Raw genomic sequence first — 72089 nt, forward strand, 5'->3', positions numbered from 1 at the left:
AAATATTCAGATTATAGAAATAACACTGAGTTTTTACTCAGCGTACGATTTTGTTTTCCGTGCGCATGTTAGGTACTTAATTTTGATCGTCGATTCAGCATCCAACAATGGTCTCAAACTCAAATGTGGTGATGTTTATCCTTTTGTGTCGGCATGTACCTAGGGTGTCTGATTAATAGTTATTTTGTGGATTGGATGTAAATAAGGTTATAAGTTTAATATTGGTTTGGTATATATATATATATGTACATGTGTTTGTTTTTCAAGTTTTATTATGGCTTGTTAATTTGGTGTTTAAGTGTTCATAAGCTAAGTAAAATGGATTAAATTAGGCATGTTTATAATTTGGACTTGAATGATAATTTGATGATATAATTTTGGTACCAATGAGGGTACATTGGTTAGGCACCTAAGATGATTGTTTTGACATGTTTTGGATGTGTTTGATCGTGTTTTGAATTAGTTCAATGAATGATTTTTGAGTTGCTTATTGTCCAAGCTTGAAGGGAACGGTAAACTTGTTATTTAAGGTACATTTTGAGTCCACACGGCCAGACACAAGGGCATGTGAATAGGCCTGTGAGACATACGGCTATCACACGGGCGTGCGAGGCCATTTCGAAAAGGGCATTCTAGCACACGGATATGTGGCTTGGTCGTGTGACCCAAGTCAAAGAGTTGCATAGGTATAGAAATGGGCTGGGACATGGCTTGTGTCCCTATTTCAAATGCCCATATGGCCTGAGACACGGCGTGTCTCCTGACCGTGTGAGTCACACGGCCATGTGAACCTTTTATCTTTGAAAATTTTAATATTTTTTGAAAAAAAATTGAGTTTCTGAATTAGTCCCAATTTGTTTATAATGCGTATTTTAGGCCTCGATGGCTTGAATAAGGGACAATATGTATGAGTTTAATTGGTTTTTGACCTGAATATAATAGGATAAGAAATGTTAGTAATTTATGTCTGTTTGATCGATAAGTTTCGATAATGCTCCGAAACTCTATTCTGGCAATGGATGTGGGTTAGGGGTGTTGCAGGACTCGTAATGTTTTGTCATGTTTGTGTCTTTTGGTAACTTTAAGTATTGTGTAAATATGTGGCTTGAGACAAGTTTATATGTGGTAGAAATGGTTCAATGGTATGTGTGAATATAGAGATATTTGTTGAGGTTATTATGTATGTTTGAATGAATTGGATAGGTTGTGATTGAGGTGCCATAAGAATAACACCTTGGTTAGATATTGGATGAGCATGAAACTGATATATTTTTAAATGTTTGATGTATGTTTTAAACATGTGAAAGATGGTTGAATTAGTGTATTTTGGTGTGCAAGGTTTGTGTTTGAAATGGCTTGTTTTAAGGGCAACACATGCTGCACACGACCTAAGACACGAGCTGTCATACGGCTGTGTACCACACACGGTCACCTCATACGGCCGTGTGCCTTTTAAATTTAGGTGCATATTTCACTTGGTCATGTTGTAGGTCGTGTGACCATATTTCGAATACACACACGATCTAAAACTCGACTTACGGCACGACCGTGTGACATAAGTTAATGAGTTACACGGTTTAAGACATGGGCTGAGACAGGGCCATGTGTCCTTTAGTTCTAATGTCCATACAGTCTGGGTTAAGCCACACGGCCTAGACAAATAGCCGTGTGAGCCCTATTTTTGTAAATTTTCAATTCTGTCCTGAAATTTCTGTTTTGATTCGAATAAGTCCCTAATTGTTCCCAAACTATTTTTAGGGCCATTTAAGCTTATATAATATTTAAATTATGTTATCAATTATAAATATGTGAATTGCATGTTGGTCCGTGTTGCAATGTTTAAGGTTTTGTTTTGCATTGTAATGCTTCGTAACCCTAATCTAGCATCGGAGACGTGTTAGGGGTGTTACACAAGCTTTGGCATATTCTCGCATGCAGGGGAAAATGGATCAATTTGCATTATATTAGGCTTTCGAGCCCAACTCTCATGTATGTGAGTCTTTCCTTTCTACTAGTTCTTACTAGCCCAATAATCCATTATGGATTATTTAATTTGTTTTTTTTTCAATTTCACCTTTTTTTTTCTCTTCAATCGATTTCCTTTTCCATCGGAGGAGTAGGAGGTGATTCATTTTTTTTTTCAATTTTGCCTTTTTCTCAAGGCATGTATGGTCTTCTTTATTTCTGGATCATCCTTGAACAAAATTGAAACTTATAGGGGATCGATCCCAAAGATCAATCTAACTAATTTCGAGATATTTTACAACTAGAGTGTAAAACTACCCATAACTTTTGCAAACTTATAGAAAACAAAAAGGGGGTTTTAACATAATTGAATAATAAGAATTTAAATAAAGAAAACTAAAACATAAAAAGGAAGTTCAAAATAAACGTAGATTTAACCAATAAAACGAGAGCTTTAGTCTTTAACACAACTTTAGTTTCGGTTCAAATTTGATTACAAATTATAGATCCTACTCCATTTGATGAAAATTCGATTATTATAGTAGAGGAACAACCTCGCACCTCAAATTCTTCCATAGTATTTAATTAAAATAGCCTGACAATTGACTCTTGTCAAATGAGCAACCTCAAGATTAGCTCCTACTGTTTAACTCTCCAACAACTTTATAAATACAAAAAAAACCCGATTTAAGTCAATGAATTCAATTGTGTGATTCGTTTAAACTAGATTACTAATTCATTCTATGTCACCTAATTACATCCACAAGCCAATTTGTTCTTTAATAAAATAAAACAACAATTACGAGTTGAATTAAAGAAGAAGAAGAAGAAGAAGAAGGAGGAAAAAGAAAAAGAAAAAGAAAAAGAAGAAAAAGAAGGAGGAGGGGGAGGACGAAGAAAAAGAAGGAGGAGGGGGAGGACGAAGGAGAATGAGAAAGAGAAGAAAGAGGAGAATGAGAAGAATGAGGAGAAAGAAGAAGAAGAATGAGGAAAAAGAAGAAGAAGAAGAAGGAGGAGGAGGAAGAGGAAGAGGAGGAGGAGGAGAAGAAGGAGAAGGAGAAGGAGAAGAAGAAGAAGCAGCAGCTTTGGTAAAGAAAAAGAAAAGAAGAAAACTTTTATAGAATGTTGAAAAGAAAATAAACTATGGTGGAGAAGTCCACCAATGAAACGTAAGAAAAAGAATTCCCCCTAAATCAGAAGTCCCCCTGGGTCCATGCTTCTCAGCTATGAAGTTGAATCAAACCCCATTTCACTAACACTAGTTAATTCCTTTTAAATAAAATTAAGTAGTTATCTAATTAAAAAAAACTAACAATAATTAAACTCCTAATAAGATATATTCATAAATAATGTTTTAATATAAATAAAAATAAATAAAAAGTAAATTAATAATCGAAAGCAATTACAGAGGTCTGTTTTGAACAAAGGAAGATCTTGAAACTTCTATATTGAAACACACTAAACCCTATAATATAATAAACATTCTTGAATTGGACAGATCGTCCTCGATTGTTGAGCATTGTAATGTTCCTAATAAGCCCCAATTTTGTATCAATATATCCCAATTAAATTTATTGTATAAATTTTATAATAAGAATAATTTAATAATTTTTATTTATTATAAAATAAATAGACAAAGAGTAAAGAAAAAAATTAAAGAGAAAACATACTTTATTAATCAATCGAATATTTACAAAATTTTTCTAAAGTTTTTATTTATAGGTATAAGAAGTATAAATGAAATAAATATTTGCTTTTAATGACTATTAGAATTTAAAATACATTAAAACTAATCTTGATCTTAACAGACATCTACTTAATAAAATATTCATAATAATATTATATTAATTAAACAATAAAATTATAAATTTTAATTAAATAAATTATATAATTAAATAAGTAGAGATAATTTTATATTATTTGATTCAAACTCCCTTAGTCATGCCTACACTCTTTTTAGTTTTATTTTTTTATAAAAAGAATAATAGGAGGGTTTGTTTACAATTGTGAAATGTAAACCCACCTCTTTAAAGGACATTCATACACACTTCTTCCATTTTAGATAATAATATTAAAATGGTTTGTTTACAAGTTTTGTGAGGCATGCCGACTAAAGTTGTAACAGCCTAATTTTCAGTAGTATCGGGAATAGAGATTTGAGATCACTAAATCCGACAGGTGAGTTGAAAATTTAATAAATTAATACCTATGAGTCAAATGTGAATATAAAAGCATTTTTGAATTAGTGAATTTGGTGATTTAAAAGAATTAATTAGGTAAATTGGGTCGAGAATGAGGTATCGAGACCTCAACTTCATAAATCGAGCCATAAATATTTTTAGAAATATTTATGGAGTGTTGGTGAGGTAGTAATAAAATTTAGTCAGAAAATTTTGACGTTTGGGTGGTTAATTAAATAAAAAGGACTAAATTGAAAAGGGTTGCTAAAAGGATTAAATAGCTCAATTGTCAAATAAGGAAGGACCTAAAGTGAAAATAAGCCCAAAGGAGATATTTTGGGCGGCAATAGCTGAGAAAAATCAGGAAATGGGTGAAATAAGGGAAAAATTGGGAAATTGACAAAATTGGCTAAATAAAAATGGGACTAAATTGGAATATCTAGAATTCTCTTCATTTCTCTTCATATTCATCAGCTGAAAAACAGCCATGGAGGAGGGTTCTAGCTGGTTTTCATACTCTAGCTTCATGTAAGTTTAATTCTTGCTTTCTCATTGACATTTTTATGTTTTTGGACTTTTGCAATTGGGTCCAACTTACTATTTCATTAGTTTTTGATTCCATGTCTAATTTTTGAAGTTGTTATGGATGATTTCTGAAAGTATATGATTATTTGGCATGGAATTAGAGTTTTAAATTGTTTATATTCTGATTTTATTGAAAGAATTGACTAGGAAGTGAATGTTTGAGACCTAATTGTAAAAGAGTTTGAAGTTAGAGTTTTATGTGGAAATTCTGAATTTAAATAGTTATGAAATAACTTATGATGTCTATAAAAAATATTAATTGAGAAAATTATCTTAATTGAGGGGTTAATTGAGCAAGGACTGAATTGTATGAATTGTGAAATTTGGGGTAAAATAGAAATCAACATTTTACACTAAAACTGTTTTGGGCAGTAGTAGTAGTTTAACTTTGAAAAATCACCAAAAATTGTAGAAATCGAATTAGAGGATGAATAAAATATGAAATTAAATCTTATTGAGTCTAGTTTCTTATAAAAGAAATTATGTAAGCAATGGAATTGTAAATCATGAGATACAATAACTTTTGTGAGACAAGGTCAGAATGATTTCGGGTTCCCCTATTCTGAATTTGGAAAATCATAAAAAATTGGATAAAAATAATTATAGGCTTAAATTTATATGTTTAGAATCCTGAATGAGTCTATTTTTAATAGAAACAAATGAGGACATCATTTGAATCTTGTACAAGAAGATAATTAATTTTTAGTGAAGAAGGGTCGGAACTGTCAGACAGCAGAATAGGGGAGACTTCAATGAATAAACTGTATTAATTGGCCCAACCAAAAATTATGAAATTTTTATGGCAGGAATACATATGAGTATAGTTTCTGGGAAAATTTATGGATCTTAATTTTGAGTTCTGTAGCTCAAGATAAAAATAATTTAGTGACTATGGCACAGGTGGACAGCTTGAATATTCACATAAGTAGATAGTGAAAATTATGGATAATGTTACCTACAAGTGTGTTGTTTATACAAAGGATGTGGATGGAGAGGAGGAGGAGGAAAATATACAAAAATATATGAATGACTCGTGTATAAATTGATCACATGCCCGATTATAATCGATAAGTGTTGGATTAGAAATGATATAATGTTTTATTTGGTATATTTATTATGAAATTATGATTATCGTTATAATACATATGATTATCGTTATAATACAAAAATTGAACTTGTGAGTTTATATGGCTAAATTTTAGTGATTATTTGTTAATTTTATGAATTTCATGATGTGTTATTTCATATGTATTGATGATAAAATCGTGAATAATGTAAAAGCATGAAAATTGAATAAATGATCAAATTGAGCATTTCAGTTCAGTGACAAGATGAATTTAAGGAAAAGACCATGGTTGGACCATGGCAACAAGTGATAAGTGATAGCTTCAGCTACACTTATCTGATCAAGGAAAGTGAAAGTGATAAGTGATAGCTTCGGCTACACTTATCTGATCAATGACAAATGACAAGTGAAAAGTGGTAGCCACTACGATCGATAAAAGTGGTAGCTTCGCTGCTACGATCGATGAAAAGTGGTAGTTCCGCTACGATCGATGAAAGCGGTAGCTCCGGCTACCTGATCAGTGAAAAATGGTAGCTTCGGCTACAAGTGACAAGTGACAAGTGATTTCCGTATAAGACCATATCTGGGATATGACATCGGTGTGATATATGCTACTGTATAAGACCATATCTAGGATATGGCATCGGTGTGATATATGCTACTGTATAAGACCATATCTAGGATATGGCATCAGTGAGATATGGGATTCGTGTAAGACCATAGCTGGGCTATGGCATCGATATATGAATATGTGTAAGACCATAGCTGGGCTATGGCATCATTATGTGAAGATGTGTAAGACCATAGTTGAACTATGGCATCGAGAAAACGAAGTACTCAATTTCGTAAGACGTTCACTAATTTGACAAAGTTTGGTAAGTGTTACATGGAATTATGTGATACAAGGAAGTACGAGTTGATAAGATACGAGTATAGAACTTGGTTGATAAATGAATTCATTTGTGATTAAATAATTGTTCATCTTGAATGTACTGTCCATATGTATTGATAATTCAAATGTTTTAATGCATAAAATTCCGATATGGAATAAATTGAACACGAGACAAATAATTATGAAATTGAACTCGGAATTCATGAAAATGACGGTTATTGATATATGGAGACATGAGACATTGATATATGAATATGGAAAATGTTTGATAAATGTGTTTATTCATAATTATAGAATTATATACCTCATGTGTACTATTTACATAAAGATGATATTTCAAATACTTTGGTTATTTAAGCTTAAATATGAAATAGTCTGAAATCAAGATAAGTTGTTATGAAAATATATTTAGATTACAGAGATATGGCTGATATATGTTGTATGATTACATAACGTGAAATTGTGTATATATATGAGAAATTGAATGAGAATTAAGCCCATACACGTTTCTTGTTATTTATATGAAGTGTACGACTGACAAGGGTGATGAAGTTATAAACAGAGAGTTACACGGGTTGAAAACACGAGCATGTGACTCTCCAAAGTGTGAAAATTTTTTAAGTGTTGCAAAAGTTTCATATGTTTACGGTTTGGTCCCGAACTGCCCTGAATGTATGTTTTGGGCCCCGTAGGCTCATATAAGGGACGTTAAACATTTGTATGAAAGTTTTTAATTTAGAAAAAATTTTATGGCTGATTTTTTTACATGATTGATCATATTAAGTTTGGTAATGCCTCGTACCCTATTCTAGGCTCGGAATACGGGTAGGGGGTGTTACAAAAGTGGTCTTAAAATGTAAGCTCACCTTGTTATAGTATACTAGATTATGTGGTATTTATATATGTGATACTCATGTTGTAAATGAAAGGAAAAAAAATTATATAAAAGTCCACTTAATTATTCATTCATTTTAGAATTTTTTAAAAAAATATATAATTTGAAGCTATTTATTTTAATAAATTTATAAAATTATTAAAAAATATTGTTTTATCATCTCTAAATTTAGACACGTGTTAATATGATAAAAATATTGTTTTATCGTCTCTTAAGTTGATGGTACACCGTTAGACCCCCAGCACACTCCAAACTCACATAAAAAACATTGCGAAATATAAATTGGGGTGCCCTGTAATTTACCCTTGGTTTTTCAAGATTATCAACTCTTCAAGCCTAAAAAAGCACGTCTAACCCAATCTCTTCCAAGAGAGATATTAAAGATAAAACAATTATAAATAGATATTGAAGTATTAGATACTTGGTCAACAATTTCTTGACTCATAGCATGTATTGTGACATGAAAATTTAGGTTTAATTCTTAGCAATCCTATCTCTACACTCAATTATATATATATATATATATATATATATATATATATATAAGAATTGTATATGCTTTTGGATAAATTTAAACATAAAAATATTTTTAACATATTATATTAAAGGATTCAAATAGAATTTTTCCTTTCAAAATCGAAATTTTAGAGGACTTGAAAACAAAAGTGGTTTACTAATTTAAAATGTCTAATTAAATTAATATCATGAGTGAATTGAATAAATATAATGGAGGGTATTTTTTATATTTTTATATAAAATTTATAAATATATATTTTTGTTAGTTTTGATTTTGAAATGATTTGATAGATTTTCTTAATCAAATTTGTAAAAATTACTTTGATTAATTTTAAATATATTTTAAGTGATACAAACTCAAAATTGAAGTTTCTAAGAAGAAGAAGAAAAAGAAGAAGAAGAAGAAAAAAAAGGAAGAAAGAGAAGGAGAAGGAGGAGGAGGAGGAAGAGGAGGAGGAGGAGGAGGAGAAGGAGGAGAAGGAGAAGGAGAATGAGAAGGAGAAGAAGAAGAAGGAGGAGGAAGAAGAAGAAGGAGAAGGAGAAGGAGAAGAAGAAGAAGGAGAAGGAAGAAGAAGGAGAAGGAAGGAGAAGAAGGAGGAGGAAGAAAGAGAAGGAGAAGAAGAAGAAGCAGCAGCTTTGATAAAGAAAAAGAAAAGAAGAAAACTTTTATTGAATGTTGAAAAGAAAATAAACTATGGTGGAGAAGTCCACCAATGAAACGTAAGAAAAAGAATTCCCCCTAAATCAGAAGTCCCCCTGGGTCCTTGCTTCTCAGCTATGAAGCTGAATCAAACCCCATTTCACTAACACTAGTTAATTCCTTTTAAATAAAATTAAGTAGTTATCTAATTAAAAAAAACTAACAATAATTAAACTCCTAATAAGATATATTCATAAATAATGTTTTAATATAAATAAAAATAAATAAAAGTAAATTAATAATCGAAAGCAATTACAGAGGTCTGCTTTTGAACAAAGGAAGATCTTGAAACTTCTATATTGAAACACACTAAACCCTATAATATAATAAACATTCTTGAATTGGACAGATCGTCCTCGATTGTTGAGCATTGTAATGTTCCTAATAAGCCCCAATTTTGTATCAATATATCCCAATTAAATTTATTGTATAAATTTTATAATAAGAATAATTTAATAATTTTTATTTATTATAAAATAAATAGACAAAGAGTAAAGAAAAAATTAAAGAGAAAACATACTTTATTAATCAATCGAATATTTACAAAATTTTTCTAAAGTTTTTATTTATAGGTATAAGAAGTATAAATGAAATAAATATTTGCTTTTAATGACTATTAGAATTTAAAATACATTAAAACTAATCTTGATCTTAATGACATCTACTTAATAAAATATTCATAATAATATTATATTAATTAAACAATAAAATTATAAATTTTAATTAAATAAATTATATAATTAAATAAGTAGAGATAATTTTATATTATTTGATTCAAACTCCCTTAGTCATGCCTACACTCTTTTTAGTTTTATTTTTTTATAAAAAGAATAATAGGAGGGTTTGTTTACAATTGTGAAATGTAAACCCACCTCTTTAAAGGACATTCATACACACTTCTTCCATTTTAGATAATAATATTAAAATGGTTTGTTTACAAGTTTTGTGAGGCATGCCGACTAAAGTGGTCTTAAAATGTAAGCTCACCTTGTTATAGTATACTAGATTATGTGATATTTATATATGTGATACTCATGTTGTAAATGAAAGGAAAAAATTTATTTAAAAGTCCACTTAATTATTCATTCATTTTAGAATTTTTCTTAAAAAATATAATTTGAAGCTATTTAGTTTAATAAATTTATAAAGTTATCAAAAATATTGTTTTATCATCTCTAAATTTAGACACGTGTTAATATGATAAAAACATCTAAAAAGTTTAAAACTAATCCTTCAACTCCGCTTAGATGTTTTAGTGACTAGACCTTATTTTTAACAATTAACTAGGACCACTCACTTCCCTCTGAAAAACTTATGTCCTCGCTTTAAAGGATAATCCATCCATTTGGCAAATGTTCTTCATAGACATTCGCTTTTTATGTGTGAACACTCTTTAATCGTTAAATACATATGTAAAGACCATTAGATCTCACCTAAATATAATAATCTCGTATCATAGTGCATGTCTAACACGTTCTGTACGTGCTCTTTGATGACAACTCCTTTATAACGAATTGTCACGTCATACTAGCACGAAATCTCTTATAAATACACTCCCAAATAATAATAAAAAGGAGTTTTTTTTTTTTTCAATCTCTCCTTTACCGGTTCAATACTTATTCTTCTCATCCTCCTCCCCACTCTTGTCCCATTTTAAGTTTCATTTAAAAAATGATCTATTTTCCCAACTTAAATTTAATGAAGGTGATGTCATGTTATAGAAAAGCTAGCATAAAGTTGTCCCAAGTGAAAACGGAACTTGAATATGAAATTTCTGCCCTTTGCATTGTCCAGTTGTCTTCACTAACAACAACGTAGACCATTTTGCTTCCATTTTCTACTCAAACCATTCGCCACTGTTTGGTGTGTACATACCTTTATGCGTGGGATTGCTGCAATTATTATTAAAGGTTTTATAGCTTGAACGTCCACCCCACACAAAAACAAAAACAGAAAAATGTCAATAAGGGACTGTTGTCAATGTGAATGCAGAAAAATATAGATTGAGGATATCTCTGTTTGTTTATAATTTTACTAACGTCAAATGTTTTGTTTAGTCAAACTGGGTCTCGTTTCTCATCTCCCGTCCTTTTCATTGCCTTGATTTTCATCGTTTAATACACGCCCATTTTTCTACCCTTTTTCCAAGGGAGGTGTCTGGTCAGATGTCGTACAACAGTATTTTCCCATCTGTGTTCTTTTTTACCATTTCGTGTCTGGGTTTTGGCATTTTTCATTGATCTGTACCCCTGTTTTGGTTAAAATTTCAGTCTTTTTAGCTGGGTTCTGCTTTTGTTTCACTCCAGCTATTCAATTGTCTTCTTCGTTGCTTCATGACTTCTATATATTTACTTTTCCTTCGTCATTCTTCCGTTGCTTCCATTTTTTTCCCTTTCTCTTGTTGCTCGTAAGGGTCTTATTTTCCTTGTTCAAAGTTCATTTTTTTCAATCTGGAAAGACTGCAGTTTTATGCGACGATTTTGAGGAGAATTTTTCGTTTTGGGTTTTTTTTTTAAAAAAGATAGAAATGAAGTGTTTTTCAATATTCGGCAAAGACAAATCAAAGAGCAAGAAAAGAGAAACAAGATCTGCTCCTGAGTTGAGGAACCAAAGTGAATCATCGGATAACCCAGCACTGAGTCGAACAACGAAATCTTTGCCATCTCCAAGGAGTATACCGGAGTTGTATAAAGAGAAAGAGCATAATTTGAGAGTTTTCTCTTTAGACGAGTTGAGGGACGCAACTAACTGTTTCAACAGGAAGTCAAAGATCGGAGAGGGTGGTTTTGGGAGTGTTTATAAGGGAACAATTAAGCCTCCCAATGGTCGAGGTGATCCTATTGTTGTTGCTGTTAAGAAGCTCAACACCCATGGTTTACAGGTACTTACTCTACACCTATTTCTTCGTTTATACCCTATAAGTTGCCTTTTACAATATGACCTTTCTTTCCTGTATGTTTGAAGAATTGACCCCTGCTACAACATAGAAAGGGATTGTTTAAGGTAGCGATATATTGTGCACTGTTTAATATTGGCTGGTTATACTGAAATCTTTGGAATTTATTTGTAGAACTAGTTTATGAATCTTATGATATTGTCATGAACTTTTTAGGGTCACAAGGAATGGCTTGCGGAGATTCAATTTCTTGGTGTGGTTAGTCATCCGAACCTAGTAAAACTTATAGGGTATTGTTCGGTAGATGGCGAACGAGGGATACAGAGGATGTTGGTGTACGAATACATGCCTAATCGGAGTTTGGAAGATCATCTTTTTAATAGTACATCCACGTTGCCTTGGAAAATGAGATTAGAGATTATGCTTGGTGTAGCTGAAGGATTGGCTTATCTACATGAGGGATTGGAAGTCAAGGTACAATCTTCTTTTATTCAAATGATAAAAAAACATGGAAAATTATGACATTAAGACTTGTTTGGTAGGAGAGAGAAAAATGCAAGAATTTGAGCAGAGGTAGGTAGGAAAGGGAAGATTTGAAGAATTTGCTACAATATCTGTTACAACTAATGACTGGCATTGGTTATTTCTTTGTTTAAGGATCATACTCTTTATCTTTTTGTGTTATTTGAACAGGTGATATATCGAGATTTCAAATCTTCGAATGTGCTGTTGGATGAAAATTTTAGGCCAAAGCTCTCAGATTTTGGTCTTGCAAGGGAAGGGCCGACGGGCGACCGTACTCATGTATCAACAGGGGTAAGAACATATCAGAGTACAGTATTTCATGCACTGCAGCAATGTTGGTTGGCTTCACCCTCCACTATCTGCTGACCTTCAGCATCTTAAACTGTTGCACTATATCCACTTATATTCTAGCTGCATTTGTTTCCTCATTTAGTCGGAGTTGCATTTTCAATAGTTTTGATTTGAGAAGCATGTTGCATTTCATACATTTGTTGAATTAAGGTGTTTAAGTCTCGTTTGCTCTTTCATGAAAGGTGTATGGAACTTATGGCTATGCTGCCCCCGAGTACGTTGAAACCGGCCACCTCACAATCCAAAGCGATATATGGACATTCGGAGTGGTACTTTATGAGATCCTCACAGGGAGACGAACAGTGGAAAGAAACCGCCCAACATCGGAACAGAAGCTTCTAGACTGGGTGAAACAGTTCCCTCCTGACAGTAAACGATTCAGCATGATAATAGACCCTCGACTTAGAAACAATTATTCTCTCAATGCGGCTCAAAAAGTGGGGAAGTTAGCTAATAGCTGCCTAACCAAAAACGCAAAAGAAAGACCGGCGATGAGTCAAGTGGTAGAGAGCTTGAAGCAAGTGATACAAGAATTAGAAGAGGCAAGCTCCTTCTCGGTCAACAACTCTGCGGGTCCATCTTCATCTAGGAATGGCACAAGGCGAAGATCGAAATAAGGTTGGTATAGAACGTGTATTTGATTTGGTTGGACTGGTTTGAAATGGTGGATATACCCCATGTTTAGCATGAGATGTGCAGCTTAAAGGATTTTAATCCAGAGATGAGTTGAAGGATGAGGCTTCTTTGCATACATAATTTTTTACTGCTATTATATAATTTGTGGATACAACATGGAAGAGGCGGAGCCTAAAATGGCGAGATTTGTAGAATCTAGAATTATTGGTTTGTAAATTATAACAATAGCGATTGTTAAGTTGTTATGAATTGAATTGCTTCTACGATTTTTAGATACTAATAAAATAGTGCCATATCATTATCCTTTAAAGATATATAAATAATATTATATTCTTGTCCATATAAGCAGAGCGTTGCCAGCTCAAATTGGAAAGTTACAGTTTTAGTCCTTATAAATTAATATATGGGAAGATTAACTTTGGCCCTTAAAAATAAAAAGAAATTCTATTTAATTCCTTTAAAATGAAAAAATTATAAATTAATATATGATAAAATCAATATTTCACATTTTGGGCTAAACTTGGTGATAGTTTTATATTTGATTATTTTTATCCAAGTTAATCCTCGAACTTAAAAGTAATAGTTTTTATACTTGATTATTTTTATTCAAGTTAATCCTTAAACTTGAAAATTATTTTCACCTTGAGACTCGAACTTTTTGTATGTCTAAAAATTTTAAACCCCAATATGAAGACAATTACCAACTTTAAGGTTAATTTGGACAAAAGAAAAATTCAAAACCTAATGTAAAAACAATTGCCTGATTCAAAAATTAATTAGACAAAAACAAAAGTTCAAACCCCAACGTGTTGCTAAGTTCAACCCAAACTATGGATGGATAAGACTTCTAACTAATAGTGTTTTAGTAATTTCAAGAAGTTGACATCTCTATATGTAGGGTTTATTTGCGGAGTTCATGGATGGATAAGAAAAAAGCAATTCTAGTTTAGATGGTATATTGGCCGACAAAATGAGCTATTTTCCAAAATTTTAGATTCTAATGTTTTCAAAAACCTAAAAAGGTAAATGAATACTTTCACTCTATAATGATACAGAATCATAGCACATCAAACAAGTTTCTTCACATTCTGTTTTTGACCAATACCAAACTTCACTGAGATTCTGATGATCGTGGAGACTGGAAATCATCACGAACCCTTGAGGGTTTCCAGTTGGATTCTTCCTTAGTTTCTCTTAGAGCAACAAAATGAAGTGCGTCACTTTGAACTTGGTATACATGACAACCCCACGGATATGATTCTGGAGCACACCATACCTTCTGCTCCTCAAATGTTGTCTCCTCTGCAACTGTTTCTGCCACACAACGTACCAAATCAGCTTCTGGCTCTTCAAAACCCGCAACAGCTACACATCCCAGGGAGAAGAATCCATCAGGTGCTCGCGGATACCAAATAGAGACCGGTGTGGTGTAGTCATCTAGACAATTCCTCCATACCTGCAGAGACTCAATATTAACTCCATTTTCAAAATACTACACTGGCCTCCAGACAAAAAAAGATTAAGATATTTATCAACTCCAAGCTCTAAAACACAAAGCTAGTGTAAATATTAAATTTCGTAATGGCTTTGCTCTGTCTTACCAGGTCATAACCTACAGGAAGTGCAAATAGCTTGTCAATGTTTCGGTAAACAGCAGCAACATTAGGAGGATGAGTCCCTACACGAGCTATGTCACCAATGGACACATACCTGAAGGAAAGAAAAGCATGATCCCACTCCAAGATTTATGTAAAAAGAACTGTATTTGGCAATTTAAGGTGATGATTAGGATGAAAAGTTTGAGATCCAAGGTCGGTTCAGTAGTCCATATTTCTTAATATATATAAAAATAAATATATATTATTTTGTATGTTGTTATTGAGTGATCTTGTTACAACTAAGTTTCTGATAGCTGGATTTATAATTTCAATGACTAGTTTTTAGCTTTTAAGCTATCATATGTTCAAATCTAAGACAAGTCAGAAAAGAGCACAAAGAACTTTGTAATTACCCGTCCGGACAAATGGGCCTCCAAATGCTACATACTCCACCATCATCTGCTACCTAATAGACAAAATAAACTATCTAAGCTAAAATTGAGTAATGAAGTGATCTACAGTGAAACAAGAAATGCATGAAATAGAATAAAGCACCTGTTTTCTACATAATGTACATCGACCTTTCAATTCTCTCTCGCTGCTCCATATCTTCAAAAAGTTCATACTGTGTTTGATCATTTTTATTCCATCAGATCCAGAACTTGATGAAGAGAACTCTCCTGATTTAATGATGGATTTCTTCATGGCATGTGGTGCTTTCTTATCAGTCTCACTCCAAGAGAAATGTAGAAGCCTATGGCTTGAAGGAACCTGCACAATCAAAATCTTGTTTGTTTACATGACATCTTGAAAGTATAAAGATCTATACGAGGTACCAACCTTTGGCACAATGCTCTTCAGGTCAGATTGATGCATTCTCCACATCTTACGCACTACTGAACAGATCTGAACAGCTTGCGGTTCTGTTCCCTCAACTTCTTCAACATTACATTTTATGACTCGAACAAAAGCTTCTGATCTCCTAAAATTCTTAAGATGCAGGAGCAGGCAAGAAGGCAGATGACTGCCTGCTTTTGCCAACTCCAGTGCCATTAGCTCCTCCCATGGCACATCCCATATGATCTTGCAAGGTTTTTTATCCATCTTGTCGAAGGATGAACACTGCAAACAGCAAGAAACGATGGCATAAGAAAATCAGCTGAATTTTTTTATGCGGGTAGTGTCATAGCTCAAGCACCCTTCACTCACCTGCAATTGCGTAACTCGCTTATTGGTCACCAAAAGTATCTTTTGGTATGGTACAATAAAATGCTCTTCATAATAATCAGACCAAGCAAATTTAGAAGGCTCTTTAAAAATTTCAGTACAGCCAAAACGTCGACTTGCTTCTGCCAGATAAAGGACCATCTGCCCCCGAAAAAAAAAAAAGAAAAGGAAAATAGTCAATTCACAGATTTTCTATTGTTTCTTGTCCATGGACGAGACCTATCTGCTTTTGTTAGTAGTATTTGCCTGGCATGTGAGAGCAGTGGTGTTATCCCACATCCGTTAAATAACAGTTTATAGTGACTCAACTGGGTCTTTCCATATACTACCAATTTCTTTTAGGTTGAAAAATCATCAGTTTCAATGAATGTTGGATTGGAAGGTCAATGGTTACATATTTCATTCATAACTAAAAAGAGCAACAAAATGCAAAACGATAGTTTGCTCTAAGCAGAAACATCTGAGTAACAAAGATTTTTTTCTCAAAAAGGCTATAAGGTACCTGACCAGCAGCTTCTTTCTCAGAGTACTCTCTAAGAATACCATCAGAATGAATAGCTCGGGGGTTTCTAATTCTCTGGAAGGTGCTTCTGTTATTCAAAGCCTCCAAACACTTGGAACAACTAGCTTCAATTCCACCGACGGTCAATGAGAAGAAATCTAATGCTCCACTGACAGGTTGAACGATGAATCCTAGGCAAGCACGCCCAATTCCATGAGCAAGTCCCGTGAAACCATTCTGTCTGGTACTTTCCACTGGTTTCCTCACAATTCCAGACACCCCAAAAGCAACACCCTGTGCAAGAGCTTCTGTTCCTTGAATAATTCCATCACCTACTCCAGTGATTCTCCTTGATGTTACCTAAAATCGGGGGTTAGAGTTCGATTCTCAATTATTTTCAATGCCAATTATTTACAAAATGAAAAAGAATGACTTACCTGCTTTGAGCGCAATTGCAGAAACTGTCCATCAGTTGAAAGCTCTGCAAATCCTTTACTCAGAGAAGCCAAGGTTGAACTAGTCATACCAAGTACATCTACTGAAAATAACAAATGAAGAGGGTTATGAATCAAGTCTCTCCAAATACGGTTTTCAATTGCGGGAAGTATGGAACTTCTCCGCATGAATCTGTCTTTCCTCATCACCCTCCTCAGATGCACCTATAATAAAAGGCTCAATGGTCAGTAGCCTGATATTTACAATGTCTGTAGACTGCCTCCTACTCAGTGTACTACATGCTGTTTTAGCAGCCAGAAACATTGCAATATTAAGTAATGTAATGATCACTGACCTGAATTTTAAATGCATTTCCGATAGCAGAAAGTATAGGACTCCATACACCAAGAACTCCTTGAGGTCTCTGAGCTGGTGCTGTCTCCAAAGAAACTTTCAACCTTACTTCTGAGACATCTATGAGGCTGAAAAGATCAGAAGAGGGAAATATCATCATTACAGCTCAGCTTTCAAATCCCTAAATGATATTTTCTTCAACTAAGTTGAATATTTGATGATGAAGATGAATCCACCTCAACCCAAAAAAAGGAAAACAAAAAAAAAGAAAAGAAATCAGTGGCATCTGAACACTTCTCATTGAAGGAGAAAATCTAGTAATACTAGAACTAGCATTGGATAAAATATTTGTCCTTGTACAATATTTGTGCATGGAATTCAAGTGGATCAAGTTGAGCATAATGGCATTCTGAAACAAACTACTGCTGGGCTTGGATGTGTCATAGTCAATTTGAAAAAAGAAACTGAATTCCTTTTAAAGGTTAGCGCTGAGCACATTATCAATGTATCTCCAGCTATTTTGCTTATAAAGATTTCAGAGAATCTTATCAAAGTTCATTTAGTCAATAAAACGGAAAGAAGGAATGAAACAGCACTCACATATCATAATCAAAACCATATACTGCTGCACAATAGTTTCTTTGATGCAATTATATTTGCATGCTAAAGTTGAACAATACTTCATAGCTATTACACATGAGAATATAATCTACACTTCCAAAAACACGGATGAAGAAGAAAATAGACCCTAAAAGAATAACTTAAGTAGTTAACAAAGTCAACTTGGATATAGAAAACTAATTGTATGCATTAAAGCAGCAAGTAGCACTAGCAGATATACATGTCTAGTGTGCACATACACTTGCATGCATCATCCAGGAGAATATATAGCCACAGACAGAAAAAGGTGAACAATAGGAAAGGAGTTATAGAAACAGAGTCATGCATCAGAAAAACTGTCAATAACTTTATGCTATTTTCCTCTCCAGTGATAATGAACAAGGAATAGCCATATAGGTAAATTCTATTAAGCCATCAACCTAGCCAACATTGTTGCTTCCATACATAATCCTGAAACCCTCTTCCTGAATTTTTAACATTAGAAATTCCTAACTGTAAAGAGGTTGAATATTAGTCTTACTCAACACGTATCTCTGGGTCAACTTGAGTGACACTTGAACTTTGGGGGATGTGATCTAGCTGAAGATTGTTATAGAAATCAACTAGTGCCCAGATGATCGGCTCATGAACATTAAGCCTCCAAGACTTGTCAGTCACCTAAAATAAAATATGATCAATTACATTATCATCTAAAACAACATAGTGTACCAAAATGCTAAGCATCATACAAATGGAGCATTACCCGTATATAGACATATGGATACACTTGAACCCCATCAGAGTTCACATTTCGCATTGTGATAGTCATCTTAAATACAGGATGATGAATATCACTCATCTGCTCAGGTGCCAATAGCACTGGCATTAAAGTTAGAGGAAGCTGGTTGTCAATCTGCAAATAGCCCAATATGAGCTTGAACCTAGCAAAAAGGAACAGAATTTATTAGCTTATTCATCTGAAGCTCCAAGAAAGATAACCAATGGAAGATGGATGTGTAAGTCCAAGACCTAGCAGATATTTGCAAAATATTGTTTTCAAAGAAGGCTGAATGAAATAGCAAAGTCTGGGGAAGGGGTGTTAATTTAAGTCATATCATATGATACACCAAACTGTTCTTATTTATAAAACAAGAGTACAGCACACGAATATGCATTTGAAGTGAGAAAAACAAGAGATTCTAAAACTAATCCAGCTCAAATATCAGTGATAAAAAATGTAAAGCAGGACATAGTCTAAATTCTGTGCGTCCCCAGAAGTACTGTACAATAACCAAGAACAAAAACTTCCAAACAGTTGAAGACTACAACATCATGCCAAAAAATCTGCTAAATAGAAGCTCTTACCTGCTGGTTGTTCCACCATCATAGCCTGTAGAATATGAAATGAAGAGTCTGTCCAGGTATAAGTACAAGAGCTCTCTTGGCATGTGGTCCACAACAGAAACCCCAACAACTCCTAACTCAATGATGATTTCTATTGGTGTGACATCAATCTGTGGCTCTCCAGCAGCTGTCAGTGACCTTCTATCTTCATGTGAACTTAACTTCCACGTCCAATCATCTGTGAATCTAACAACTTTAATATTACTTATTTCAAAAACATGCAACTGCATTCCGAATTCTCCTTCACCTTCAGCAAATTGCCCAGCCCTTTCCAAATCGATTTTCCAGATTTGGTTATCGCAATCTCCATAGATTTTAGCATCAATGAACTTTTGTCCGTATGGATCTTCCCAGGAAAAATTTGTAGTTGAAAGAGCTCCTAAACTTATCCATGTGTTCTCACCAAATCCAGATTGGCGAATACATATAGTTTTTTCAGTGGTTCTGTTCTCAATCCTGTTTATTCATATGCTTTAAGAAGTCAATAGACACCAACATAAACATGCACCGCATCTCAAACTCTCACTATTTAATATCTAGGAAACAATGTATACTTGCCTGATAGGACCTTTGGCTGATCCAAGGCGGAATACAACTATAAAACGTGATCCTTCTTCATACCCACGTATTACTACATTCAAAAAAGTCCTTGTAGCATCACGCCGCCTCAAAACCAATGAGATAGTATCCTCTTTTACTATTTGAACAGGAAATGACCATTCTGTATCTTCTAGTCTTATCTAGAAATTTCAAATAAATCAACTCAATAAAAAAGATAAATTTGATGCATCATAAAGTGCAGACAAGAAGAAGCCAACAACCCCAAAACCATAACATAACAATAAATAGTTTCAAAAACCAAGTTGGCAAAATTATAGATCATTTTAGGAATCAGAAGGCAAAACAAAAGTGCAGTTTAAATCTAGAAAACCAGTGCAGGCAAGCATGAAGTGAGAAAGGCAGAAGTATTATCCCATAGTAACAAGGCAAACAAAGAAGAGAAGTAGATAGTTTACAAAATTGGATATAAGGTTTAAAGCACTCCACTCACCTGAAGTTTCTCCATTCCATCGTTCTTATAATGTACAAAGGAGACTCTTGAATCAGATGCGCATAGAACATTGGGCTCATCTTCATTGCTTAACTTAATGTATAAGTCCTGACCAATTCTATTTGTAAAGGTCATGTATGGTCGGACAGTGATCACCTACAAAGATTTAACTGAATGAAGCGCCTGCATTCCTGATAACATCTAATTTGTAGAGCACTGAGAAATATTCCTACCTTTGTAGGGACAGATTGATAGGGGCAGGGCTTTGCAGAAACAAAAAGGTGCATACATCTGCCATCAGCATTATAAGCATAGAGATCCAAAGAGCCATCCTGTTGATCAGGAAAAAGTAAGTGCTAAACAACAATATCCTTTTAATAAGATATGGCTTCAAGTTACTGTTAATGTTTGATCTACCATGTCACTAAGGGGAGAAAGATCTTTAACAGGTCCAAAGTGCTCATTGCTAGGCCCCGTAACTGCTACACAGAGGCCATACAAATCAAAGTTCAATGAAGAGGCAATTGTGTGACCATTGTACATTTCCTCATCAGTTATTTCCTCGATTCCTTCATTTTCCTTTTTGGCACGAAGTGGAAACCTAATCTTCCTTGTGCTTTTCTTCCCCCCGATATCAACAAGCCTGGATGTAAGTGGTGGACATCTGGAAACTGAAAACCAGTAAGGAGCATAGACTCTGATTGTTTTTGACAAAATTGTTTGTTCTTTGTCATAATTCTGTTCAATAACGAGTTGAACTATCCTGCATATTCCATAAATATAAAAGGTATTAGATCAGAGAAGACTTAGCTTTAACATATTCAAGAGACTCGAATTTTAAAAATCCAGCATATAATAAACCTTCCAGAAATAGAACTTTTTAAGCTTATTGTTTTGGATGGAATTTCGTGAGGATGAGATATCAGAACAGCTTCCTGTAAATCAGTAAAAAGTTAAGAGAGAAAAATAGACAATGAAATATGACAAAGAGCCAGATCTGAAGTGAACTTTCATAAGCATTATATATAAAAACTACTGGATTTTCCTAAAATCTCACGCGTAATGGTAGCCATCCTCTCTGTGGAAGTAGTGAGAAGAATAAAGGCCTGCATATATCAGCATTGTAAATATTTACAGTTCCTCCAGGGTGAAATATTCCTCTGGAGCAGGCAATGAAATGACCACTAGGTCGCATCTCAAGGATAGAATATTCAGCTGTAAGAGGAAGATAATTGGTGATAGATAATGGGGATTTGATCACAAGACTCCAGTCCAGGATAGGATCGGAACGGATGTCTTTTGAAATCTCTGTTGCTTGTATGCCCAAACAAAACCAGAGTTTAGGTGAAGAAGCATTAGAAGAGCTCTCGACTAGCTGGGTGCAGCATAGCAATTCCTCAGACTCAGTCAGAGCTGATACATATATCTCACAAGTGCCCTTTGGTTTTTCAGAAACCTCCGGCTGACCAGGCTTTCCAACTACTGAACTCCAAGAATACTTATTAGAACCGTCAACATTTGAAGGTCGCAACTGGAAAACAAATGATCTAGACTTGCTCAAGGCTGACAAGGGAAGAGGCACTGTATCACCAGGTTTCAATTCGGCCACAAATAATTCCTTTGCGTCAAGCGATATTTGTTTCCTATTCCTGATCCATCTCCTTTGCCTCGCAGAACTCAAGGATGCTATGGAGTCATCTGACTCGGGCCATTTTAGGCTTTCTACATCAGGAGCATGAACCCATCCACCAGCAGTACTAGTAGATGGTGTATCCAGATGCCAATCATCTAGCCAATCCCAACCAGAAGGTAATTCAACTCCAAATGCTGCCTACGTGATTGTAGAGGAATAAAAAACCAAATCAGACCTCATCTTAGAGTATTTTAAGTAGTTCCTAAAATTTCAAAATACATTTTCAAGGCCCTAGAGGAAGAATGGGCTTTAAACCATGTAATTATGAAAGAAGTGCAACAATATAAATACAAAGACACAAGTATCAAAAAGTTGAACGGAAAACATATTTACATAATGTCTGGCATGAAGTATACAAGCTTATCTATTGCAATTAGTAACAATATTATCCAGGATCAATGCACAATTTATATAAAGTGGAAGAGGTTCAGAAAGAAATGAATCTCATGTTTGTGGAATTAGAGATAAAAGCAAGACAAGTAAAATTAAATCAATAAAAATGAAGTGATCATTTTTTAAAAGATAGATTCCTGGTGTAATACAATGGACAATATGTTCTGTGTAGATAAGTTTTAGGAAAAGGATGGAGGAGGCATAATGCCCATAATACAAAATACTAGCATAAATAGATGTTTGTTTATGCAAAACCTTCACTTTAAAACAATGAGCACATTAACATGTGAATTTAGAGAAGGCAGCAAAGAAAATTAATTATGGTCCAAAATGAGTTACTGCCACTTACAGCTAAGAAATTACTTATATTTCTTACCTGCTGGGAGCCTCCACCATAGGGCTGATCTTGATTCAGTTGAACATTGCAGCCAATCCACCCAATATTTGGATCATACTTTTCAGTTTCAAAGAACTCATCTGTCTGAATTCTGCTACCATCAAATTGAATGCCTTCAGGCATTCTTACATCAGTCGGCTGCTCCGCCTCACTGGAAGCTTTTGATACAAGACATAAATCAAGTGTAAAATCTGTGTTATTATGCACAGATACCAGTGACCTAATATTTACATATCTGTTGCCATCTTTTACGCTAACTTCGCCAGCTACAATATCATTGCCTAAGTGCCAACCAGCAGTGGGTGCTGCATAGTTGAGTTGCACAGTAGTCCAAGGTCCCTCCATGCTAGGACTTATCTGAATGAATCCAGATTTTCTGCCACCGACAAAAGGTTCATTTGTCTCATCAACATTAAATTTTGGAGGCAAAATTACAGCACATCTTAATTTCCCACTTGACTTCTTGCTGCTCCTATCTGCTTGAGTAATATTCTGCAAGAAATAATCCATTCAGGAATCATAGCAGTTAAAATGCTAAAAATATTTCCACTTAAAAAATCAATTTAAAAATAAATAAATAAATAAAAGTTATCTCAACTAGCTCTAAAATAAGAGGATCACATTTACCATAGAAGGTGGCAAGAATAAATCCCTCCACATTAAGCTATTGGTGTAATCAAGGGAATCATCTGGGATGTACACAGCTATCTGGTCCAAAGGAGCTGAAAAAAATCCAATGGCGTCACCTGTAAAAGAAATTGTGGATTCAGTAATGAAGGTATGCAAATTAGGATGTTATCTGCTTCCTAGAGTTACACCCTTGTGAATTCATGTGGTAATAAAGTTATCAATACCATATGCAGAAACTTAATGGTACTGTTGAGGCTTTTCTGTTCCTATTTATTGTTTTAGAGTAGACTATTACAAGGAGCCATGACAAGAGTTGCTTAGGACTTACGTTTAAATTAATTAGATTTGTTTTCAAATTGAGTTGTGGCATTGATTCAAAATCACAATTACCTTCCTTGGGTTAAGAAAAACAGGTTATATTTAATCCAGAAGTATAATATCAACATTGTTGGAATACATCATTTTTTTTAATTGCAATACAATACTACTCAAAACAACAAATTCTTACAATCATATAACTCCAATTAAAAGCTTGAGATAGTAACCTAAAAGTGGCCTGATGCAGGTGTTAATACATATTAAATATACCACTATTCTGAAATCCTTGATCAGCCATACCACATTTCTGATAGTTTTCTCAACAATACAACAACATTAAAATTATTTAAGAGTTGAGTTCAACAGCTTAATGACTTGGAATGTTATATAAACATGCAGGAGGCAAATCATTGCTTGTGAAACGAATAGATTGGGATGAATATCTAGTACCTTTTCCCACGTCAGCAACAATTAGCTCCAATGAATAGGAGTCCTGTGCAAATTCAAAATCATAGTAATGGACTATGCAAAAAAAGGAAAAGCGGGCATAAAAATGCACAAGGTTCATTAAAGAAATATGAATATTTTTCTTACGTACAGGGGAGTCAACTATAAAGAAAAACATTTCACTCCAGTCAACTAAAACAGAATCAGAAGACATGATACTTGAGATACGTCCACATGTCCGTGCACTTTGTTGATGAAGCAGTGATTCACTTGGAAGGCTATGGCTTGGAGAAAGGCGAACAGCCACAGTATATTGATGAGAACTCAACCCTTCAACTCTGGGTAACTTCCATCAAAAGCATTCCAACAGACCATGAAAATGATCAAACTATTTGTCACATTAGAGTCAAACGGAGCATAAATAAGTGAACTTAAAATCATTTCACACGCAACTTCAATTTCCTTCCTACTTTTACTGAAGAGGGGGGAAAAAACAACCAAGAAGGTAATCAGTTTAGTAACTAATTTGGAAAATACTTTTACACAGACACACTGTGGTTTCCATCAATTTCTAAGTGAGACAAGGCCTTAAAAGGTCATAAAGGGTATTGGAACACAGATCAATGCAAAGATAATCGAATAACCAAAATAAGACTGGCTACCATAGCAACATGACAATTCTCTACAAATCCATAAATTGTCATGATAACCCAAAATGTAGAGCTTAACCAAAAAAAAAAAAAAAAAACAAGTTTTGTCCTTTATAGCTTTTAAAATCTGTTGGAATTCCTTAACTTAAGCAAATTTTCTACATTAGTGCTAGGAATTTCCTTGTACTATTAGCCATAATCAAATTACTAATTTTTAGGGATAGGCTAATTTCTAGAGATTATTTCCTTTTTTATTTTTCCTGCCATTCTTTAAAAGGCTGTATTCAGATTAGAAGTAATAAGAGAGAATCATTCTTCTTCCTAAAACTTGTTCATGGTATCGAGCATCGTGAATCCATTTGATCCTGCTCTTTCTTCTCTTCTCTTGTTCTGTTTTTCTCTGTTAGAAACCCTACTCCCATGGGTGACACGAAAATTTCTCCGAGACCGAGATCTCACAAATAACTCAAAATCACAGTCAAGGAATCCCACAAGGTGACCTTAACTCTTCTCTTATAATCACAAATCATCGATTAGATGGAAAAATTTCTGCAATGGTCACAATCTGTCCTTATGGTTCTTCGTGGCGAGGAAAAATTGGGTACATTAATGGACAAATTCCTCGACCAGCATCAACAGACTCGGTTATGCAACTTGGGAGCTTAACAACTCAATGGTTATGGCTTGGCTTATAAATTCGATGGAAGGTCATATAAGTTTAACGTATCTTTTTTTCAAAGCGCCAAAGAAATGTGGGATGCAATCAAGGAGAATTACTCGGATCTTGGAAATACTTCCCAAATATTCGAGATCAAATTAAAGTTGAAAGATATTCGACAAGGAACACTTGAAGTCACTCAATATTACAACAACCTAAAGATCTTATGGCGGGAGTTAGACATGTATTATGAAGTTGATTGGGCGAGGGCTTGGAACACACCAAGTTCATGGATCATCTTAACAAAGAACGTTTCTATGAGTTCCTAGCGGGACTAAATCGTGATCTTGATGAGGTCCGAGGACGAATACTAAGCGAACCACACCGCCAACCATAGGAGAAGCATTTTTGAAGTAAGGAGGGAAGAGAAACGGCGTCTTATCATGTTGGGAGACGCAAGAGAATTAAAACCATTGACCGTAGCTGGTCATTATCCTTCCGAGAACTCGCTCTTATTTCAAGAGACCTCAATCTCAAAGGTTCAAAGATGGAGTTGGTTACGGTTCAAAAGGCCATGGTGTAGCCATGTGAATCGGGTTGGGCATACAAAGGAGAAATGCTTCAAACTCCATGGCTATCCTGAAGAAAAAAAAAGAAAGAAAACAAGGCAGCAATGATATCTACTATCAAGAAGATGCTCGAATGTTAGGCTAACCAAAACTCAACTTGAGGCTCTTCATAAACTACTGGGACTCCTACACCAAGGGTCACTAGCTATTCAAGGTACCGCTTTAAATACTACAAACGAACCTATCACAACTTCCGGATACTAGACTCAGTGCATCCGACCACATGACAGTAATCTAAGTTTGTTTCACACCTATTTACCTTATCATGATCACTCTCGGATTCGCATAGCTGATGGATCTTACTCACCGGTGACTGGAATGGGGACAGTGAGACTTACTGAAAATTTTTTCCTTGATAAAGTTTTACATGTTCCAAATCTTTCCTGTAATTTACTCTCAATTAGCAAGCTTACCAAGGATGAAAAAGTACTTGCTGAATTTTCTGCTTTCGGTTGTGTGGTTCAGGAACAAGAATCAGGGAAGATGATTGGCACTGCTAAAGTTAATGATGGCTTATATTTTTGGGACAAAAACAGTTCACAAGAAGGGATGGCCTTATCTACATCAAAAGACGATTCTATCATGCTATGGCATCGTAGACTAGGACACCCGAATTTCATGTACTTGAAGAAACTGTTTCCTCTACTATTTCTAAATAAGAAAATTAGTTCATTGAACTGTGAAGTTTGCCAACTGTCTAAACACACTCGTGTTCCTTATCCTTTGAAACCTTATGTTCAATCTCAACCTTTCTCTTTAATCCACAATGATCTATGGGGAGCCAATCGAGTAAAAAACATCACGGGGCTAGGTGGTTCATAACTTTCATTGATGACCACACTAGAGTTTGTTGGGTCTATCTCCTTAAAGAAAAATCCAAGTCTCTAGAGTCTTCAAAATTTTCATTCAATGATTCAACTCAGTTCAATTCAAATATTCACACCCTTAGAACGATAATGGGAGAGAGTATTTTAATTCTATCCTAAGTCCTTATCTTTACGAGCAAGGAATCATACATCAAAGTTCTTGTCCTAACACCCCTCAACAAAATGGGGTTTCCGAGAGGAAAAACAGACACCTTGTAGCCGTGGCTCGTGCCCTTATGTTTACTATGGGTGTACCAAAGTATTTATGGGGAGAAGCTGTCCTCACTGCTTGTTATCTTATAAACCGACTCCCATCAAAGGTATTAAACTTTCAAACACCTTTACATACTTTTCAAAAAATTTTCCCTTGTTTCGTGTTCCTAATCTCCCAACCAAAACATTTGGTTGCAAAGCATTTGTCCACAACCATCAACCTAACCAATCTAAACTTGATCCTAGAGCTCACACTTGTGTCTTTATTGGTTACTCACCTGCACAAAAAGGGTACAAGTGCTACTCTCAACCTTACACGGATGTTTGTGTCCCTTGATGTTACTTTCTTGAAAACGAGCCATATTTTCAGCCTCTCATCTTCAGGGGAGATACTTAGTGAAGATGAGACCTTGAGCAATCTTCTCATTATACCTCAAGACTCTATCAGCCCTACCACCACTACAAAACCTGCTGAAAATCCTACAGCCACTGTTATTCCTGTTTTGGAACCTGTCAGCCCTACCACAACTACAAAACCTGCTGGAAATCCTACAGCCACTGTTATTCCTGTTTTGGAACCTGTTTTTCCTATCTCCACTGTTCAGCAACAAGAAACAAGGGTGATTAATCATACTAATGAAGAAAAACAGCCCACTCATTCTGAAAAACAACAAGGAAAAACTCAGGGACTTCGTGTATACTCTCGGAGACATCAGCTATGCGAATCCGAGAGTGATCATGACAAGGTAAATAGGTGTGAAACAAACTTAGATTTTGACTCTGTAATCTATGTCAAAAGAAGGTGGTGAAATAGCAAGAGAAGCCAATAACTTACTCAACAAAGTTAACCAAAATAATAGGAAAATGAAATTTCACTTAAAACACTGATCTATCTATCTCTAAACATTTTTCATCTTTACATTAATGCATAAATAAATCACAAAGCTTGTAATAAAGGACAAAGAAAGTGATATCCTCCATCAATATAGTTAAAGAGATTAAAAGACTATACCACTGCATCTGCTATAATGATTGTCACCATTGTTCTAATTTTCCTGCAGAGCTCTCCTTTCAAGTGAGAGTCCAACATGCTTTTTGATACAGGAACATTTATAGGCTTCATGTTGCCAGCTGGCATTTTAATAATATCTGAGAACCCTCTCCTCTCAGTGGCTCTAACATAAATGTCCTGTCCAAGTTTGTTTTGTGGGATGATATAATAACTTCTCTTTTGGTGGACATTAACAATTGATCTTGTTGCAGAGGTTGGAGAACATGCTTCCTGTTTAACATAGAGAAGAAACTTTTCAACACCAAAAATCAAGACAAAAAGGAAACTTTCAGAACTGAAAATGATAAAAGATAAGAAAAAGAGGATTCATATCAGCACCATATAGACACCAGACACTAACAAATAGCGTACTACCAGAACATATCAAGCAATTCCAAAAACTTACTGGTCTTTTATAATATTGATGAATAGCACTAAGATTATTCCAGCTTGCATAAGCTTGAATAATCATATTAGCATTAGACACAGAGATATTCAAGTTGAGATCTCTTGTGGAGGTGAAACGTAACTGAGTAGCTGCACCAGGGGAACTAGGATCATACTGATACCTGGAAATTATCATAAAATTTGGGCCAGGAAAGTCAATGCAAAGAAGACATCAATCACATACAAGGATGGCAAAAAGCAGTATAAGAGCAGATGAAATCTAAGATAAAGCTAAAAGAAGCTAAGGATAATTTATTTCATAAATAGCAGGGTAAAGGACTATACATCTTCTGTGAATAGGAAGAGGAAGAAAGTAAGAAAACTTACAAACCCATCCAACAAATGTGAACTTTCAGAATTTTGATTACCAAGAAAAAATTGTTAGAAAAATATAAGTGCTTAAATATCAAGCTTTCAGTCTTCAAACTTAACTCTTAAGACAAATATCAACTACCAAAACTACAACACCATTCTATATAGTTTACATACCACTGGGGTAATCAGTTTGATCAAAACCAGCATTCTAAACCTCGCTTATGCAACTACTAAACTTAATGAAGCAAAACAAACGAAATTTGAAAACTCAAATTAAAGGAAATTAATAAAGCATAAAATTTTCTTAAATCTAGAATGAACTATCAGTTGGTATCCTATTCATCACAAGAGAGCACAGTATCCAAAAACTACACTTATTATTATTATTTTTTTATCTTGGATAAATAAACTACACACGCCAAACAGCTGAGGGGTGCCAACTAAAGTATTACATTTAATTCGATGCATCATATGATGATTACCTTAAAAACCCATCCATTGGCTCAACAATCGGCTCCCATGATTCATATTTATCATTATATGACCTCGCAGCTAAAGAGAAGCTAACATTAGAATTTGAATAATCAGGTCTTCCCCGTAAACTGAATGCAATTCCACTCAATGATATATTAAACAATGGCACCATCTGCAAAAAGTCAAGCATAAAGCTGTTTGAATTAAACCAAAGTAAATTTACCCAGTATCATAAAGGTTCCTAGTTGTAAAAGATAAATCCAATTACAACTTGAGAGGCTTTTTTACTGAAAACTGAAAGTTTTAGACTAGAATATTTCAGAACTAAAGAGGAAGAGAAAAACCATAGACCACAGCAAACAATGATCTGCCCAAGAAACATAGAAGAAACTCAGATAAAATTACATACCAGGCCACCATAGTCATCAAAAAGGGCTGCAGAAAAGGTTGTTATTTCTGCATCAATGACAGTATCATCTGAACCACTGTGTAAATATGGATCAGCCAGCTTTAAAGCAAACCTCCTTGGGGGTTTTCTGGATCCACCACGGACAAAAAAAGTCCCCAACTCATTAGCAACAACCCAGATGCTAAATGGTACAGTGCCAAACTTGGCATCTGTTGTGTCCCAAACACTTTCTTCCAGAAACTGATCACCAGTTACCATATCACTCCGAATGCATCTTAATGTGCAAATATCTTGTTGCTTTGGTGGGCCCTTACATGCAATGCAACCTAAAGAAACATAACCTGGAGGAGCTTGAGGCAACCAAAAAGAAATATTCTCCATTCCTCTCTGCTTCTTAATCTGTCCAACTGGCTGAAAGCCTGAAGGTGCTTTGAAAAGCTCTTCATCTTCAGCATCATGCAAAACAATACATGTATTTGGAGGCTCATACCTGGCCCACGGAAAATTAAAGATCATCAATGTCTATGAATAAAACAAGATATGTCCAAAAAAATCCATTTATTAAATATCCCGTACCCTTGAACAGCAATATCACCAAAATACACCATTCCTAGGGGGATCTCTGGGCGCCATATGGATATTTGCTTCCTTGAGCTTGAACCTCTATTCCACCAAACCAACCTAAAACTAGCAACAGCTTCAAAACGCCGGCCAGAATTTGCAACTGTTGAACGATTTGACTGTTGATTGCTGACGCGACCAGATACGGAAGCTTGGATATCTGAACTTCTAGATGCTTTCGGATAAAATTCAGGAGACCTAAGAATTCCATAACGTAATTCATATGCTCTAGCTAGTAACCTCAAAGTAGTGGGTTCTGCTGGCAGGAAGGTACCAAGAGAATTGTCCACGCGCCAAAATGCCAGGCTGGATGGATATCCACAATTCACAAGTAGCATTTTGGAAGCAAATAATGTCATTAGAAACTTTGTTAACATAACAGTACTAGCAATCCATGAAGGATAAAAACATTTCCCCACAAGAATAAACGGACAACCAAAGTCATGATAGGATGGAGCTTTATGATTATACATACCGGTTGGTAGCACTGGTGGTGATGCAGTCCCTGAGGGAACAAGGGGAAACAAAAGAATCTAAGATGCAGAAAGTAGAAGATGATGATGGTCGCAACTTTCCAGGGGAAACCACACAACCTAATGCAACATAACCTTCAGGAGGTTCTGGGAGCCAAACAGAACAGCAGCTTTCCCCCTCACCAAGCACACCATTTGACGATGTCTTGGAATTAACTTCACATTCATCAGAGATACCTCCAGAATCTAAAGGTGGCCAAATTCGTTTAAAAGACAGCGGTCTCTTGACCGGCACGTAGTTGGTATTTACAGCAAGAACTCCTTTTGTAGGTGGTTTGTCCCTGTCAAGTGAAGACCATGAGCATCAAAGCACAGGAAGAAGCAGAATAACTTTCATACCAAGATATAGTAAAGAGTTCACTGACAATGGTGTCAAACAGTCACCAAGAACTGCAAAACCAACTGGTGCACAAGCTCTCCAAAAGGAATATATCTGGTCACTGTCGGGATCTGAAAAGCATGCTAGGGCTATAAGCCAACCATGTGAAACTTCAAACAAATTCATTTCCAACAATATTGGATTTAAAAAAGGAGAAAAAAAATCAGGCATACTTCTAATTGTTCCAACTCTGTCAAACTGAGAACAATTGACAGTCATTTCCCTTGATGTTCTCCTTAAAAAGGCCAAAATATCTTCTTCAACTGCTAAAAACAGTCTAAGGATGCTGAATGAGAAATTCATGAATATGTCTGAAACAGACAAATGTATATTTGTCTTTCCAGAAGCATTAGAATACTTAATGGTGGTGTCAAAAGGCTCCAAAATTCTGACTCCATTACTCTCCATTGTCAAGCCAAGGGCATTTGCAGTCATCTCAACATTATCACCTTTCAGAACAAGCCTGCAGTTACATGCCAGCATCGAATATCAACTGTCATATCGTCAAAAGTTCATTGCAAGTATAAGCCCCATTCCTAGGCCACATGTCTCTAGCTCTACAATTTGACATTGAAGGAAACGAAAAAAAAAGTTCTATTTTGACATCTGACCGCTTTAAGAAGTGCTTACAAGCATACAAGAATGATTTGATCATGAAATTATACTACTGCAAATTTCATAAACTGAAAGTTTTGAGAAATAAGGAATTTAACATAATTTACATGAAAAAGATGGTATAACAAAAAGGAAAATTGAATATGCACTATAGTTTAGAATATGAGCAAATCTATGAGTATCAAAAAGTAGTCGGCATTGAGAAACAAGTGACATGAGGTTTGTAATTGACGATGAAAATAGTAAAAAATAAATAAATAAATAAAAAAGAACCACCTTCCAAAAGCATCCAACTGAGCATGCAAAAGCTTGTTAGACAAGACTGAAGATTCTCCTACATCTTTTGATGCATTGTAAAAGGTCAGTTCTGGACCAATTGCCTGCAAAAGGACAAATTGTTCATGGAGATCTATTTAAGTGTAAATATGTCACTTTCAATCAACCATAGCAGATAGTAATTTTGTCACATTTACAATAAAACATGTTAAGCATACGTGAGCATGGGGCACAATAACATATTACAAAGATTCATACCCAATAACGTATCTAAATCAGTCAGCAAGAAATAAAAATGAAGAAAAGGCATTATCAAACAATAAATGTAATCAGGTATACTGGTTTTCTCCCCTTCCATTTTTTTCAATTTCAGAAACTCATATATACGAGTTAGTGAAGAAACTTTCATAAATATGAATAGAAATAGTGTGCCGGTAGATGTGTCAGAACTTAAATTTCTTAAAAGGAAAAAAGAACTGTTAAGTACTTTATATTAATTGTAATACAAAATCTATTGTAAGAATACAAATTGATTACCAATACTCCCAAAAGATTAAAAAAATAGAGCTCAAATTTATCATATTCGTTAATCTATACACAAAGACTAGGGGCTCCAACATTGTAACAATTTGATTTGGTAACTCTTGAAATCCTGAAATATGTCAAGAACAGTATCACAAATTATTTCTACCACGCCCTCTTTCAGGAAAAAGAGAGAGCATCATGCTTCAAACCTAGGATCTCTATCCAAATCCCACTTCATCCTTACCACTAAAGTGAAAACAATTGGCTTTTCTACCAACCAATTTTTTTATACAGAAACATGGGATTTGAATTGCTATCCTACTTGTTACAATTCTTGATGCAAATATCCTTTCAGTTTCCCAGCAAATCACTGACCAAAGCACACCTCAATAACTAGCTAACTTTATGAAAAATAATAATAAACTCAAAAGAAAGTCCGAAATAACAACAACGAAACAAACAACCAACCTGAAATTCAACTATAAACTCAGCAGATCTGTCAACAGCAGCATTTTGGGGTGCAAGCTGATTAGCAATTTCCCTTGCAGTATCCACTTGCGGATCTTCCTCTCCTCCCTCAAAGTAGACCAGATCATCCTTTGAAGCAGAGTAGCCACTGTTTGTTCCCAGGGAAATACACGAATCTAAATAATGCCCATTCTGCACCAAGATAACCGTAGCTATGAACTGGGCCCATTCTCGGAGAAGATGTTGGTTCATTAGGTCAACAAAATAAGATGTGATTAAAACTTATACCTTGATAAGAACATTCTTGAATTGCAACTTTTTCCCATTCCCCACATATATCATAGCCTCACTACTAGGTGCACAAAGATCAATTCCCTCCCTATCTTTTAAATGCAATATTCCACCATTACCATCATAAATAAAGTGATCAAACTTTTCATCATCAGCAATTAAGGGTTTCACAGGACAGAGAGAGAACTGAGACAATGGCTGTGTGTATGTTGATTTATCTAATATAATAGCATCTACCATATGCAAGGACTTCTTATCTTCTTCATCTGTCAGCATAGTGCCAACTGTTGGAACAAAAAACTCAACAAGTGCCAGCAGAAAATCTAGTGCTACAAGCAACTGAGGCTTCTGGACACAAATTGAGACAGATGTTGACGATTGACCAAATTTTGCATCAAGAAGTAGCATCGTAGGAAATGGTTTGATATTATTCCCTTTTGTAACATTTTCATTAGATATGAGCTGGCCATTGGTATTAGCAACAGAAACTACAGGGTTTTTCGGCATCGCTATTGCCAACTTGAACTCTTCCTTAGTTCCCACACGATTATCAATCACAGTGAAACCCTTAAGACTTGCAGACAGAAAACCTTCACCTAAAGTATTAGACATGTAGAGAAGCCAGGTGCCACTTGCCTGCATAACAAAGAGAAAAAGAAATAAGGACCTGGACATGCATGCGATTTACTATACCATGAACAATTAACTTAAAAGCCGGGCAGTCTCTATTCTTCTTGAAAGACATGATACCTCATAAAGATTCATCAAAAAGAACAAATGAGATGATAGAACTACAGAATCTGAAACAAATGTACAAAATGGAAATTTACCTGCACAGTGGCCAGAGGTGAACGCCATTCCTCCCCAACATATAAGCCCATTTCAACAAGATTGATGACAACTGAAACTTTCATGGCAGTCCAAGTTTCATCATTTGGAGTCCTAGGCTCAACATCTGCAGTAGTCTGAGGAATAACATCTTCTACAACATCCTCTGATGATGTTACAAAGTCGCTGCCTATTGGTGGTACAATATGTGGTGTCTCAGATATATTAGACAGTGCACACTCAGTAATAATCATATACTCCCTGTTTGACAACTCTGCTTTCAACTCCTCTATCTGAAAATCATGTCAAAGAAACATTTAACTCAACATTTCTCTTCATAAAAAAGGCAACAAGACCACAGAGGATTTTGCTTGATGTGCCAGTACATCAATTAACACATAGTCCATTACCTTGATGTCAGCTTCAATACTTGGTATTTGATGCATTAAGTCTCGAAGGGACCTCCGGATGACAATAGAAACACCTTTGACATCCTTAATAATACTTTCACTTAAGTCTGATTCAGTACCAACATTTAAATTGATGTCCTCAACCTGCATCCCATTAGAGAAAATGACTGAGGAAAATGCATGTGAAGATTAAGTTAGAAAAGTTCAGAGTTGAAATATATTATTCATCAGAACAAATTTGTCCCATCTGATGTGGTAATAATTACTTGGTCCAACTTGAAACATCTTATTTATGAAATTCATAGGCCAAACTTGAACTTATTCAATAATTTTTTTCCCTGGCTAGAAGGGTATGCTTGGAAAAAAGATGGTGGAATTTGTATTATTACTCAACGTTAACAACAGAGAATCAAATCTGATTGATTATTCCATTTTATACAATGATATGTACAAAAATACACTACTTCTGAAGAAAGTGTTGAACATTTATGGTATAAGAAAGTCGAATAAAGAACCAACAAAAGCCTCAAAGAAATGATAGCTTAAAGAAGGATTCACCATATTTAAGTTATAGAAGGGAGAAATCATAAACACATTCATGCCACTTTTACTTCAATTTCTTACATCTACTAAGCTGGCCTATCAATTGGCAATCTAGTCATGATCCTCACCATAATTGTCATTATTTCAAAATGGACAGCATTCAAGTCACTTTTACTGCCACAGAACCAATGGAAGGTATTCTGCACCGTAATATGAACAACATCAAGCTTCAAATAACTGTCACGGAAAATGAAAACAGTTAATATTAGCATGTCATGATCAATGAAAAATATAAAGATAGCTCACATGGGCAGAAAACCAACTAAAAATTAAAATTCAATAAAGCTATATTCCAGTATCAACATACTCGAAGCTGTCTGTCTTGCGAGGCATCAGAATTATAGGTTTCCTAAGTGAAAGATCCAACCTTAAGGCAGGTGACCCTTCAATTTCACTAGTCGTGAACCACTTCTCTGAGTTCGTACCTTGATCTTTCAATTTGACTACACTTTTTGAATCCTTGGGAACAAGACCCATAAAGTAACTGATAACCTACATTATCAAGTTTGAAATACAGGAGATAACTAAAATGGCACTAAGTAATTGCTAATAATTAAAAGTTATGTTACCTCCTGCACAAAGCGATTCAAGTAAACAATGCGTACTTCGGAAAGTTGGCCAAACAGGCTATATTCAAAACCTTCGTAATCTTCATCATCAATGCTGAATGAAGTGAAAACCAGCTTCACAACATCCAGAAAGAAAACAATGGTTAAAATTTACAAACATTATAAACTAAATTCAGACAAATATACCAATGAGTAAAATATGAAAAGTACACAGATCCACAAATTCAGACAAGTACACAGATTAGGGTTCTGTCGTTATGAAGAACTCCAAACAAAACCAGTTACACTCGAAAAGAAAGTGATCCTGAAATAACTTGTGCAACAAATCCACAAATCTAACAGATGAAATATTTTTTTCTTTGTACGGTTAGTAGAAGATGGCAAAATTAAATACCTCAACAAATGATGTGCCTCCAGGATCTCTCATATCACAGATCCAGAAATACATATGGTTGCTTGGGAGGCTGTCATCACTTATTCTCAAGTTTCCCAATGCTGCATTGATACTAAAAGAAGATGGGAACACCTTTAAACAAAAGAGAAGTTTTAATATTAAAACAATAAACATCAAATTCAAAAACAGGTAACTGAGTTTCAAATAGAAAAAAATGCAGTTGTTAAGATGAGAAAAGGGAAGGAATAAAATACTAAAAGTAAGGCAAGATTGAGTAAAACTGCGAAACAACTGAGGCAGACCTTTATATCAGTACGCAGATTTTCTTGCGACAAAGTAGCAAACTTGGTTTCATTTTCATTCATCAACAAAATCTGAGCATGAGCCATATTTAATGTTAAATTGAAAATAATTCTGGATTTCCCTTTTCCTAGCAGACCTTTGACCACAGGCTCCTCAATGCTAGTTGACTGTAAATTGTCAGTAGGATCTTCACTAGAAATATCACGTTTCACACCAACTGCAGAAGAACTATCACTAAAAGACTCACAGCTTTCTTCCTCAATGGTGATAGAACTAGCAAATTCCATAATAGCAAGGATTGTTGGTCTACGACAGAAAAAAGACAAAGTAGCCAGAGTCACAGTGACCTGAAAATAGCCTGTTATTACTTCAATGAAATATAAAAGAACAAGATAATAGATGAGAAGAAGATGACTGAACTCTATTTCCAACCCAGAGAAGAACCTACCTTCATGTCAATATTGTCATATAGGGGAGAGTTCTGGTCATAAATAACTATTTGTGCCTTTACAAAACTATTTAATGTATCACTTAGTTCAATATCCTCAGTTCTCGGAAGCAGTTTGCCATCAGGGAGTAAACCAGTAACACGACTAAAACTCTGAGTCGGTAACGAGGTTTTCCCTGATGAGAGAAATCCTTGCAAACTAACTAATTCAGATGCTTTACGAGGTGTGGGTGTTGTGCTCTCAACAGAATCAACCAAATTTTCAGGGGCTTCATAAAATTTTTCGTCTCCTTCACTTGGGGACAACATAATGGATGCATCCTCCAATACTGAATGTGCATCTGCACTTCGTATAAAAGATCTTGCCAAGTAGCAAGGCTTAGACACAGTACTGCAGCAAATCATATCTTCGATTTCCAGTGATTTCAGCATAGTGCCAATAAACATATCATTCCCTTTTATTGAAAGTTCAACCTGTGTTGACAAAGGTAAAAATTTATAAGATCAAAACAAATAGAAATATGAATTGACATAAACGTGATAATGTGAACCTTACCTGACCACCTATTGCTCGGAATTCAAATAGAGGATACTCTTCAGCAAGAAGCACCTTAATGAAACTCCACTCATGCTAGAAAAGATAGGCAAATAAATCAATTCCTAAGCAGTTCGACTTTAGTTGAATTTCATGGCAATATAGTCCAGGCTTACCTCATGGTTATAACTAAAGCTGATCTTCAACTCATCAAGAACTCCAGTTATAAAAACACTTTCTATCTTTGCTAAATCAACTGTATCATGCTTGTCATTAGGTTCTGTTTCCGAGTCTGATGAAGTTTCAGATAGACTAGTAATAGGCGCAGAAGCCTGCAGAGAGAATATTATTTAGAATTATTCCTTTCTTTGCATCAGAAATATTATGTGAACCATGAAAAATGATTCCTTCGTAACAAGTATAATATGCTCTTGCCCTTCTTGATGATGCCCCTTGATTTTATAGAGCATTATCCTCCAAGAATGTGATGCAAGTGTGCTAGAAGAAACTTTATCACTTCCAAATTTCTAATTTCCTTACTAGCATTTACGTCTTCATCATATAAGGTCCAGCTATTTTTATGTCCAAAGGGAGAATTACCATTTTCACAACTCAAGTGCCAGAGAACTATTTTGGTAGATTTATTTTGTAGGAATCGTGTTTCTCAAAATAGTAATGTTTTAGGATCCTACTCCAACTAACTAGTATGCCTGTTTATATCTCAATGTATTGTTAGACTTGTTGGAGTTAATATCTATTAAAGATTCAGGTTACTAAGAGAATTTGTAGCTAAGTTTCCTATCACTTCTTCTTCTACTACTATTCCCCTGCTCTCTTTTTGATAGATTAAACCAGGAAGACCTACTGAAGCATGATAAATAGCTCCTTGCAGGCGTCTTTGCCATGCTTTCCTTGAATCATCATCATCACACTGCAATATAAGTGCATTCACATCTTCCACCACCTAGTAAGAAAAATAACAAAAACAAAGCAATATTCAGGAGGGGGGTTCCACATTTGAACAAGAAAAGAATTTAAGTTACTATCTCACTACATTCCTTGGTTAATACTGTTTTAATAACTGAAATGCTCTTACAACCTTGCTATTTGACCATGCAGCATCACAAACAGCCAGCACAGATTCCATATCACCAGCCAACTCTGTTGGAACTAGATACACTTGTTTTCCTCTCAAACTACAAGGCAAGTAAACCAGGACATAAATTTAGAAACTGAAGTACAAGTGAGAAGATCACATAAATCAGGAAGGCTATATCATAAAGTAAACTAGCTGGTGTAACTAAACAAGCAAGAAGCTGTTGATGACTTTAGCCATCAAAAAATGCAACTTTTTTGGTGTATCCAGCCACATTTGAGTACATCCATCCTCATCAAATTCATATCTGCCCAAAAAGATTACAAGAGGTGGAGTTTCGTCCATGCTCCACAATTCTCATAGTAGGTTTCTAATATAATCTACTAAAAAGAGATTTTACCATGTAATAGTCATTAGTGAAGCAATCTCTTACCGTAGCTACAAGTTCCAAAAAAAATTTTTTTTGAAAATTAGATTAAAAAAGCAGGCTCAGCTTTAAGACTTCAAAAAGAGATCTAATTCTACTAAATTTTAAAGTAGTGGTGATGCATGTTAGATGTAATCTTGTTCATTCATATCTCCTAAATCCTAAAATACATATCCGGTTATCTTTTATGATCATGCTAGTTGACTTTTTCATACAATCTTCAACATACACCTTTATCTATATAAGATGATCATGCCATTGGAAAATCAATTTGGAGAAGTTGGCTACTAACCTGACATACTGTTTGTATGACTTAGAACCAGGAGTTTCAAGTACATACAGAAAAGGCCCTACTAAGCACAAGTATCTCCGCTGCCAAACAGCTTCCCTGTTTCCCACACCCTATAACATAAAAATAGAAGGGGAGGGGGCAGGAGTAGGAAGAAAGGTCAATAGAGTAAAAACGGACCAGAAACTGACAATATATGTATATGTAAGTACAAGAGAGACAGGAGAGAGACCTTCCTACTAAGAACAAACAACCAACCCTCAAAGTCAGCTTGATTCCAAGGACGAAAGATATCTGGATTGTCTTTGTCCTCCTCCCGAAAGATTTTAATTACTTGCATCAATCTATGGTACCGAGCAGGAGAGAAGTGGAAACCTAATGATGGTAACTGCACAGCAAGTCTTGTTGATGGGTATGATGGGTTCTCTAAGCGAATCTGTGTGAAAAAAATAATTGACTTCAGATTAAAGAACACACAACAATCTTAAAACAATGTTTTGAGGGAAATTGTCTACAACTTTACCTGCTGAAGTTTCAAGATTACCCCACATTTTTCAATAACAGGCAAGAAACTAACAACGTCAACATTGGTAGAACCTGCGGACTTCTTTGGAAACGTTTGACTCCAATGGTAATCACCATCAACCAGAAAAGCAGAAACATCACTTAAAACCAAATCAAACTGCAAATACAAATCAAGCACCTCTGAAGATGCACGTGTATAGTCATCCTGTAAATATTCAGCAAATACCATATAAATTACACATCTCAAATTATTAACTAATTAAGATGGGGCTTATCTTCATCCTCTAACCTGTGAACGGATGATCAAATTTCCCAAATCAAGAAGAAGTTTTGTTGAATGCTTGCTGTTGGGTCGAAATTCAGTTGGAATCGTAATCTTAGGAGCTGCAATATCCAAGTCTAGCAGAAACCTACAAATAGGTAAAAGATAAATGCTTTTGCACTTTAACAGCTTATCCAAATAATTTTCCTCTCAAAGTTAATGTGCAGAATATTTGATCACATGAATCAAAAGGAGTTAACAAGACATGATATGTACGAACTACACAAGAGCCAAACATGGTCAAGGCTATATAACCCAAAGAGCAACATCTGAAGATTATAGCTTACGTACCTAGAAAAGTGAATTCCAATGAAATAAGACAATGGAAATATAAAAAGAATTGATCAACCATGATATTTATACACGGTAAAGCAAAGCAGAACAAGACAACAAATGAAGCTTCCAAATTCACAGTTATCTACCATTAGCCTCCGGTCAAGGTCTCATGAGGCAATTATGGTTCTGACATCAATAGACATAAATTATGTAGCTATATACATAAGACCATCCATTGCAAGTATTAAGAAGCAGCAGAGATAAATACTAAAACACCGAGTCCAGAAGGACAAAGTATAAACAATACCCCAGCAATTGTTCAAGATATATAATTCTTTCCAAACTGCCAAAAATACAGTCACTAGTGCAACTTTGACTCTAAAGAAGCAAACCTGGCATGGTCCTTCAAAGCCTTGTTCACTTGTTGCTGAGCAGACCGTCTGACTCCATCAATTGTCATCTAATAATCAGTTAATACACGATTAGCAAACCAATCAACACTGACAATATGTTAGTAGTAACTGTCCGAAGGAAGAGAGCATAAAAATCAAGATAAACTTGCTACTTACTGGTGGTGCTTCAACAGTAAATTTATTTAAAGAATCTGCCTTAGAATTCTTTAAAACAGGAACATCTAGTCACCTTACTAAATTCCTAAGAAAATAAATACTCTCACACTAAGACACTAACTTTGTTGTTTAGTTTCTCATATGTAGACACAATGATACACCAAGGATACTGTTGAGAAAATTTGATTTATTTGACAGCATTGAATAGCTAACCTTTAGGGATTATAGCTGATTTTTAAAGATTCTAATTAGAGATATTCTTCCTTACATGATTCAATGCTTCATGCATATATATCTGTACATATTTCTGAGAAATATATAGTTTTTGAGTGAGTTTTCCTCAATATATTAGAGTATTCATCTCTAATTTCATCATGGTATCAGATTTTTTATTCGTTTTTTGGGATAATTCTTTTCAGATTTTCAAAGTTTTGTTCCAAAAACCCTAAAAACACTAAATTGGTACTTTCCACCTTAGCCTTTATTTTCTCTCACCGCCCCTACCATTGGAGTCGAAATCCACTCGTCGGCAAAACCTCGAAGGCTGGTGACCAGAAGACCCGTGCATGGGCCTCATGCGCCGTCACAAGGTTTTGCCTCTTTGTTTCACACACCGTGCGTGGCCTCCACTTGCTGCTGCCATGTTTTTCCAACGCCGTCACAGTGCTCTCTGCTCCCTTCCAGTCATTCTCCTTTGATTGGTGGTGTATTTCGGCCGAGTTTTTTTGTGAAGGATGTGGTTTTTGTTATAATTTTTTCAAGCAGATCTTTTGGGGTATTACTTTTTTTTTTCAGCATTATGGCGAAGGGCAAGAAGCTAGTGATTCCAACCGATAATCCATCGTTGCAAATTAGTCTTGTGAAGCTTGATGAACGTAATTACCTTGCTTGGTCAAGGTCCTGCTTGTTATTTATCAAGGCTCGTGGATTGCAAGGATAAATCACCAGTACCACATCAAAACTTGAACTCAGTGATTCAACTTTTAGTCAGTGGGATTCAGCAAACCCTCTTGTTATGGCATGGCTTATCAACTTTATGCAACCCCATATTTCCAAAACTTATTTGATGCTTGATACAGTGGAAAAGATTTGGAATGTTGCTGCTCTCACCTACTCTCGTATTGGGAATGGTGCGCAAATTTTTGAGATTCATAATAAAGTTCATGGTACAAAATAGGGGAGCTAACAATTTCTCAATATTTTGCAAAATTAAGTGGCTTGTGGCAAGAACTTGATTATTATCAATATTTTTAGGCGACTTGTACCAGTGATGCCAGGAAATTTTAGAAGATGATGGAAAAAGGGCAAGTTTTTGATTTTTTGGCTGAGTTGAGTACTGGGTATGATCAGATTCGAATTCAAGTTCTTCAAAAAACTCTGTTCCCTTCTCTCCACAAGGCATACTCTTATGTACAACAAGAGAGTTGGTGTGCTGTTATGCTTTACAATCCACCTATTGAGAAAGCTGGCCTCATTGCTAACCAAGATGGTCCATCGGGTGGTAAGTCTGACAAAGATCACTTAACATGTGACTACTGTGGTAAGCCTCGGCACACTAAAGATTCGTGCTGGAAGTTACACGGTCACCCTACTCAATATCGTGGTGGAAAACAATGGAGTAATTCTCGGTCCTAGGAGAATTTGTTAACTCTGTGACAACAGAGGACAAGTCCACTTCTGCTGGGAGTTTTACCTCGGACGAGATTCAACATCTCGTCTCAATTGGACTCTACCTAGAGTGCTAAGTCTAATCATGCGAAATCAAGTTCTGTTTTAAATGTTTCATCTACTTCTGAATCTAGGATTATTGATTCCGGTGCAAATAAACATATGGCAGAATCAAGCAAAAACTTATTTAACTATACTACTTGTCCATCTAAAGATAACGTGCGAATAGCCGATGGCTCCCTTACCTCCGTCTCTGGAACAGGTTTTGTTGTTTGTACTCCCAATATCACTTTATCCTTTATCCTCCATGTCCCTAAATTTCCAGTTAACCTTTTATCTATTAGTACTATCACTAAAGCCTTAAATTGTAAACTTGGATTCTTTCCCGATTATTATGGCTTTCAGGACCTCCAAACAGGGAAGACGATTGGCAGTGGTAGATGATGGCTTATATCTTCTGAATCAATCATCCAGTATGTCTCAAGCCTTATTTGGAGAGGATAAATATGTCAACTGAGAGATAATTCAGTAGTACAGTCGGTTAGGACATCCATCATTTAATGTTTTAGCCAAGATGTTTCCTTCTTTCTTTTCAAGAACTTAGTTGGATTCTTTAATTTGTGATGCATGTGAGTTTGCTAAGCATACAAGAAACAATTATCCTTTACATGATAATAAAAGTATTGTTTCTTTTGAGATTATTCATTTTGATGTTTTGGGCCCTACTCGCCTGACTTTTTTATTTGGTAATCATTGATTTGTTACATTTATTGACTGTTGCCCTAGGATGACATTGGTTTTTTATTAAAGTCCAAAAGTAATGTTTTCTCGTGTTTTCGTTCTTTTCATAAATTGATTACTACTCAATTTGATGCTAAGGTTAAGATTTTGCGAACTGATAATGGAATCGAGTATAACGTTAATGATTATTTAGAAGCATATGGGATTCTACATCAGACCAGTTGTCTCGGTAGAAGTACTTAGAATGTTATTGTCGAAAGGAAAAATTGACATCTTTTGGAGGTTGCTAGATCACTTATGTTCACTATGAACCTCCCAATGGGGGGATGCGATTTTGGTTGCTGCTTATCTCATTAATCAGATGCCTCTTCGAATCCTTGATTTTAAAAGTCACATAGAAATCTTATAGGGCAAGACGGATTACCCGATTTCACTGAAGGTATTTGGTTGTGTTTTCTTTGTCCATATTCGACATGGGAGCAAACTGGATCCTCGAGCAGTCAAATGAGTTTTCATCGGATACCCTCCCACATAGAAGGGTTACAAATGTTATCATCTGTCATCTAGAAAGTATTATGTAAGTATGCATGTAACATTTCGTTAGGATAAACATTACTTTTCCTTATCACAGCCATCTCTTCAGGGAAAGATTACTAAAAATGAAAAGATGACACCTTACTCTACTACTCTTCCGAGGGAAAATTTAGTTCCAATAGAGACTTCGATTCAAGAGAAGACTAGTGGACGGTTGTCGGATAGGCCTAATTTAATGACATACACTAGAAAAGGTAAGAAAGAAGATGCCATCATACAATCTACTTTGTTCCCTAACTCTTCACTACCATGTGAGTATTCTTTACCTAAATTTGCTACCGATTTAGAATTACCAATAGCCCAACGAAAAGGTGTTAAAACTTGCATTTTTTATCCTATCTCTGACTTTGTCTCTTATGATTCATTATCCTCATCCTATAAAGTTTTTGCTTTGTCTTTGTTCTTTATGCCTGTTTCACAGGATTGGAGATAAGCTATCACTGATCCAAGATGGAAGAAGGCTATGATAGAAGAAATGCGGGCTTTAGCAAAAAAATGAGACGTAGGAACTAGTTAATCCTCCTAAAGGGCAAAAAATGATTGGCTGCAAATGGGTGTTTAGTATCAAGTATAAGGCTAATGGTTCAATTGAAAGACTCTAGTCAAATTAGTAGCGCAAGGATTCACTCAAACATATGGAGTGGATTATCAAACATTTTCTCCGGTTGCTAAATTGAACATGATTAAGATTCTTTTATCATGTGCAGCAAATCTCGACTAGGACTTATAGCAGTTTGATGTAAAAAATGTTTTCTTACATGGAGATTTGGAAGAAAAAGTGTATATAAAAGCTCCTCTAGACTTCGAGGATAAAGATACTCAAGGGAAGGTGTGTAGATTAAAAAAGGCCCTATATGTACTAAAGCAATCTCCCAGAACCCGGGTTGACAGATTTTGTAAGCCATGGTGTCGTTTGGCAATCGACAAAGTAATGTTGATCATACCCTCTTTATAAAACATCACAAGGGTAAGATTACTCTTCTTATAGTTTATGTTGATGACATAATTATGACAGGAGACAACAAGGAAAAAATGGCCCAACTTAAGAAACAATTGGCTCAGAAATTCAAAATCAAAGACTTGAGAAAGTTACAATATTTCCTCGGAATAGAAGTAGCTAGATCGAAAAAGGGAATCTTTATTTCCCAAAGAAAGTATGTCTTAGGCATTCCGGTAGAGACTGACATGTTAGGTTGTGGACTAGCACAATCACCTATTGAGAGTAATCACAAGTAAAGATCAGTGAAACGGTGGATAAAAGGAGATATCAGAGACTCGTTGGACTATTGATTTATTTCGCTCATACTCAACCTGATATAACCTATGCAGTTAGTTTGGTAAGCCAGTTTACGTATGATCCTCGCAAAGCCCATATGTAGGCAGTATTGCGAATTTTGTGTTATTTGAAGTCTATACCGGATAAAGGTATTCTCTTCTCCAAAAATAGTCATCTCAAGCTAGATGTATTTACAAATGCAGATTGGGCCAACTCTCTTGATGACAGAAGGTCTACATTGGGTTATTGTACTATTGTTGAAGGAAACTTAGTCACTTAAAGGAGCAAGAAACAAAGTGTTATTGCTCGATCAAGTGCAAAGATTGAATATAGGGTCATGGCTCAAGGTGTTTGTGAGCTTTTATGACCGCGAAAGGTATTAGAAGAGCTAAAGTTGTTGAACGAAAATGGATCAACCCTATACTATGACAACAAAGCGGCCATCAACAGAGGTCAAAATCCAGTGCAGCATGATAGGACCAAGCACATCGAAATAGATCGCCATTTTATCAAGGAAAAAGTATCCAATGGTGCCTTAAGTCTTATCTTATCTAGCATCCGGAAAATAGTTGGTTGATGTTTTTACAAAAGGGCTTAGCTGTAAGACTTATCATAATCTTTTTTGCAAGTTGGGCATGCGAGACATCTATACACCAACTTGAGGGGGAATGTTGAGAATCTTTGATTTATTTGACAGCATTGAATAGCTAATCTTTAGGGATTATACCTAATTTTTAGAGATATTCTTCCCTTACATGATTGAGTGAGTTTTTCCTCAATATATAAGAGTATTCTCTAATTTCATCATATACAAAATTGAGAAAGGCCGTTTCAAGTGACTTGGGCTAACGGAAGTACTCCTCAATAGAGTTAAAAAGATAGCATAAGCATAACAAAACCTGTACTGCTGTTGCAGTTTCCACTGCCATGGTCTGACTGACAGCTATATTGCTTTCAAAAAAATTGATAACTTCGTCAATGGATTCCTTGAGAAACTGCCAAAAGACATTGAATTAAAAAATAAAAATAAAAAACAATATATAATCCAAAGGATTTAGTAGTCAAGAGTTGGGTATAAGGGCGTACAGTCGCATAACATGGAGAGGCTTTAGCAACCAGGCTCCATTCTACTTTGGTATCAAATGGCTTGTAGCAGAAGACACCAACTAAAGAGTCAGATGTAGTTGCACTCTGCAAGAACAAATATAAAATCAAGGTTGGTCCACAACTATGAGAAAAAAAAAAAGTAACCAATCAGCAACAAGAACATTGTAACCAATAAAAAATGCAATTCTGAAGAATGGCAAGAAATTAAACCTCAGCAAGAAGACCATTGGGAGATGATAATTGATATGATCCCAGATTCACGTCAAATACTTTTGTCTCTGGATAAAGCTTAATGGAGCAATTGAGGCCCTCACATGATAATTCAGCAAGACATGCACAGGCCCCATCTAGAAGCTTTGAAGCATTACGTTTCATGTGAATTTCCAGAGAAGTCTGAAGAATATCAGGTTTTGCATTAATCATAAGTGACTGATCATCATCTTCCTTATACCCTATAATTTTGTTTAATTTCTCCCAGTCCTCTTCACTGAAACTGAATGATTCACCATCATCTTTAAGAGATTGACTGGCCCTGGAATTGTAAATGATTCACTGAAGTTGTAAATTCTACAGCATAAGACAGACTAGTTAAATTGAAAGAAGATTTCTCTGTACAAGCACTCACCATCCCAACGACCACCATGATTTTTTAGCTTTCTGCTGCTTCAAGTAGTTTTCTGATTCTATTGACCGCCGCACGAACTTGTGTGCCAACATTCTGCACAATGCCAGAATAAAATCAACAGAGAAAGCCACTTCACTGAACCAAAAATGTAGTGAAGTTTTCAAAATTTATAATCAGTATGCACATCTGTATGTGGACTGAAATATACTGTAGCTAACAAGCCCAGACTACTCATGCATGTGCCTACACGGTGTCCACAAATTTCTAACTTCTCCACTCTCCGATCTCTCTTATTATAGGAACTATACATGATAGAGAGTATGAAGTGCTATCATCCAACACTCAGTTAGCCTTAGCTATAGTGAGTTACTCCATCTATTTTCATTTGGTATATTAGACTAAAGTTGGATACAAAAAAAATTTGGGAAAGAAAATGATCAGGGTTTAGACACAAAGCTAAGGAGATTAATAATATAGTAGAAGGATTACGCTTGGTATGCAATTAAAAAGCAAATGCTATTGTCAAATTTGATGCGGGAAATCCTTGGTTCTTGTAGATGAGTAGCACTCTACTCAGGAGGTAGTTAAATCCAAGAGCAAACCACTCTGAGGGAATATATTGTACACTTGCCAAAGGAGGGGAGGGATGAGCCAAATATTGTAAATTAGTTAACCATATCTATTCATTGTTAGAGATTATAACAAAGTATATGACCAAAACCAAAGCTAAAAGTCATACCGATGACTAGTAGTGACATATTTAAACAAAATACAGTACCTCCACTGCAGTATAAGTTCTATATCAAGTCCACGATCAAGCTCCTCAATTTCTTTACAATCATCAACTACTGGACGATTCACATCAGATTTAAGTAGGGATGCATATAGAGATATGTATTTCTTCTGCAGCCTTGTATATCTCAAAACTTGCTCCCACGACAGTTTCCCACTGCCAAAATAACCACATTCTTAGACAAAGCAAAACCAGAAACAGAATAAAAGTTGTCGAACTGAAATCATGTTCAGACAAAAGCCAAAAGTCAATATATGTATAATCTTTGGCAAAACAGTACTAATTTTGAAGACCTCCAAGATGATAGAGATTAGAGGTATTTGCAATAGGTTAATCACATTATAGGATTTTATGCCAAAAACAATAGAATAAAACTAAGATGCCAAGAAACAGAGTTAACTTGTTCACCTAGCCTTCTTCATCTGATCAGAAACAGCTTTATAAGCATACTTCCACCAAGACCTTGGATCTGACTTCAAAGAGACAGTTGGACGGTAATGGGCATATTTTAGTCTCTGATTGAAGGCGGTGAAGTTGTCAGCCAATTTCAGAATATCCCTGTATCCATCCTGCATGAAAGAGAAGAATAAAACCATAAAACCTACAGTCAAAGAATAAAGAACTTCCAAGATAGAAACACTTGGGAAAACCTTTGACAAACAAAGGGTCACATCATCCAAGCTCACTGCTCCTTTTTGGAGAGGTTCACCACTGTCAGAAGATCCATTTTGTCGAAGCTTTGAGTACTTTGCATTCCCAGTTACAGGTTGTAGGATGTAGGCGTGCTCTTCTATAGGATGATCAGCTGGTCTGCCATCTTTTGTACCGAATCTGAAAACCTGCAGTTCAATGGAAACAAGGAGAATCTAGGTTGAGAACCAAGGAAAGTATGAATGAACAGACATGGACAAACAGGTTAAATTCAAAGAGTGACAGAGGCCTACCTGAATCCACTCAGAAGGAAGTAAATCCTCCCACAGCTTATCGATATGCCACGGTAATATATCAGAGTCCAGATACAAAGCAAGTCGATCCAGTTCAACTGACTATAAACAGGGGGAATAAAAACACAAAAAGGTCATCATAGATAATAGCTAGAATACTGGGAAGGAAAGGAATATCAGGGAGCATGAAATTAAAAGCATGAGAAAGTCTCAGAAAAGCAGTAGTGAGCAGAAAACAGCTCCAGTTTTTATGGTGGTGTGATGATACTAATTGTGATGACTAACAATGCCTTTTCCAGAAGCAATTAACAGCCATGACAGTTAGGACAATGGAATCAAACAGTTGCATAGAGGACCCAATCATCATCCAATTTAATTGGTAATAACACACTAAAAAGTTTAAAAAAAAAATGGCAAATGTCAAGCCTAGGATTAAGCAAGTCATAGTTCTGCTGTTGGTAAAGAATTTTAAATCTGACAACCAGTAAAAGAACAATATATTTTGCTAAAAATCAACAAGCAATCCAACAACAAACAAATTTATTTCTATAATTATAAAGAATGTATTCATGATGACAATCTGGCACAATTCTTTTTATGATGATCTTCATTCAATTAACTTCTCTCCATCAAAAGTGATTCAAACAATAAAAAATCAAGTTTGATATTTCACTATAAGAGAAACCTTCTGTATACGATCCAGTGCACCACCGGTAACAAAAGTCTCCTTCCCGCTGTCATCAACTGTTACAGCTGAGAGTTTCTCCAATGTAAGGCCAGCAGCAAAAGGATGGCCAGGATTGCTAAAATGGGAAGGGGCAAGAAAACACCAGTAAGTTCCACATGAATTGTTAAAAACATAGAACATTAACCATTAGGCTTTACTTTACCTCTCAAGATCCTCATATCTGATGTGAATATTTGATATTGAGAGCTTCAAGTTACCAATTATTGTGCTGATAAGGGATCCCAACCATGATTTATTCTTCAAACACAAAGGTGGATTTTTATCATAATTAGCTACCAAATATAAAGTTGTCTGAAGAAAAGATTCGAAACACCAATACTTTTTGACTCGTGCACAATAAATATTTGCAAATTTCAGAAGTTAAATGCAGAATCAAGGAAAAGGAAGTAGAATACAGTTGAGCTCTGCATACAGAAGATAAAACATAGCTTTTAGTCTACCCTACCTCATAGCACCTGTGAGTTCTAAAGGTTGGAAATATTTGTAAACACTGAACCTTATCAAGGCCATAAGAGTTCATGGATCATAAAGGAGAAAGTTTATGTAAGGTAAAATAAAGTTTAAAAGGTAAAAAGCCTAACTATTCAAGCATATAACCATGTGAAGAAACATGACCAGCTAATTACAATCACTATTTCAATTTTCAAAAGTACTATATAGACAATCTCATCAAAATACCATTTCAGACTTCAAATGATGCATTCTCTCCAACAGCTTCATTTCCATTTCCTATCATCACCAACAAAGATTAAATCAGTAAATATATAAATTTAATTTTCAACCACATCTTATTCTTCTACGTTTAACATTAACAAACACACTGCTCACCCGGTCTTACCCGTACTCGGTTTTTCTTAGCTTCTTGGATAGCATCCTCACTACACCCTTCAACAAAAGTTGCAGGTTCAGCTAATAGAAAAATTTGATCCAAGTAAACCAAAACTGGATCCTGGCCGAGCCTACTCCATGGAACCTGAAATCAGCATGTAAAACATAGGAACTTTACAAGAATGCAACAAACTTTTGAAGAACTATACATGATGTCAAAACTGGCACCAATCACTTAAGCTAGAGTTGTTGCCCCCTCTTTGGGAGCCGGAGGATTAACTTCCAAGGTTCAAATCTCATCTCCCCACTCAGACTTCCTCACATAAACACCCCCCAAAAAAAAAAAAAAAACGCCATGCAACACTAAAAGTTTTATTATATTACACTTCAACTCCATCATAAACATGTCTGGCGTAGCATATTACCACCCAGCCACCACTTCCACACAGTCACTGTACCACCAACATCGTCTCAACCATCTTTAACAATAACTTCATACCTGAATTAGTTTCTGAACCTCATAAATTTCACCCTCATGGATCTAGGATTATAATTTGTTCACTCTATTTTGTATTTTATATTTCATCAAACAGCTGCAAGCAAGTCTAAAAAATTAAGAACATAGAGCCTGGCCTAATAATAAGAATTTGAGACAACAATAGCTACACCACAAACCTTAAGTTTAACTGATCCAAGAAATCCTGCCTTGACCTTCACTGGCAGCTTTAATGCATTAAGTGCCTCAGGCTTCAGTTGCATGTTAGTTAGCTCAACATCACCTGTTTTAAATTTGAGAAAGTTAAGTGAAGATATCAAGAAAGCAACAGAATCCAAGGGAACTAACATACAAATAAATTGCACAATCTTTGAAAGATAAGTCTTGAACATCATAGTCCATACCACTTTCACCAATCAACTTTAAAACCTTCTTGTATCTCCCAATCATATCTTAAGCAACCTCAATCTAATGTTGTTTGTCGAGTATTTCAAACTCTTTCTTAGATTTCCCTCAATGTCCTAAAGTTTTTTCAAGTTTTTGCCCCTTCTAAACATTTGGGTGGAGTATAATTTTTATCAAATGGAACTCACGTTAGTAGATAATAGACATCCAAGCAGAAGTGAACTCTTAAAATCATGGTGGCAAACATGCTCATAACCCCATGCCTATAACTCCAATAAAAATTAATTAACAGTCTTAGATAGCATGTTTATCACTTCGAACCAATACTAAAATGGTCTTGACTCTATCAACATTTCCATCCACAATAAAAGATTAAGCAAAACAGAAAGTAGATAAATAATTAGTCCAAAACAAACCAATTTCGAAAACACTCACTCACGATTAAATCACATGACAGAATAAAACATTCAAATTAAACGTAAAAAACAATAGAAGAAGCATAAACAAGAAAAAAAAAAACCCTTAATGAACATTTTCGATAATAGACACAATAACCCAACAGATAAAAAAAACAAAGTGATGAAAAAAGACACAAACCTTTCCAAACACTGATCGTAAGAGCTTCTTTATTGAGACCTCTGACATAGTTCCCCAAATACCTCTGCAAGAGGTACGCCACTTGATCCTCCAACATCTTCCCTGTTCTTTTTCTTTTTCTTTATTGGAATCTTCAATCTGAACTATGCGAGATACTGTTCATAAAAGGAATCTAAAATGTAAAACATTGTAAATTTTTGAGGAAAGAAGGAAGAAAACTTGAATAAATAGCGGTTACACAAAAAAAAAAAAAGGTATGGGTTTTTCTCAAAAACACGCCAGCACCTTTTGAATGGAAGGTAGTGACTGACTGGAATACACTAGAGTAGGGAGAGTCGTTACAGTTATAGAGCAGTCCATGGGTAAGTCCTTCATGTAGATCTTGTTTATTTGACTTTGACTTTTTTAATTAGTGGCAACTCAATATTGGTTTCTGTAATATGTGATGCGAAAGTTATGGTATTTACAGCTCAGCTGATTGGAATAAAGGGTACTATTCTCCCCCAATATTACTATTGTGCCATTATAAGAAAGGCGGTGGCGCGCAGCCGTTTTGCCTTGCAAATTTTGACACCTAAGCTTTGTTAAACGTTTGCCGTTAACTCATCTACATCGTAGTAATGGATATATTTTTGCTTGCCCTTTTTTTTGCTCGAAAGATTTTGAGTTGTTATTACTTAGTATTAGTTTTATATTTTAATTTATGTATTTCTTACTTTTTCAATTTTAGGTTTCATCTTGTTAAGATTATTAAATTAAATTTTGTTATTCTTAAAATCGTAAAGTAAATAAGTTAAGGATTCGGCTGAAGTTTAATTATGGAGAATACGTGGATCTTAATGGTCTTAGTGGAGGGTTATTTTTATGGTAGAAAGAAGGTCTTAAAGTTCAAATAATGGCTGCTAATATAAACATTATTGATACTTTGGTTTGTGATATGGGTAAGGGACAAAGCTCTCGGATATGTTAGATTTATAAAGCACTAGTGTTTCATGACACACAAGTTATTTGGGTTATTTTGATACGAAAATCTAGAACCGTTGTAGGCCCTTGGATGTGTATAAGGGATTTTAATGATGTTAAGGACTTAGAAGAGATGAATGGGAGCAAAATGAAAGCAGATAGGTGTTTAAGAAGTTTTCAGAATTTTATTGAAGGTCGTTCTCTTATTGATTTGCCCGCTAAAGGTCAATTTTATACTTGGTTCAACTCTATAGAGGGGCAGGTGATTAGAGAGCGGCTTGATCGAGTTCTGGTTAATAAAGAATGGCTGGATATGTTCTCAGACTCGTTGGTGTTTAATCTTTTTGTTGTAGGTTCGGATCACTCCCCAATCGTTTTGACTACTGATCGTAAAGATAGACAGGCTCCAAGGAGATTCAAGTTTGAATTGATGTGGGCAGATCTCGACGAATGTGAGGAAATTATAAAAGAGGGTTCGGATCAGTTTTTTATGGGTCCTCATGCTTTTTATCTGTTGCAGAAACTTAAAGGTGTAAATGTCATTTAATGCAGTGGAGCAAGAGTGTTTGTTGGGAATAATAGGGTTGTTATTGATTATTTGTTGGAGAAAATTGAGATTTTTCAGAGGAGTATGAACTGAAAGTTGAATTGAAAAGGGTCTGGAGTCTAGAGGAGAAATACTGGTTCCAGTATTCTAGAGTTAAATGGCTGGAGTTTGGTGATAAGAACACCAAATTCTTTCATCAAACAACAAAGTACTTGAGGCAATTCAATAAAGTGTTACGTATTAAAGATGAATCTAGTGTTTGGCTTGATGAGGAGTTGGATATTATTAAAAAGTTTAGGGGGTTTACCATAGTCTTTTTCGGACCGATGGTGTTAGGGAGTGGGGAAATACGATTAATTATGTGCCTAAAGTGGTTTCTGTTTATATGAATGAGTAGCTGGTTAAGAGAGTTCCGGAGGAAGAGATAAGAGCTGCGGTTTTTCAGTTGGGTGCTTACAAGGCTCCTAGGCTTGATAGTTTCAATGGTTTTTTCTTTCAAAAATTTTGGGAGGTTGTAAAGGAAGATGTAATTAAAGCAGTAGGTAGTTTTTTTTCATAGTGGTATCCTTTGTAGAGAGATGAACTGTAGAGATATAGTTCTCATTCCTAAAGTATAAGTCCCTAAAACGATCTTGCAATTTAGACTCATAAGTTTGTATAATTTTGTTTATAAGATAATAACGAAGGTGCTGGTGAATAGAATGAAATCTTTTCAGGGAGAACTTATGACATATAATCAAAGTCCTTGTGTGAGTAACAAATAGATACATGATAATATAGTGGTAGAGAAATTTTTCATTATTTTAAGCTTAAGAAGAAGGGGAAGAATGGTGAAATGACACTAAAAGTAGACATGAGTAAGGCATATGATAGTGTGGAATGGGGTTTCCTTGAGGAAGTGATATTGAGATTGGGTTTTGATGTTAGATGGGTCGGCTGGGTGATGGAGTGTGTTAGGACTGTGTGGTATACTTTAATTGTAAATGATAAACCGTCAGATAAGATTGTTCTTAGTAGAGGTATTAGGCGGGGGAGCCTCTACTGCCCTATTTATTTTTGTTTGTCATGGATGTTCTGTCTAGAATGATTATTGTTGAAACACAAGCACATCACCTAAGTAGTGTCAAACTTTAACAGTCTATGTCCAGTGGTTTCCCATCTTTCTTGCTTTCTTTTTTTTGGCAGATGATTCCCTATTTTTCTTGAAGGCATAGATGAGAAAGTCTCAAGAGCTTATGCTTTTACTTGAACAGTTTGGAAGGCTTCGGGGCAATCAGTCAATCGAGCCAAATCCAATATTGTCTTTAGCTCAAATATGGACATGAGAATCAGAGTTGAAATTGTCGCTGTGTTGGGAATTCCAAAAGCGAGATGTCCAGATTAATATTTGGGTTTATTGGGTAAAATCAGATGTAAAGTTTTGGGCTAACATTAAAGATAGGGTGTTGAACAAAGGTGCAATGTTGGAAACAACAAATCTTATCAATGGGTGGTAAGGAAGTTATTTTGAAAGCAGTTGCATGTGTTGTCCCAATCTATAGTATAGCATGTTATAAATGGCCAAAGAAACTTTGTTTTGATCTCAATAATGCTACGGCTCGGTTTGGTCAAAGAAAGGATGAAAGGAGGGTGCATTTGAGGAGTTGGGAATCTTAACAATGGATAAAATGGCCGTGGGACTTGGATTCAAGGATCTTGAAGCTTTCAACATTGCATTGCTGGCCAAACAATTCTGAAGATTGGTTCAAAAACTAAATGCCTTGTGGGCTAGGGTTTTGAAGGCCTGATATTTTCCTCATGTTTGAGTTTATTGATGTTGTGAGGGGTTCAAGAGCGTCATGATTTTGAGCAGTGTATTGGTTGGTTGAGATATTTTAAAAGATAGACTACTTTGGCAGGTTAAGGAAGGGATTGTGGTGTCTATTTGGAGTGACCACTAGATGCCTAAACTAAATGCTAAGCTTCTTGAACTTGTAGCTGGTGCGGGCACGTACTAAATGCTAAGCTTCTTGAACTTGTAGCTGGTGCGGGCACGTACTTTCCAAAAAAAAGTTGTGGAATGGATGAATAAAGAGGAAAGGGTATGGAAGGATAAGCCCATTGGTAACTGGATTTTTTATGAGGCAAGGTGTGCAGTTAAAGAAGTCGCAATTTGTCAATCAAAGGGAAAGATTCACTTATATGTCCATATGTAAATACAGGAACTTAATCTGTTAAATCTAATATTCTGAGTTGAAGAAATATTCCCTTTAAGGTGGAGCTTCGAAGCCTTCCTCTTCTAGACAAATCAACAAAAAGCATTGGAAGCTTCTTTGGAGTTTGAAGGTTCCAAGTAAAATCAAGCATTTTTTGTGGAAGCTGTGTACTGATTCAATTGCTACATTTGTAAATCTGTTTAAACGAAGAGTTGTTTCTCAACCTTTATGCCCAATATGTCAGCAAGAGGAGGAGTCTATTGAGCGTATGTGTTTTGGCTGTGAATGGACTCGTGGGCTTTGGTTTGTTGGTTAGAATGGTCTCAAAATCGAAAGGGATAAAATTTGCAAATTTGATAAATGGTTTTTTAAGGTGTTGTCTTGTAAAGAACTGTTGGTGGAGGATAAAGTATGGGTGCCATTTACTGTTTGGTATACATGGAAAGGCAGACGCGACGTGTCATTGGAAAAAAAGGAAGTGGATAATAAGGGTACAGTTGATAAACTTAACTTTGCCATGAATGTAGTGTTAGGTTCTTTTCAATTTAAGAATAAAATTCACTACAATGTTTCCCGTTCTGCTGATAAGTCCAGGGCCCTACAAGAAGGTTTTGTCAAGATGAACTGCGATGGAGCTTTCAAAGAAGCAACAAAGGAAAAGGCTCTTGGTATTATTTCCATGGACGTTAATGGTAAAATGCTAGGTGATGGGGGCAAAAAGGTGCATGTTCATAGTGCCTTACGAGCTGAAGTGAAGCCTATGCTGTCAAAGAGGGTCTAAAGCTGGCAATAGAGTTGATTGTTGAGTTAGACTCAAAGGAGGTTATTCGTGACTGTCATAAATCTCGGGAGATCGAAAATGGAGAATAGCTAATATCCTAGATAATATTGTCAATAGAATCGTAATATATTAACAAATATGAAAATATCGTATCTAAATTTGAAACTTATCATATACAATTATATACATAAATTTTTAAATTTCATATAATTATCATATGTGAGTTTTAACCGAATTAATTAAATTCATATACAACATAGTAATGACAAATTTTGATTTAATAAATTTATAACAAAGCCTAATTATTTTTCCTTGAAACCACGAGTACTTAATGTTGAACTGTAAGAAGACACGTGGCATAAAAGTATATCATCCTATGCCCAACAATACCAGGCCCATGAACGAGCAAATTGAATTTCTCATTGGAATCCATTTTATTATTTGGTCCAAATTCAACCCAACAACTCCCCCTATCTTTGAGGTCCAAAGCCCTGCAGGATTTAATAAACTGTGATTTATACAGTTAAAACATGCTTAAACAAAGTTTCAACTGTGATACAAAATATCTTTGGTCCATTACCAATATAATGATTTCATTAACAAAAGATGTTACTGTAATTGAAGGTTAAAAGGTTCACTATTTTAAGTGTGACCTGAATTCGAGTAACGCTACTATTAAGATTTTACTCTCCTCTTATAATTTAAAATAAATAAATTAAATGCAGTAAGGTTGATAGATTCAAACTCCGTACACCCCCTTTCTGGAGTTAGAAACAACAGGAAAACAAATGATTATGACCAATAATATGTGCCTTTTTTTTAATTATTGAAAACAACGGCACCAACCACCTTTTAGTTGAAACAGGAATTAGTCTTTTTAGCTCAGTTAGAAGTGTGTTCTATAATCTTGTCCCGTTTCTGGGCTTTTATTTCTTATTAAAACCATCTTTTGCTGCTATGGATCTAGACGTTTGAAAGCATCCCAAACCAGTTCCCTCTTCTTTAATATTCCAAGAAAAAGGTAGTCATTTAAAAGGAGGAGAGAATAATAATAATTCATTTCCCATTTAACTCTGTCAGTGTCAGTGCAACAAGCTTGTGAAATACTACAAGACAGTTGCGTGGAGGATTGATGATGAACCCTAACATGGCAAACAGTCCTTGTTTCCCTGGTCCAAAAGTTATCGCAGATACCCACAAATTCCTCATCTCAGAACCTAATATAACCACTTTTTTTTGTTCCCTCTTTTTTTTAAAGAAATTTCCGAATTCCCCCACTTTACTTGTCACTCTTTAAGTGTTATCAAACAAAACATAATTACCATTAAACTTAGTATGTAATTATAATCAACACAACAAAACAGAGTTGTTGAACCTACAACACAAAAGAAAACAGCTTTTTTGAGCAAGTACCATTTATGTCAGTCATTCTCACTTAACAATCAACATCAGTGATACTGAAATGAGAAAAAGAAATTTACTACAGAAATAGTCTAAGAAAACTTCTTATCATTCTTCATTGAATCAAAAAGAAAGAACCAAAGTCGATCTAATTAACAAAAACAGAAGACGAAAAAAAAGAGCCACATCATAGAGTAGATCCAGTCTATATATAACATTCACAGTTAAAATCTAGTATATATATGATTTCTTTTTTCAAGGAAAAAGAAGGAAAAAAAAAAACACCCTTCAAAAAAAAAAAACCATCAGAACAGGTTCTTTTATCATGGCCCTACTCTCCACGGATCTCCATGTCACTATTCATGTATGGTAGGTATGTTGGTTTATAACCACTGAAGTGATTTTAAGCAGCAGCAACAGTGCCTGTATAGAAAGGGTAATCTTGAGCTTTGTTTGGAGAATTAGATTTCCTTTGCTCCTTCTTTCTCAGAGCTTTCATTGAAGAAGAAAGGTTTCTGTTCTTTTCCAAAGCTTCATCCATATCTATCTGTTCTTGTCTGCACTCTTCACTACAGAACGGTGTGTCCCCTCTGCAACATTTCAACATACAACAAATCAGCACCCAAAACAAAAACCCAATCAAAAAATATTTAAGGCACTTGATTAAAATATGGACTAACCTATACATAAAGATGTCACGGTTACCCCCAAGAGGCTTCTTGCAAAGGAAACAAGCATCCAAGAAATGGGGTTGATGATAATGATGATCTTCAAATCTGGCATCATAAAACCTAGTAAACCTCGGAGAGAAAACCGAAGAAGAAGAAGAAGAAGCCAAATTCCTCAAACTACTCCTCCTTGAGTAACACAAAAGAGGCCTTGAAAAAAACCCATTTTGGTTACAACTTTGGTAATGGGTTCCTGAATATCCAGCTTCCATGTCTACAAGAGAAGCCAAACCATCATCTTCTTCAATAAAACAAGGCCTCCTTGAAGGACCAGAAGACTCCATTTTTGAGCAAAGGTCTGGTCTTTTTTGTGGGAATTAAAGTGAAGGAGTAAAGAGAAGATGGTGAAGTAGATGGGTGGGTGAAAGAATAAATGATGGTTTAGAATTTTTATAGGGGGGGAAAGCTTTGTTCTTTGTTGAGAAAAAGATTGCAAACAACAGCAGGTTTCAAGAATCCGTGCAATTCAATCCATTGGCTTAAAAAGACCTGCGTCCCTAACTTCGAAATTACTTCCAGTTATTAGTTGTGTGCCCTTTGGGGTGTTTTTTGCCATTCATTTACACTTAAAATACCATTATGCCATTGTTTTTTTGGAAAAATAAATGAAAATTACATTTAATTTAAAACATAAACCATAGCAAATTACATTTAAACTTAGCAAAACAAAATTCCATTATTGAGTTAAAAATAAAATGTATTAATACTTTTTTTAAATAAAAGATAAGACCAATTATTAAAAGATAAAAGACAATAGTTATTTGTAAATCAAGTTTTTAATAACATCGAATATTTAATTGTTAATTAAGAAAAGAAATGGCAAATTCGTGGTTTAGGAAGAAGAAGGGGGCGAAATTTAGGACTGGAAGTCCCGTATTAGGGACTAAATCATAAAAAAACGAGGCCCACGGCTACGCTTCCGTATTCTAACGTAAAAATCTGACGCAGGCTCCACGCTCGTACAGTGCGCGTTAACGTAACGACCGCACCTGCCACAATCTTTTTCCTGCAACGACGGTTTGGTTTTACCCAATTTCCTCGACATTGTGGGTGGACCTCTCCAAACACCAGTTTAACTCATTTTTGGGTTCTTTAACCACCACCACCATGAGTACCACCTATATTCATAGTAAATTAGAAATTTAATTTTATAACTTTTAGTTTTAGGAATTTAATTTTTCAAAATTTAGATTTAACTATTAATTGTTATTAAGATTGTTAAATTTAAATTTATTATAAACATTATTTTTTAATTATATTGTTATTAATATGTAATATTATACACAAATTTTTAATTTAATTTTATACATAAAATTTTAATTTTACTAACACTAAAATTGTTTTCTATGAGACACTATTTTCTTTAAATTATGTAGATATTGTTGATTAACTTTATTAAGAATGAGTAAATTTTAATATTTCCACATTAATTTAGATTATTTTTGAAATAATTTTAATCATTTTCACATAAGTATAAATTATTTTGTCACTTCCATATTTTTTTATCTATATGAAAATAGTTCAAATTTACTCTTTTTATTTTAGTTTAATAAAATGTTGCATTAGCAATTTTCAAATAAGATAAACAAAAATAATGCAACACAAATGACAATGTTAGTAAAATGTGAAATTTGAATTAAGATTAAAGTTCTATGTATATAATTACATTAAATCAACGTTAATGTATAAAATTACACACTAGATCAAAAATACATGTATTTTTTATATTTTTCCTTATTTAAAAAATAAATGGTGTTAACAATAAATTTTGAATTTTAAAACTTAAAAGTATAGAGATTAAATTCTTGAAAATAAAAATTATAGAGACTAAATTTTAAATTTGTGGAAAGTATGAAGACCTATAAAATATTTTAACCTTTTAAGAAATATTTTAGTGGAGTTTTAAACTCCACAAATAAGATCAATGATTAACAAGTATCATATAAGGGTATAGTAAAATATTTAAAAAAAAACACATAACAAGTTTTAAAAAATACTTGTAGAATAAAAATATGTTGTCAATATACCAAATTATAAATTTATACTTCTAAAAAGATTATTTAATTAATATGAATTAAAGAACCGCGACTGTGAATAATTAGCATCACAAATGGATTTCTTTTAAAATCAAAATTAGATGAAAAATGTTATTTGAATAATTAAATAATGAGTAATCTCCGATTGGTGGAGGAAGGGGGGACATAAGCATACCAAGAAACAGAATCTCAAAGTCACGACTTATGAGCAAACCTTAGCCCCAAAGAAAATGTCTTGAAAGAGAGTTGAGACCATGTGATCAAACTAAACTTATTGGCTGATGAAATCCCAATCAAATTTAGAATTACTTTTTTAATAATAAAAATCAAATATGTAAATATATGAATGGCTGCTTAAATGGGTAATATAATTCAATAATTTTTTGCCAAAATATGTAATAAAAAATTCACCAAAAAAACTTTTTTTTTTGTGTGTGTGAAGGAGTTAAGAGAGAGGACAAGAACGGATGACGTGGTCATTACTTGAACCTCGGTGCTTGTTCCGAGGTTTTGGTTTCTCCAATCGCAGATGCTGCCCAAAAAGATCACGGTCAGACCGCCTCTAAAACCACTACCTGCCCGTGATTCTGTAGATGTACACGTGTGGTGTAGCGCTTGTCATCACCGCTCCACTTAGGTGTACTGTTTTCCTTGCACGTGGCGTCTCAAAACGCGACAAAAATAAATAAATAAATAAATAACTTAATTACGTTACAGAATTACACAGAGCAGTATTGAATGAAAGAAAATTTAAGGGACACAAGCAATGATCCCTTACGCCAAGTTGTTGTTTGTCACTTTGAGAATGCTAACAGTAACGGTTGTGATCGCACCACGTACATATGCTGATATGCCCCTTTTTTTTTATGAGCATGCATGCATGATTGTTTCTTTTTTTTCCTTCTTCAAGATTTGGTAATTTCTTATGCTATTGTAAATTTGTAATTAAAAGGTAATTTTAGTTTTAATATTATAAATTATGTCAGTAAAAAGTAAATTTAAAATATTAATTAATTTTTTAAATTAAAATTTTATAGAACATCTCTTTATTGTGCATCTTCGACTGGATTAATTAGTTTTATATTATAATTTTATCATTTAAAGTTTAATTAGTATATCTGTAAATGCATAATTTCATTCTTACACCAACTTATTATCCATTAGTTCCTCAAATTGACATTAATTATTTGTTTTAAACTTGTGACCTATACATTTTAACATTTTTTACATTTAGATAATTATTTTTGCATATTTAAAAACAGAAAAAAAACTAAAAAGAATATATAATATTTATCCGACTGTAAAATAAAAATCTTAATTATTTGATATAATCAATAAAAAGTAGATATAAAGATTAAAAACACATTTCAAAAAGTAAAAGTACTACAAATAATTAAATTATTGTATAGAAACTAAAGCAATAAAAGAAAACTTATAATGCAGTGATCTGTAATTGAATTTGACCTAAACTTTTAAATTTTGATTAATTATATAAATTACTGAATATTGATAACAAATTATTCAAACATATTAATAAGTCTAACTTTTATTTCTTATTCATAAAATTAGATAAGTGTTTTCTAGAAAAATATTATTTATTGTTGGCATGCTAACAATTTTAATTTCAATAGCAGATTAAAAAGATATTTACATTTTTAACAAGTAAAAATCGTCTTTTAATAATTTTCTATACAAAACATACACATTTCACTTAATTTTATAAGCTTCCATCAATATCCTTTAATGACAAATTTTAATACGCTTGATAAAATAAAAACTATTAGTACATATACGTAAAACAAACTTCAAAGATTCAAAATCTATGAAAAATTTGAAGAAAAATATACATTATACTTAAATTTTAAAGGAAAAATGATGAAGAAATTTTTTCTTCTTTTCTTTCTAGGCACGAATATGAAAAGAGAAAATATGTTCATCGTTTCTTTTCTTTTTATATATATTATTATATTACTTATAAATTATTATTTTAAGTAAAATATTAAATTATTATTATTTAACAAAATATTATTCAAAAGTTCTCATGAATAATTTAGCTTCTTCAAGAAGATTTTCCTTTTATTTTTATCAAGAATAATATTTTTAATATTATTTTTAATATTATAAAAATATTAGAGAGGCCTACTTATATTTTTGGGAGGGTTATAGTATATATACAAAGGGGAAATTGCAAAATCTTAAACCTTAGAGGGCCTATTTATATTTTTGGGAGGGTCATAGCATCTCTATAAAGGGCTAAATTGCAAAAAATTTAAACCTTGGGGGGACCATGGCCCCCTGGGCTTCTACTAGGCTCCACCATTGGGTGTTGTTATTAATTCTAAGTTACTGTTGAGTTAATTTGTGATACCAACTTAAAAAATGTATATAACTTATTTTAAATAAAAAAACATTTTAATAATTTTTCTAATTGAGTTAGTGCTTGATTGACTTGTGACATGAACTCAAGCAAGGGTTTAAATAGAAGTATAGATATACAATTGATAGAGTTAATAAAGTGTGCATAATAAAATTAAAATATATTTAAAATTTAAGTAAAGCTTTGGTTAAGTGGTAAATTTAAAGTTTTATTAATACATATGTGGATTCAACCCGATCATATCCATATTTTATTTTATTTTTAATTTAAAAGGATTAAATTACCCTTAAATAATACAACTTACTTTAAATATGAAAGAATGTTTTAGTAATTTCCTAACTAAATTGAGGTCTAATTGACTCAAACACCAACTCAATCAAATGTTTAAATAAAATATAGATTCACAAATTAAACTTTTGCAATTAATGAATGAGTTTTCAACATTTGAATTATAATTAATATATTAGATATTAATAGATAAAAAAGTAATTAATTAGATCTTGACCAATAGATAAAATATTGTGGACATTTATACTATAGATAAAAGGATTATTTCAATATGCGTTAATTGAATGGTATGACACATTGTATTTTTAAGGGGAAATATGCAAGTTCAAATCTTTAAGATAATATTGTTGAAAACGACAGCTACAAACCCAGACACCATCAGTGAAAAGATAAAAAATTCACAAGCAGAGTTAAGATGATTAAAAGTTTCAATTTATTTATTTTTTTAAATTTCGAATATAATTTAAGGGACACTTCTCATTATCTAACCCGTTCTCGTGGAATATTTTTTCTTTCCACTAATAGTGCACCAAATAATAGTCCTAAATAAAATACCTAATTAAATTGATATTATAAATTAATCGAATATCAATTCAAATTGAAAAATGCAAATAAACTACCTAATTAACTTGATGTCACAAATAGGAATGTTTCGTTTTCTAAAAAAAAAAAAAACTCACAATATGGGATTTGAATCTAGAATACTATGATACTTAAAGTCTCAACTTTACCATTTCAGCCAAAACTTCATTGTATTTTTTACAAATATTTATAAATACATTATTTAAATATTTTTTCACCCACATTATAATTGTATCATAATCTAATACATAATTATATTTTAGAAAATATACAACTAAAAAATCATAAGGATAGTATTGTACTTCCTCTATTGGACCTAGAGGTGTTCATGGGTCGGGTTACCCGGCTCGACCCAAAGGCCCGCCCGAAATGTGGGAGGGTTTGGGCAAAAATATAGGCCCGAAAAATGGGCTTGGACAAAAAAATAAGGCCCGTTTAAAAAATGGGCTGGGCCTCGAGTAAGGTATTTTTAACCAGAACCCGGCCCGAATTCACTAAAGGACAAAAAAATCTGCATTTTTTTATTTTTGAATGTTATTTTCTTGTTGTTTTCTCTCTATTTTGCTACCATTTTACTATTATGTTGCTACTATTTTGTTATTATTGTTTGAATATTGTATAAAACTTATTTTATTATTAATTTTGTTATTATTTTAAAGGCATTTGTTAATTTTTTTATTATTTTAGAGGCATTTGATTGTTAAGTTGCATCTGTCTTAGTGTTATTTAAGTCTACATATTTTTAAAATTTATTTTCAATTTATTGGGAAATATTTATTTTGATGTTTTTAGTATTTTGATGTACTATATATATTTAAAAATAATATAAAAATTAATACGGGAGGGCCGGGCCGGGCCGAGCCCGGGTTTTAGTATTTTTATCTGGGTCGGGCTTGGGCAATATTTTAGGCCCAGCCCGGCCCGAACCCAATAAATGGGCATGATTTTTTAGTTGAGCCCGGCCCTAACCTGGCCCATGAACACCTCTAATTAGACCACACTGTATTATAAATACAATAAATGATTTAAGTCTTCTTTCATTGTTAAATAACTTACAAGGTGTTAACATTGTTGACAAAGGTTGAGATCTATGTTTTTAACAGAGGTGGATTTAGGTGGGCCTTGGCCCCTCAAAAATGGAAATTTTATCATTTTGGCTTTTAAATTTTAAAAATTTTAAATTAGTAAATATAAAATTATACTTTGGCCCTCTTAAAAATGATAAAATTTGATTTAATCTTTTAAAGTTTATAAAGATATAGATAATTTAATTTCGACCTCCTCTAAATTTTTTTCGACTTAGCCCTAATTTTTAAATAGTTAGATTCAAATTTTACTATGTATTTATCTTCAATCTTATTGTATACAGTTGTTATGAAGGAGTTTTTTCGATTATACTTTAATTATTCATACTTTTTTGCTTTGTACTAATTTTATTATACTTTATAATTGTTCAAAAATATATGTGCAATTATATTGTATTTGTATTTATAAATTCTAAAAATATTTCCATCAACTCATCAAAAATTTTAAAATGATAACAATTTATAAAAATATTCAACTAGCTGAGTTTTACTTTTAATAAAAATTTTATTCAAATCAATTGAATTCATAAATTTAATAAGTAACTGGAATTATGAAGAAAACAATATAAAACAATTATAAAATAATTGTATTTCAGTACAAAGTAATATAATCGAGTAGGTTATCTCCATCTAATCGGTTGTTCTAAGTGCACCTAAAAGAAATAAAGTAAAGAAGCAAGCACATTAAAATGGCATTTGGTTTTATTCAACATCATTGTTTTACTTAAATTTACAATCTCCATCTTTATTTTGTTTAACTTTAATTCTATTACTTTTTTACAATATTAATTTAGATTAGCAATTCAACCCAACTAAGGTTGAATCCGCTATTTTTTTTAATAGGGTTAATAGAGGTCTGCTACCCTAGCACGTCTCTGTCTGCTCTCTCTGGTAGAATTTAGGTTTTATTCTTTTAGTCTTTGTTCAAGTTGAACGGCGTGGTTTACCCTTTGGTTCTTTTGTTAGTAAATTGTGATATTCACTCATAATTGGTTGGAAATTATGGAGTTAGAATTCGCTGGATTAACAATTAATGAAGAAGAAGATGAAATCTTGTAGATACAAGTGGAACAAACTGCAGAAAGGGTAATGGAGTCTCTACGTTAGTGGGGTACTTTTTAACGGCCAGTATCATTCATTTTCCAATAGTGAAAAGTACCATGGTTAATCTGTGGCATCCGGTAAGGGGTGTTCAAATTTGAGATTTAGGAGAAAAAAGGTATTTGTTTCAGTTTTTTCATGTTATGGATATGGAAAGGGTGTTGAAGGGTTCTCCTTGGACATTCAATAACCATTTATTGTTATTATATAAGTTGTAGTGGGGGGAAGACCCCCTAAAAGCCCCTCTAATTTATTCCCCCTTTTGGGTTCAAATTCATAATATCCTTATTGGTTTCTATTCTGAGAATCTGGCATCACAAATTGGAAAATTTATAGGGGTTTTTATGGAGTATGATGGTTCTAATTTGGGGAAAGAGAATTGTAATTATATGCGTATAAGAGTCCAAGTTGACATTCGGCGTCCTCTGAAAAGAAAGAAGCAGCTTATGTTTAATGGACAATTATAACACCCCCTACCCATATTTCGAGCCTAGAATAGGGTACAAGGCATTACCAAACTTAATATGATCAATCATGTAAAAAACATCCATAAAATTTCTTCTAAATTAAAAACTTTCATACATATGTTTAACGTCCCTTATATGGGCCTATGGGGCCCAAAACATACATTCAGGGTGGTTCGGGACCAAACCGTAAACATATGAAACTTTTGCAACACTTAGAAAATTTTCACACTTTGGAGAGTCACACGCCCGTGTTTTCAACCCGTGTAACTTTTTTTTTATAACTTCATCACTCTTGTCAGTCGTACACTTCATATAAATAACAAGAAACGTGTATGGGTTTATTTCTCATTAAATTTCTCATATATATACACAATTTCACGTTATGTAATCATACAACATATATCAGCCATATCTCTGTAATCTAAATATATTTTATAACAACTTATCTTGATTTCATCTTGTTTCATATTTAAGCTTAAATAACCAAAGTATTTGAAATATCATTTTTATGCAAATAGTACACATGAGGTATATAATTCCATAATTATTAATAAACACATTTATCAAACATTTTCCATATTCATATACCAATGTCTCATGTCTCCATATATCAATAACCGTCATTTTCATGAATTCCGAGTTCAATTTCATAATTATTTGTCTCAGTATTCAATTTATTCCATGTCGAACTTTATTCATTAATACGTTTGAATTATCAATACATATGGACAAGACATTCAAGATGAACAATTATATAATCACAAATGAATTCATTTATCAACCAAGTTCTATACTCATATCTTATCAACTCGTACTTCCTGTATCACATAATTCTATGTAACACTTACCAAACTTTGTCAAATTAGTGAACGTCTTACGGAATTGAGTACTTCATTTTCTCGATGCCATAGTTCAACTATGGTCTTACACCTTCACATAATGATGCCATAGCCCAGCTATGGTCTTCCACATATTCATTTATCGATGCCATAGCCCAACTATGGTCTTACATGTAATCACATATCACATATCGATGCCATAGCCCAGCTATGGTCGTACACGAATCACATATCTCACTGATGCCATATCCCAGATATGGTCTTATACAGTAGCATATATCACACCGATGTCATATCCCAAATATGGTCCTATACGGAAATCACTTGTCACTTGTAGCTGAAGCTACCACTATTCATCGATCGGTGGCCGAGCTACCATTTTCACCGATCGTGCAACCGAGCTACCACTTTTCATCGACCGGTGCAGCGAAGCTACCACTTTTCACTGATCAGGTAGCCGAAGCTACCACTTTTCACTTGTCATTTGTCCTTGATCAGATAAGTGTAGCCGAAGCTATCACTTATCACTTTCACTTGTCTTTGATCAGATAAGTGTAGCCGAAGCTATCACTTATCACTTGTTGCCATGGTCCAACCATGGTCTTTTCCTTCAATTAATCTTGTCACTGAATTGAAATGCTCAATTTGATCATTTATTCAATTTCCATACTTTTACATTATTCACGATTTTATCATCAATACATATGAAATAACACGTCATGGAATTCATAAAACTAACAAATAAACACCAAAATTTAGCCATATAAACTCACAAGTTCAATTTTTGTATTATAACGATAATCATAATTTCATAATAAATATTCCAAATAAAACATTATATCATTTCTAATCCAACACTTATCGATTATAATCGGGCATGTGATCAATTTATACACGAGTCATTCATATATTTTTTTCTCCTCCTCCTCTCCATCCACATCCTTGGTATAAATAACACACTTGTAAGTAACCTTATCCACAATTTTCACTAATTACTTATGTGAATATTCAAGCTATCCACCCGTGTCATAGTCACTAAATTATTTATATCTGAAGCTACAGAACTCCAAATTAAGATCCGCTAATTTTCCCTGAAACTAGGCTCACATATCTTCTTACCATAAAAATTTTATAATTTTTGGTTGGGCCAATTAATACAGTTTATTCATTGAAGTCTCCCCTGTTCTGCTGTCTGACAGTTCCGACCCTTCTTCACTAAAAATTAATTATCTCCTTGTACAGGATTCGAATGATGTTCCCGTTTGTTTCTATTGAAAATAGACTCATTCATGATTATAAAAATATGAATTTAAGCCCCTGATTATTTTTATCCAATTTTTTATGATTTTACAAAGTCAGAACAGGGGAACCCGAAATCATTCTGACATTGTCTCACAAAATTTATCATATCTCATTATTTACAATTCCATTGCTTACATAATTTCTTCTATAACAAACTAGACTCAATAAGCTTTAATTTCATATTTTATCCATCCTCTAATTCCATTTCTACAATTTTTGGTGATTTTTCAAAGTTAGACTACTGCTGCTGTCCAAAACAGTTTTAGTGCAAAATGTTGATTTCCATTTTGCCCCAAAGTTCACAATTCATACAATTCAGTCCTTACTCAATTAACCCCTCAATTAAGATAATTTTCTCAATTAATACTTTTCCTAGACATTATAAGTTATTTCATAACTATTGAAATTCAGAATTTCTACATAAAACTCTAACTTCAAACTTTTTTACAATTAGGTCCCAAACATTCACTTTCTATTCAATTCTTTCAATAAAATCAGCATATAAACAATTTAAAGCTCTAATTCCATGCCAAATCATCATATACTTCCAGCACATATTCATAGAAACTTTCAATTTCTATCATAGAATCAAAAACTAATGAATTTAACAAGTGGACCTAGTTGTAAAAGTCACAAAAACACAAAAAATTCAAGAAATAATCAAGAATTGAACTTACTTGAAGTAAAAATATGAAAAACAAGCTTAAGGGAACTCTTCCATGGTGTTTTTTTCTGATAAGAATGCAGAAAAATAAAGAGAAATCTAGATAATTCCACTTTAGTCCTAGCTTTATTAAGTAAATTTTGCAATTTTCTAATTTTGCCCTTAATTCTCCTTATTTTCTTGCTGATTTCATGCCATTGCCATCCAGCCCAAAGATACCTTGGGTTTATTTTCCTTTTAAACCCTCTTTCTTTTATCATTTAAGCTATTTAATCATTTCCCACAATTTTGCATTTAATACAATTTAGTTCTTTTTGTTCAATTAACTATCAGAACTTTAAAATTTCTTGACGAAACTTTAATACTGACTTATTAACACTCCATAAATATTTATAAAAATATTTATGGCTCGATTTAAAATTCTCAAGGTCTCGGTACCTCATTTTCGATTCTAATTATTTTAATATTTATTTTTAGTACACTATTCACTACTTCAAAATTTTTCCTAACTTCACTTTTAACTTATACTCACTAAATTAATAATATTTCCTACTCATTTTTCCGATTTAGTGATCTCGAATCACTGTTCCGACACCAATGAAAATTAGGCTGTTACAACAATGCTTATATGTTCATTTCAAATATGAAAGTTTATCACTTTTTTGCTTTTATTGCGGTAGATTAGGCCACAGCTATTCTTTCTGTGAAGCAAAAATGGCGTTGGGAGTGGAAATTGCTGAGATGGGATGGGATTTATCTTTAAGTGCTCAATATCGAAAAGCTCTTGCTATGAAAAGTGTATGGTTACGTAAGGAAGGGGAAGAAGATTGGGGAGGAAATCGTGTGGGCTGTCAAAGACGAGAGAATACATTGGGGGTTGTTGGAAACACTACAGAAAATAGGAATAACATAGATCCTGTATTAGGTTTCAATTTGGAAAGGAGTCTATATAAATCTTATCAAGTAGGTGACAGTTCCAAACCGATTTATTTGCTCATTGCTATGGAACATGATCTCGAAGAAAATGTGCAAATTGGAGAGGAAGGTAAAAAGAGAGCTGGAGGGGAAGTAGAAGATTTAACAGAAAGTGAGGAGGTAAATTCTAAGGTGATACGAAGTAAAGAAGTGATGGAAGTTAATTATTCATCGGCGGCTGCCAAAAGGAAGACCAGCCAAGACCAATGAAATCCTAAGTTAGAATGTCCGTGGATTGGGGAGTCCGCGGACAGTTAGCAGACTTCGGCACTCGCTGAAGTAATATAATCCTCAAATAGTCTTCTTTATGGAGACTAAAGTTAGAAGAAGCCATATGGAAAGAGTTCGCAGAAGTTGTGGTTTCTCAATGGAATCGACGTCGACTCAAGGGGTTCTAGGTGAGGGTTGTGTTTGGCATGGAAAGGGGATATCAATGTTCAAATCCAAAGTTTTTTGCAAAGGTAAATTGATGTTACAATAGAAGATATGGATGAATGCAATAAATGGCAATTTACTAGGTTTTATGGATCACCTTATTATCAAGAGAGGGAGGCAACGTGGAGACTTTTAAGACAACTAAGGCAAACAGAAGAAAATCCATGGATGGTATGTGGAGGTTTTAACGAAATCCTGTATGGGTTTGAGAAAAAATATGGCCTAATTCGCGAGGAGGAAAGAATGAAAGATTTTCGAAAGGTACTGAAAGATTGTAATTTAATCGATTTAGGTTTTTCTGGGAACTGGTTCACATTGGAAATAGGTAATCTTCCAGAAACTAATATCCAAGAACTTTTAGACAAAGGGGTAGCTAATGATGTTTGGGTGTCTCTATTTCCAGAATATCAAATTTGTCATCTTCCTCATTCATTTTCAGATCATTGTCCACTACTTATAACCACAAGACGTGAAATTAAGAAGTCTGCCGAAAGGAAGTTCAAATTTGAAGCATGGTGGGTTCTTGAAGAATCTTTCTTGGAGACGGTTCGAAATTTATGGGACACTTCAACCGTGGACTTGTTACATAAATTGGATTGTGTTAGAAAGGGGCTGCAAAATTGGGCTAATGGTATTCGACATAGCAGAAAAATCAAGAAAGATATCTTACATTTAAAGATGGCAAAATTGCTTGAAGAAGAAATAAGCGATGACAATATGGAGGAGCTTATTGATACAAAATTTGCACTTAATTTAGAAATTGAAAACGATAAACGATATTGGGAACAGAGGGCGCGCATTAATTGGTTGAAATTAGGTGATAAAAATACTGCCTTTTTTCACAAGCAAGCAACACAGAGAATACGGTGGAATCTCATTCAGAAATTGCAACTTGAAGATGGTATGGAAACGGAAGTTTTGGAAGAAATGGAAGAAATAGCACGATCGTATTTTTAAAATTTGTTTTCGGCAGGAAGAAGGCAAATTATACAAATTATACAAAGGGGGAGATACGTGAGGCATTAAAAGAAATGGGTCCTACAAAGGCACTAGGAAAGGATGGTTTTTCGGCACTATTTTACCAAAAATGCTAGTCAATTATTGGAGATGAAGTTACAAAGTATTGTCTTAACATACTAAACGAAGGTATGGATCTGAGCTCAATCAATAAGACAAATATTGTGTTAATTTTGAAAATTGTGAATCCTACAAACATTACTCAATTTAGACG

The 72089-nt window shown here is 34.2% G+C and overlaps 4 protein-coding genes across 5 annotated transcripts; 2 read left to right on the top strand and 2 right to left on the bottom strand.

The window, feature by feature from the left end:
• The first annotated feature begins 10565 nt into the window (after positions 1-10565).
• LOC108467874 (probable serine/threonine-protein kinase PBL19) lies at positions 10566-13530 on the top strand. Its single transcript, XM_017768689.2, has 4 exons — positions 10566-11680; positions 11912-12169; positions 12389-12511; positions 12754-13530. Exons 1-4 carry the CDS (start codon positions 11327-11329, stop codon positions 13186-13188), a joined length of 1170 nt encoding a protein of 389 aa, XP_017624178.1. The 5' UTR covers positions 10566-11326; the 3' UTR covers positions 13189-13530.
• A 635-nt stretch (positions 13531-14165) lies between these two features.
• On the bottom strand, positions 14166-52542 carry LOC108469543 (uncharacterized). Of its 2 annotated transcripts, XM_053031911.1 has the most exons (65): positions 52378-52542; positions 52093-52247; positions 51270-51373; positions 50605-50739; positions 50445-50495; positions 49909-50003; positions 49704-49821; positions 49019-49120; positions 48725-48913; positions 48483-48643; positions 48060-48230; positions 47282-47374; positions 46867-47188; positions 46636-46740; positions 46449-46544; positions 41094-41161; positions 40393-40513; positions 40102-40308; positions 39811-40014; positions 39582-39691; positions 38866-38962; positions 38632-38730; positions 37943-38098; positions 37788-37862; positions 37232-37705; positions 36783-37130; positions 36481-36612; positions 36087-36200; positions 35825-36009; positions 35586-35694; positions 34915-35058; positions 34507-34797; positions 33674-34312; positions 33386-33577; positions 32393-32496; positions 31675-31964; positions 31488-31572; positions 31065-31403; positions 30545-30895; positions 29969-30458; positions 29568-29731; positions 28730-28892; positions 28285-28554; positions 24408-24602; positions 24260-24302; positions 23489-23607; positions 22841-23353; positions 21436-22209; positions 21240-21313; positions 20796-21141; positions 20612-20710; positions 20379-20534; positions 19886-20067; positions 19289-19783; positions 18687-18864; positions 18465-18601; positions 17325-17451; positions 16972-17193; positions 16535-16894; positions 16015-16173; positions 15646-15927; positions 15361-15576; positions 15219-15271; positions 14809-14917; positions 14166-14663 (listed from the first exon to the last, which is right to left on the bottom strand). In XM_053031911.1, the coding sequence occupies exons 2-65, from the start codon at positions 52187-52189 to the stop codon at positions 14319-14321; spliced, it is 13044 nt and encodes a 4347-aa protein (XP_052887871.1). In that variant the 5' UTR covers positions 52190-52247; positions 52378-52542; the 3' UTR covers positions 14166-14318. The 2 variants fall into 2 exon arrangements, with proteins under 2 accessions (XP_052887871.1, XP_052887870.1); XM_053031910.1 differs by having other exon boundaries at positions 24260-24602.
• Positions 52543-58067: 5525 nt separating this feature from the next.
• Positions 58068-59158, bottom strand: LOC108468867 (FCS-Like Zinc finger 2). The gene is made up of 2 exons (XM_017769727.2): positions 58660-59158; positions 58068-58569 (listed from the first exon to the last, which is right to left on the bottom strand). Exons 1-2 carry the CDS (start codon positions 58989-58991, stop codon positions 58383-58385), a joined length of 519 nt encoding a protein of 172 aa, XP_017625216.1. The 5' UTR covers positions 58992-59158; the 3' UTR covers positions 58068-58382.
• An 11751-nt stretch (positions 59159-70909) lies between these two features.
• LOC108468293 (uncharacterized) lies at positions 70910-71815 on the top strand. The gene has a single exon (XM_017769183.1). The coding sequence runs from the start codon at positions 70910-70912 to the stop codon at positions 71813-71815; it is 906 nt and encodes a 301-aa protein (XP_017624672.1).
• The last annotated feature ends 274 nt before the right edge of the window (positions 71816-72089 follow it).

Source organism: Gossypium arboreum, chromosome 8 (assembly GCF_025698485.1).
Source record: "Gossypium arboreum isolate Shixiya-1 chromosome 8, ASM2569848v2, whole genome shotgun sequence".
In the NCBI taxonomy this organism is placed as follows: Eukaryota; Viridiplantae; Streptophyta; class Magnoliopsida; order Malvales; family Malvaceae; genus Gossypium; species Gossypium arboreum.

Excerpts from the sequence above, each read along its gene's own strand:
- LOC108468867 (XM_017769727.2), bottom strand. The coding sequence starts at position 58,991 with ATGGAGTCTTCTGGTCCTTCAAGGAGGCCTTGTTTTATTGAAGAAGAT. Across the intron at positions 58,570-58,659 it reads CGTGACATCTTTATGTATAG|AGGGGACACACCGTTCTGTA; the intron begins GTTAGTCCATAT and ends GAAATGTTGCAG.
- LOC108468293 (XM_017769183.1), top strand. The coding sequence starts at position 70,910 with ATGGATGAATGCAATAAATGGCAATTTACTAGGTTTTATGGATCACCT.
- LOC108469543 (XM_053031910.1), bottom strand. The coding sequence starts at position 52,189 with ATGTTGGAGGATCAAGTGGCGTACCTCTTGCAGAGGTATTTGGGGAAC. Across the intron at positions 34,798-34,914 it reads GTATTGAAGCTGACATCAAG|ATAGAGGAGTTGAAAGCAGA; the intron begins GTAATGGACTAT and ends CATGATTTTCAG. Across the intron at positions 24,603-28,284 it reads TCATTATAGCAGATGCAGTG|TTACCCAGAGTTGAAGGGTT; the intron begins GTATAGTCTTTT and ends TTTTGATGGAAG.
- LOC108467874 (XM_017768689.2), top strand. The coding sequence starts at position 11,327 with ATGAAGTGTTTTTCAATATTCGGCAAAGACAAATCAAAGAGCAAGAAA. Across the intron at positions 11,681-11,911 it reads TCAACACCCATGGTTTACAG|GGTCACAAGGAATGGCTTGC; the intron begins GTACTTACTCTA and ends TGAACTTTTTAG. Across the intron at positions 12,512-12,753 it reads GTACTCATGTATCAACAGGG|GTGTATGGAACTTATGGCTA; the intron begins GTAAGAACATAT and ends CTTTCATGAAAG.